The sequence below is a fragment of the Loxodonta africana genome, chromosome 9 (assembly GCF_030014295.1).
Source record: "Loxodonta africana isolate mLoxAfr1 chromosome 9, mLoxAfr1.hap2, whole genome shotgun sequence".
Taxonomy (NCBI): domain Eukaryota; kingdom Metazoa; phylum Chordata; class Mammalia; order Proboscidea; family Elephantidae; genus Loxodonta; species Loxodonta africana.
The window spans coordinates 53,795,502-53,867,590 of NC_087350.1; the positions used below are offsets into that span (position 1 = coordinate 53,795,502).

The 72,089-nt window shown below is 40.9% G+C and overlaps 2 protein-coding genes and 1 pseudogene across 2 annotated transcripts; 1 reads left to right on the forward strand and 2 right to left on the reverse strand.

Annotated features, from left to right (window-relative positions):
* The first annotated feature begins 8,352 nt into the window (after window positions 1–8,352).
* Window positions 8,353–9,819, forward strand: LOC111749828 (olfactory receptor 1J4-like). The gene has a single exon (XM_023544962.2). The coding sequence runs from the start codon at window positions 8,770–8,772 to the stop codon at window positions 9,775–9,777; it is 1,008 nt and encodes a 335-aa protein (XP_023400730.2). The 5' UTR covers window positions 8,353–8,769; the 3' UTR covers window positions 9,778–9,819.
* A 23,259-nt stretch (window positions 9,820–33,078) lies between these two features.
* On the reverse strand, window positions 33,079–34,967 carry LOC100673072 (olfactory receptor 1J4-like). The gene has a single exon (XM_064291489.1). It carries the CDS (start codon window positions 34,311–34,313, stop codon window positions 33,378–33,380), a length of 936 nt encoding a protein of 311 aa, XP_064147559.1. The 5' UTR covers window positions 34,314–34,967; the 3' UTR covers window positions 33,079–33,377.
* A 12,740-nt stretch (window positions 34,968–47,707) lies between these two features.
* LOC135227238 (olfactory receptor 1J4-like) lies at window positions 47,708–48,694 on the reverse strand (annotated as a pseudogene).
* Between the last annotated feature and the right edge of the window lie 23,395 nt (window positions 48,695–72,089).

Consider the following 72,089-nt stretch of genomic DNA (forward strand, 5'->3'; position numbering starts at 1 on the left):
TTTTGGCAAGTTTGGTTATGATATGTCGTAGGGACTTTCTTTTGAGGTTTATCCTAAAAGGGGTTTGTTCAACATTTTGCATGGTCAGCTTTCCATCTTTCATGATATTTGGGAAGTTTTCTGCCAGCAAATCTTCAACAATCTCCCCTGTGTTGTCTATTTTCTTCCCTTGTTCTGGAACTCTGATCACATGCAAATTTTTGCTCTTGAGTGTGTACCACATAATTCTTAAGTTTTCTTCATTCTTGTCTCTGTTTTTGCGTCAAAGTGGCATCCATGGATTTGTCTTCAATCTTGTTGACTCTGTCTTCCATTGTTTCAAATTTGCTACTAAAACCTTCTATTGAGTTGTCCATTTCTGCAATTTTGTTATCTTTTGGTATTCTAGGTGCTGCTTTTGTAAGATTTCTAATTGTTCGTTTATTTTGACCTTTTGTTTTTGCATTATTTTCCCAAATTCTTCTACTGTTATGTCTGTGTTTTCCATGATTTTGTCTCTTTTTTCCTTGGTTTTCTCTGTGTTTTCCTTTATCTCTTTCCTAACCTCTTGGAGAGCTCTAAATATTAATCTTTTAAATTCCATATCAGGTAGTTCTACTGACTTTTCGTCTACTTGGAGGTCACGTGATTATTTATTTTGGTCACTTGCTGGAGTTGTTTTGCCCTGCTTTTTTATATTTTTGGTATTGTCTGAAGTTTCCAAGACATTAAAGTGTTATTTTCTTTCTTTATTTATTTTTTATTTCTTCCTGCTTTGTTGTTGTTCTTGTTTTGATATGTTAGGACAGGTGGGCCATGAGTGCTTTGCTGCTTGCCTCTCTGTGGGTATGATAGTTTTCATAACCTTGTTTGGGTGGGCATGGTAACAGCAGGTGGGGTAAGCCCACTTTGCTGTACACTGGTTTGGTGAGGTAGCTGACAGCAGGTGTTACTTGCCTCCTGATGTTGGTCCAGGGGTGTGGGAGTGTTCACAATCCCTTGCCAGATAGATGGGGGTGTTGGATGGGGAGTGGAATGGGCTCAGGGCCCTCTGTTCAGCAGCTGGCTGAGTGGCAGGAGAGGAGGGATAATGTGGGCCCTGTGTGTGACGGACCTAAGCTAGGAATGCTCTAGCAGTGGTGGCATGGCAAGGGCCAACAGAGGGAGGGCATAGGCTACAGGGCTATGTGGAGTGAACAAGGAAATAAAAAGAAGAATAAAAAAAATTTTTTTAATGGCGTGGCAGGAGCCAGCAGTGGGGGACGAGTGACCTGGGCTGATGCCAGGCTGGTGTCTCTCTAGAGCTAAGGTGAAGCAATGTGGCCCATCAGGAAGAGATAAAGGTGGGGTACAGGGCTTGGTGGATGGAGAAAGAAAGGGAGGAAGGGGGAAAAATGGTGCAGTGGGAGCTGGCAGGTAGGAGCAGGGGGACCTGGGCTGGTGGTGGACTGGTAGCCCTTTATCCAGGGGAGTGCATTGTACTTGGTGGGAAGGGGCACAGGGCTAGTTGGGAGGGAGAAAGAAAAGGAAGAAATGGAAAAAATAAATAAATAAATAATTTTTAAGGTAGTTTATGAAGAAAATGTTCTACTTCCTACTTTGGCGAGTAGTGTCTGGGGTCTTAAAAGTTCGCGAACAGCCATCTGAGACACTCCACTAGTCTCCCCTGATGTGAAACAAGAAAGAATGAAGAAAACCAAAGACACAAGGGAAAGATTAATCCAAAGGACTAAGGGACCACAACTACCACAGCCTCCACCAGACTGAATCCAGCACAACTAGATGGTGCCTGGCTACCACTGCAGGCTGCTCTAACATGGATCACAATAGAAGGTCCCAGACAGAGCGGAGAAAATTGTAGAAGAAAACTATAACTCACACACACACAAAAAAAAACTAGACTTACTGGTCTGTCAAGAACTGAGGAGAAATCCTGAGATTATGGCCCCCAGACTCCCTTTTAACTCAGTACTGAAGTCACTCCTGATGTTTGCCCTTCAGCCATAGATTAGACAAGCCCACTAAAAAAAAAAAAGCCCATTAGACAAGACCAAATGGGCACACCAGCCCAGGGGCAAGGACAAGAAGGCAGGTGAGGACAAGAAAACTGGTAATGGGAAACCAAGGTCAAAAAGGGGAGAGTGTCAACATGTGGGGATGGTAACCAATGTCACAAAACTTGTGTGTATTAATTATTTAATGGGAAATGAATTTGCTCCACAGACCCTCATCTAAAATACAATTAAAAAAAAATGGTGCAGTAGGAGCTGGCAGGTTGGGGTGGGACAGACCTGGGCTGGTGGTAGGCCAGTGTCACTCTAGCCAAGATGGCATGGCATGGCTCAGTGGGAAGGGGTAGAAGTGGGATACGGGCTGCTTGGGAGGGAGAAAGAAAAGAAAAAAGTATGGAGCTAGCAGGAGTGGGGGTGGGAATGGGGCAAACCTGGGCTGGTGGTGGGGCAATGTCTGTCTAGCCAAGGTGGTGTGGCATGCCCTGGCAGGAAGGGGTAGTGGTGAGGTATAGGCTAATTTAGAGGGAGAAAGAAAAGAAAGGGAAAACATTAATAATAATAATAAAATGTGGTGCATCCAGAGCCAGCAGGTAGGGGCATGGCAGACCAGGACTAATGGCAAGCTGTTTCCTCTCTAGCCAAGGCAGCAAGGTGTGGCCAAGCAGTAAGGGGTAGAGGTGATGTAGGGGCTGGATGGGAGGGAGAAAGAAAAAGAGGAAAGGAGAAAAAATGGTGTGGCAGGAGCCAGCAGGTAGGGGTGGGGTTGGGGTGGACCTGGGCTGGCAGTGGGCCAGTAGCTGTCTAGCCAGGACGGCTCAGTGTGGCCCATTGGGAGGGGTGGAGGAAGTTTAGAAGGCAGAAGGGTTAGGGGTAAGAAAGCATGTTTCTCCACTTACCCAGTGCTCCGTCTCCTCTTGGGAGCTCCGTGAAGTTGCCTTCCTGTATTTCCTGTCCAGGGTCATTGATGGCAATGCTCCAAGATGGCAACCCTGTGCCATGTTAGTTGACAGGGGACCTTCACTCCATATCTCTTCTCATTCTCTGCTTTTCTCCAGTTTCTTCTTCCATTCCGTGTTTCATCTATTTCTTTATTCCTTCATTTGATGATTAAGGTTTCAGGATTGACATTTGTATCTGTTTTAGTTAGTTTTTCTGGTCTTTGCTGCAGACAGACAGCTGATGCATCTATCTAGGGTGCCATGTTGGCTCTGCTTCTTGACATTCTTTAAACATTAAACATAAACCCTATGATTCACCCCCAGGTATTTGCCTAGGAAAAAGAAAGCATGTGTCTATACAAACACTTGTACAAAAATGTTCATAGCAGCTTTGTTTAGCTTAATAACCAAAAACTAAAACAATCTAAATGTCTATCTGCTGGTGAATGGATAAAAAAAAGCTGTTGTTCATTGCAGTTTGACCCCTGCTGAGAATCTTGGGAAAGGGAAGTGAACTTTGTGACTATTGACTTTGGGGTGTGCTTAAATTTTCTGTTGTTGCATATTAAATAACCACAAAATCTCAAACGCATGCAGCAAAAAGGAATTATATAGGTCACTCCTCTGTGTTTTGACTGATATAGGCTAGGCTTGCTCTACTCCATATGTCTCTTTTCCATTCTGATACCAGTGGGCTGATCTGAGTATGCTCTTCTTGTGGCAACAGTGGAAGCACAGGAGATGAATTACTTTTGAAGCTTTTGATCTTACCATACCCATTAACACCACATGGTGCACTGCAAGTCACATGGCTAAGTAGAAAATCAAAACCCTTTCTTTATAGGAGTCCTAGGTGGCATGAATTGTTAAGTGTATGGCTAATAGCTGAAAGGCTAGTGGTTTGAACCCACCCAGAGGCACCTCGGAAAAAAGGCCTGATGATCTACTTTCAAAAGATCACAGCCATTAAAAACCCTATGGAGTTTTCTGAATCACGAGGTCTACCTTAGTTGGAATCAACTCAGTGGCAAATGGTTTATTTATTTAGCTTTATAGAAACTACAAAGTAGCATGGCAATGACTGGAACCATTAATGCCACTTACAACAAGTTGCTTATAACTTTTGGGGACAGAGTAAATATGTTTCAGATAGTTGCGTGATACGTTCAAGGAGCTATAGAAGGTTTTTAAACGAAGCAGCATGAAGAACCTTTCCAAATGCAGAAAGCTGAGTGCTGGAACTAGCAAAATGGACATCATTTGAAGAGGTAAAAAGTATCCATTGTAGGCACATGCGGGGTGGGGAGGTTGAAAAGGTGTTTAAACATATTGTAGGCTCACTTTGATGTTGGGGGTATCTAGGGTTTTTATGGAGAAGGAACAGTCTTTTTGCTTCCTAAAGTATTAATTAATTAATCCTCATTCTAATGCCATTTTCTCACTGAGGCTTTTCCTGGCCACCTTCCTTGAACTGCCTTACCCCTTTCCTGCTATATTTTTTCCTATAGAATTATAAAATATTTTATATTTTACCTATTAATTTTGTTTATTGTCTCTCTACTACAATATAATTTCTGTCAACGTAGGGAAATGTATGTGTTTTCTTCACTGTTACATCCCTAGCACTTGATACACAGTATGCACTCATACTTGTTTGTCGAATAGTCATTATACAATATTTGTTGTTGCTATTGGGTGCCTTTGAGTTGACTCTGACTAGTAGCAACCTGATATGACAGACTAGAACTGCCCCATAGGGTTTTCTTGGCTGTAATCTTTACAGAAGCAGATCGCCAGGCCTTTCTCCTGCAGAGCTGCTGGGGTGGGTTTGAAAGGCCAACCTTTAAGTTAGCAGCCTAGAGCTTAACCGTTGTGCCACCAGGGTTACTTTTCAATATTTACTGCACACCAATTAAATTCTATGCTGTGTGCTGGATGTTGAACTTTGGTCATAGAATGATACATCATCCAAAAAGCAAATGCCAAGAAGGGATTAGATGTATGAGATATTTATTGGAAAATACCTGTGGGAGAAAAAGGGGGAAGGAGCAGAAGAGGCTGGGTAAGCTTTCAGACTACAATGCTGGCCTGACACCTGTGAAAGGAGAGAGAGAAGGAGGGTTGGTTTCAAAAAGCCTCAGGCCACAGTGAATTTCTCAGAAATTCTTAGCCAGGCTCATAGGCAGTCCCCCAAGCAATAGTTGTTCATTAGTGGAATGTTACATTGGGCAGAAGTGGCCCAGTGTTGTAACACTGCTGTCTTATTCACTGACTGAGTAAGTGTGGCTTCAGCATAAACACTGCAGTGGATCCACAGTTGTGGCATCCGGAACTGTCAGTCAGCCACGCTCCCTGCAGTAGGCTGTCTTGAAGGTAACTCCATGGCTGCCACGCATTTGTCTGCGTTATTCTATTTAATCTTCACACTAGTCTAATGAGGCTGCTGCTATTGTTATGCTGATTGTACAGCTGTGAAAGCCAGGACCCTGGGAATTCACTTAAACTGCTGGTGAGCACAGTGCTACTAAATGTCAGAGCTTAGACCCAATTACTCTTGAATAAGGCAAGATTCCTGTCCTGCAGAGACTTCCAGTTTAGGGGAGAAATCTTTAAAAATCAGTAAATGAGCAAGTGTTAGAACAGGTATTGACCTCTGGACAGTGTATATTTATGCCCTTGGGATCAATCCCTCTGCTATACCATCTCTGGAACAAGCCTCAGCCCCTGCCCTGCATGGCATCTCAAGGGAGTGGAGAGGCCTGCAAGTTCTCAAAGAGCAGTAGAATTTGTGCTCTAATGGAGGTTAGGGTCTGTGGTGTGGGAGTCTGCAAGGGCTGAGTCTTGCCCCAGTCCATTTGGTGGCATATGGAGACACAACTCCAATGCTGTGTTTCCTTCAGAGGCCCAGGCTGTCCCTGGCCACTACTGCTCCCAATGACCTGGCAAAGGGGAGCCCAACATGTCACTGACATTAGGGACACTTAGTGACTCAGCCCCTTTGGCCCCTGCACTGGATACATCTCAAGAGGAAGGCAGAAAATTGGGCAATTAATCCTGTTGGCTCCTTCTCTAACCAGCTTTCCCCCTGAGTCTTACTTAATCCTATTGGTAAGCGGGAATCTTCATGCCCATTATTCTGGTGCTTGTAAACAGACATGGAAGGTGCTAAAGATCCTTAGGCCACAGAGGCACAAAAACAAATGCAGGGACTCAGGTAGCAGCTTGAGCCACTAAGGATTGGAACAGATCACGGCAAGGTTGGGAACCATCACTTGACTTAGATATGTGTGTCTAGAATGTATGTGTATATATGCATGTGTGTTTGTGTTGCTTGTATAACCACATATTTTTAGTGGGTAACTGACTCACGCACTGTTCTCTCCTTGGAAATGTATATATTTGCACTGTTTTTAGTATATTAGCCACCAGTCATATGTGGCCATATATGTTAAAATTAAATAAAATAAAAAATTTGGTTCTTCAGTTGCAGTAGTCACATTTCAAGTGCTCAATAGTCACATAAGACTAGTGGTGGTCATATTGGACAGTGCAGATACAGAGCTTTTCCATTATTGCAGAAAGTCCTATGGAACCACACTCATATCCATTACTGTTAAGTCGATACCAACACAGATAGACACTATAGGACAGAGTAGAACTGCCCCGTAGAGTTTCCAAGGCTGTAAATCTTTATGGAAGCCGACTGTCACATCTTTCTTCTGCAGAACAGCTGGTGGATTCGAATCTCTGACATTTCGGTTAGCAGTTGAGCTCTTAACAACTGCACCACCAAGGCACCTTGTATAGACCGTTTCTAGAGGGCTAGAAATCTCTTGACAATGTGTGCATGTATTATTGTGTGTTCTTGTATTGATGTGTGTGTTGCTTTTTAAATGTTACTTGTAGCCTGTATCAGGACTTCATTTCTCTTTATGGCTGAGTAATACTCCATTGTGTGTACGTACCACATTTTGCTTATTCATTCATCTACTGATGGGCATTGTTTCTGCCTTTGGGCTACAACATGGATAAACCTTGAAAACGTCATGCTGACTGAACTAAGTCACTCACAAAGGGGCAAATGTTGTATGGTTGCACTTATATGAAATCTCTAGAATAGACCAAAGTTTATTAGTGGCTACCGGGGCGGGAGGGGAAGAGAAAAGTGAAGTCATTGCTTAGAGCTCACTAAACTTCTGTAAAAGGTGGTAGAAAAACTTGGGAATATATAGTGCTAATGGCTGCGTAACATGATGAATGTAGTTAACCACAGAATTGTACATGTAAAAAATGCTGAAATGGCAAATATTCTCTTTTATATGTATGTGTATATGTGTGTATACATATATGTGTGTATATATATATATATATTTGCCACAAATAAAGTATAAGTTATTTGTGTGTTATGTTTAACTGCCTTTGATTCTCAGTGTGTGTAGTGATGTGTGTGTATGGTGTGTGAGTTGTCTGGGTGTGGTGTTTGTGGTTTTTCAGTTGTGTGTGACAGAGTGTTTCATTTAACAGTTGTATGTAAATTGATGTAAAATCCTTGTAGGTCTCTACACTTTTCAGCTAGGATGAGAATAGTTCATAGAAGGCTGAAAATCAGCACCTTGGTTTTGTTTGCTTCATTGACACTGTGTGTGACTGTATGTGTATGTTTTTGTGTATGGCACATTCACATTGAATGCGTATAGAACAGGGGGAGCTGAATGTGTGACATAGCAATACATGTTTGCTTTTGACCCCATGAAACAGACTCTCAGCCTAACTCTCCTCTTGTCTCTGCTTTAGACACAAGCAGGCAGCTTGAAGTCTAGACCTCTTTCTACCAAGTAGGTGGCAGTTTATTCATGTGATTTGAAGACCCCCGAAATTCTCCAGGTCTTCACTGACCTTCAACAACTCCCATATTTCTACTTTTGAGAATATGGTGTAGTCAATTTTGCAATCTCGTCAGAACACTGTGAAATTTGATATAACTTCCCGGTCCTACAGCATCTGCAAGATCTCGATACTCTGGTGGATCGCTGGGCAAATTCTCATATCTCTCACTCCCTATGCATGCTCAGAACTCAGCCTTTTGGAAGGAGTGGTGATGGATGAGGAGAGAGAGAGAATGACAGATACGAAGAAGAATATTTATTGGCAAATTTATTAAAATGTAGGATAGTCAAGGCCTGTGGGTGCATTAATTCACAGGGGCTATGGTATTTTATGGTATAGGTCTTCAAAACTTCCCTGAATGTGGGAGAAACCACAGGGGTATACAAATTTCAGGAAGCCACTTGATTTTGATTGACAGCCTCCACATATATTTATAATCTTTAGTTCCTGAAGTGTGAACTCAGTCACTCATAAGAGTTAATGCTTTGAGTACTTACTTTGTGAAGGGCATGTTCTAAGCATATTACATGTATTTGTTCATTTAACTATCCCAATGATGGTGTGTGTGTGTGTATTAAAGAGAGAGAGTATGCGTTTGGAACAATGTCATATAACTAGTAAATTGTAAAGGCAGGAATCAGACACAGGCACACGGCAGTCTGGTTGAAGAACCATGCTCTAAATCTGGACTCTATGAGGGTGTTCACTAGAATGTGAGCTTCCAGAAGAAAGGAATTCTGTCTTATTTAGTGCTCTCTCCTTAGTGCCTATCATAATGTCTCTCACATGTTTGGAAAAAAAATGAATCAATTGTCCCTGGTTTCCACTGAAGAGTCTAATGTCTTCCCATGACCAGTCTGAATGAAGTACCAATATGTGAGTGAAATGCAAAGAGATTTGTCTGAAGATTGACAGAGTCAATTGAGAAAGCATGTGACCACACAATAACGGCTATGCTCAGCATTTCTAAGTTCTTGTCATTTCCCATTTCACTCCATTCCCAGATACAGAAGAGCATCATGAGGTGGGAGAATGAGAGCAGTGTGTCTGAATTCCTCCTCCTGGGGCTCCCCATCCAGCGGGAGCAGCAGGCCATGTTCTTTGCCCTGTTCCTGAGCATGTACCTCACCACGATACTAGGGAACCTGCTCATTATCCTGCTTATCAGACTGGACTCTCGCCTCCACACCCCCATGTACTTCTTCCTCAGCCACTTGGCCCTCACTGACATCTCCTTTTCATCTGTCACTGTCCCGAAGATGCTTATGAATATGCAGACTCAACACCTATTCATCTCCTATCCAGACTGTATTTCACAGATGTATTTTTATATGCTTTTTGGTGGTGTTGATAATTTCCTTCTTGGAGAGATGGCATATGACAGATATGCGGCCATCTGTCATCCTCTACATTACACCTCCATCATGAAGAAAGAGTTCTGTGTCTTGTTGATAGCTGGCTCCTGGATACTCTCTTGCGGCAGTGCCCTCTTGCACACGCTTCTCCTGGCCCAGCTGTCCTTCTGTGCTGACAACACCATCCCACACTTTTTCTGTAGTCTCTCCATCCTACTCAAGCTTTCCTGCTCAAACACTTCTCTCAATGAGCTGGTCATATTGACCACAGGGGCTGGGGTTATCATCCTCCCATTGAGTGGCATCCTGCTCTCTTATGGCCGCATTGTGGCCTCTATCTTGAGGGTCCCTTCTACCAAAGGTATCTGCAAAGCTTTGTCCACCTGTGGCTCCCACCTCTCTGTAGTGTCTCTATTTTATGGAACAATCGTGGCACTGTACTTTTCCCCCTCATCTAACAACTCCAATGAGAAAGACATGATTTTCTCACTAATGTATACAGTAGTGACCCCCATGTTGAATCCCTTCATCTATAGCCTAAGGAACAGAGACATGAAATTGGCTCTGGGGATACTTTTCAGAAATGTTATCCTTTTCTTCAAGTGAAAATCACCTGATGATATTCTTACTTCACCCACTGACCCTGTTAGAGACGGCTTTTTGAAAAATTGTATGTGGACCACCCTTTTCTCTAGTACCTTTCTAACTGTACTTTGGTGGGAAGCTATGCTCTTGGACCTAATCCCTTTCACTTTAGTTATGTATGTTGCCCATTTATTCTTCTATAACCCTACATATGGCATTGAGTATAGCACCCATTCATCTTTGTCAGCTTCAAAACTCCAAAGTTCTTATTAGTCGGGTATGCAATTGATTGTTCTGAATAGGTCACACTATTGCCTTATTCCTGAAGAGTTACAAAAGGTTTGATAAGATAAGAAAACATATACCAACCATCTCTCTCAAAAGGAACACATGACACCAGGATTATGTTTCCTTTTTAAAGAGAAAACCAATTGTGCCACATGGTTATTTTAGGCTAAGATTAGAGGTATGAAATGTGATTGTACTTTAGACTAAGCTGTACCTTCTCACTCCCTAAGTTTCTACCAGTAGATGGTAAGAATTCTCAAACGTGATATGACAGCTCTTTCTCTACATAATAAAATTAATATTTGGGCCTTTAAATGGACTCTGTTTAAGTTTTGTGGAACATTGTTTTGACCATTAAAAAACCGACAACTCTTCAACAATAGGTGGTATGGTTTTTAATGGTAACTTACAGTTTTAATTTATAGAAGTGAATGAGATAGCAGTAATCTCATTTCTCTTTTTTATCTATTGTTTTCCAGAGCTATGCATATTTAGTAAAGTTTCTAATATAAATTTCAGTAAAACCCAGAATGCTTGCCTTCTTAATGCAGTAGCCAGTTAACAAAGTTCTTTTGATGGCTTTCTAAAACCTAAATAAACTTTAATTTGATTTTGCCTGTGGCAAGAACTTAATAGGAGATCACAGAGCAGTCAGCCCAATTGCAAATTTCCCCATTGTACGAAGAATAATTTTTTTTTTCTGTAAGTTGAATTTTTGTGGTAAGGTCAACCTATATTGACCTGATTAATGTTCTTGTTGTTAGGTGCCGTTGAGTGGGTTCCAACTCATAGTGACCCTATGCACTACAGAACGAAACATTGCCCTGTTCTGTGCCATCCTTACAATCATTGCTATGCTCGAGGCCATTGTTGCAGCCACTGTGTCTATCCACCTCATTGAGGGTCTTTCTCTTTTCCACTGACCCTGTACTTTACCAAGCATGATGTCCTTCTCCAGGAACTGATCCCTCCTGACAACATGTCCAAAGTATGTAAGACACAGTCTTACCATCCTTGTTTCTAAGGAACATTCTGGTTGTACTTCTTCCAAGCCAGATTTGTTCATTCTTTTGGCAATCTGCGATATATTCAATATTCTTCACCAACACCACAATTCAAAGGTGTTAATCCTTCTTCTGTCTTCCTTATTCATTGTCCAGCTTTCACATGCATATGATGAGATTGAAAATGCCATGACTTGGGTCAGGCGCACCTTAGTCTTCATATCACCTTTTAACCTTCTAACACACCATAAACTTTACTTACGTATTTCATTTTCTTTTATTTCTCTGTACTGAAATGTAAGCTCTACAAGCAGAAGAATTTTTGTTTCTGACGTAAATAAGTAAATTCTAAGTTTTGTTAGTAGGTATGATGGTTAAGGTTGTGTGTTAACCTGGCTGGGCCACAATTCTCTGTGGCTTGGCAGTTATGTAATGATACAGTTACCCTTCATTTTGTGACATAAGGTAATCACCGCCATGATGTGATCAGCCAATCAATTGTAAGGGTAGTTTCCCTGAGGGTGTGGCCTGCATCCAATATATATGAACCTTCTGGCAAAGCTCACTGGATTTTGCTTGCTTTGAATCCTGCATCCAGCTCATCATCATCTGACCTCTGGTTCTTGGGACTTGAGCCAGTGGCCTGCCATATTGCCTGATTACTTTGAGATTCATCAGCTTCCACTGCCTGTGAGCCAGTGGCCTGCCATCTAGCCTGCCAATCTTGGATTTGTCAGCCAGTGCAGCTACATGAGTCAGGAGAAGCCTCCAACCTGATACCTGACCCATAGACTAGGAACTTGCCAGCCTCTACAATTGTATGAGCCATTTCCTTGAGTTAAATCTCTCTCTTTCTCTCTCTCTTTCTACATACAATGCTTCACTGGTTTTGCTTCACTAGAGAACCCAGTTTAAGACAGTAGGCAAAAACAGCTATGAAAAAAGGAACATCGAAAGGGGAGCAAGAGCGCTGGGGCTGAGGTTTGTAATTTTAAAACGTGTGGTCCCAGTAGAGCTCATTGGAAAGGTAACATGTAAGCAAAGACTTGAGTGAGGACAGGTAAGTGAGCCATGGGGTTATGAAGGACAGGTGGAAATCATTCCGGGCATGAGGAGCAGCAATTGCTAACACTCTGAAATGAAAGCTTCAGGCCTGTTCTGGAAACATCAAGGGTCCTCTGCAGCTGAATGGGCCAAGTGAGAGGGAGATAGTAGATGATAAGTTGAGATATATCAGGAGACCAGATTTGTAGTACATTTAAGGCCTTAGTGCAGTTTTTTGTTTTTACTCCGAATGAATTGGGAAGCCATCTGAAAGTATCACATTATCTTACTTAAATTTTGCGATAATTATTACCTACCTGGGAAAACGAGAGAAAAAGTGGGCTGATGGTGTTGTCAGCACAGAAGGACAGCTGGGCCAGGAGAAGGGTGTGCAATAGGGCACTTCCAGTGGAGAGTGTTCAGGCACCAGCCACCAGCAGGACACACAGCTCCTTCCTCATGATGGTGGTGTAATGTAGAAGGTGACAGATGACCACATACTTGTCATATGCCATCACTGCAAAAAGGAAGTCATCAACACCACCAAAAAGCATATAAAAATACATCTGCGAAATACATGCTGGATAGGTGATGAATATGAGTCTGCATATTCATCAGCATCTTTGGGATGGTGACAGATGAAAAGGAGACATCAGTGAGGGTCAAGTAGCTGAAAAAAAGAAGTACATGGGGGTGTGGAGGCAAGAGCCAAGCCTGATGAGCAGGATAATGAGCAGGTTTCCCAGTATCGTGGTGAGGTACATCCTCAGAAACAAGGCGAAGAACATGGCCTGCTGTTCTGGCCTGCTGGGGAGCCCCAAGAGGAGGAATTTAGACACACTGCTCTGGTTCTCCCATCTCATGATGCTCTTCTGTATCTGGGAATGGAGTGAAATGGGAAAAGTCAGGAACTCAGAAACACTGAGCATAGTCCTTACTGTGTGTTCACATACTTTCTCCAAGTGACTCTGTCTTCAGACAAATATCTGCATTTTGCTCACATATTGGTGCTTCATTCAGACTGGTCATGGAAAGACATCAGATTCTTCAATGGAAACCAGAGACAATTGATTCGTTTCTTCCAAACATGTAAGAGACATTATGATAGGCACTAAAGAGAAAGTAGTAAATAAGACAGAGTTCCTTTCTTCTGGAAGCTCGCATTCTAATGAACAATCTCATAGAGTTCTGATTTAGAGCATGGTTCTTCAACAAGAGTGCTGTGTGCTTATGCCTGATTCTTGCCATTACAACTTACAAGTTATGTGACATTATCCCAAATACTTTCTCTCTGTCTCTAACACACACACACACACACACACACACACACACACACAGCATTACTGGAATGATTAAATAAACTAATACATGTAATATGTTTAGAACACGCCTTTCGGAAAGTAAGTTCTAAAAGCATTAACTCTTATTATTTTGGCAGAATGAGTGACCAAGATCACACTTCAGGAACTAAAGATAATAAATATATAATGAGGCCATCAATCAAAATCAAGTGGGTACCTGAAATCTGCATACTTCTGTGATCTCTCCGATATTCAGGGAAGCTTCAAAAACCTAGACCATGACCCCTGTGAGTTAATGCCTCCACAGCCCTTGACTACCCTACATTTTAATCAATTTGCCAATAAATACTCTTCTTCGTATCTGTATCCCCATCTGTCATGAATTGAATTATGTCCCCCACAAAATGTATCATTTTGGCTGGGCCAGGATTCCTGGTATTGTGTGATTTTCCTATATGTTGTAAATCCTTCCTCTATGATGTTAATGAGGGGGTTGGGTGGCCCTTGTGTTAGTGAAGCAGGACTCAATCTATAAGATTGTATTGTGTCTTGAAGCAATCTCTTTTGACATCTAAAAGAGGGAAGTGAGTAGGGAGACAGGAGGACCTCATACCATCAATAAAGCAGTGGTGGGAGCAGAGAGCATCCTTTGGACCCAGGGTCCCCACCTGGAGAAGCTCCTAGTCTGGGGCAAGATTGATGAGAACGCAGACAGAGAGATGGTCTTCCCTGGGCTGATACCCTGAGTTTAGACTCAGCCTACCTACTTTACTGTGAGGAAATAAATTTCTCTTTGTTAAAACCATCCACTTGTGGAATTTCTGTTATAGCAGCACTAGATAACTAAGACACCATTCATCTTCATTGCTTCCAAACAACTGAGTTCTGAGTATACGTAGAGAGTGAGTGATATGAGAATTTGCCTAGTGATCCACCCAGAGTATTGAGACCTTGCAGATGCCGTAGGACTGGGAAGTTATATCAAAGTTCGCAGTGTTTCAACTCGATTCCAAAATTGACTACACCATGTTCTCAAAAGTAGAAATATGGGAAATGTTGAAGGTCAGTGAAGACCCAGGGGACTTCAGGAAACTTCAACTCATGTGGATAAACTGCCACCTAGTTAGTATAAAGAGGACTATGCTTCAAGCTGCCCGTTTCTGCCTAAAGCAGAGACAAGAGAAGCATCAGGCTGTGAGACTGTTTCACCAGGTCAAATGCACACGTGTATTGCTATGTCACACATTCAGCTCCATCTGTTCTTCTATGCATTTAATGTGAATGTGATATACACAAACACACACATAGAGTCACACACAGTGTCACCAAAATAAATAAACCCTAGGTGCTGATTTTCAGCCCTCTATGACCTATTTGAAAAAAGGCTTGCAAGGATTTCACATCAATTTACATACAACTGTTAAATAAAACACTCTGTCACACACAACTCAAAAACCACAAATACCACACCATCACCCAGACAATTCACATACCACACACACACACACACACACAGAGACGCACATTTCATTTCACTACACGCACTGAGAATCAAATGCAATCAAACATAACACAAATAATTTGCTTTTTAATTGTGGTAAATTTATATATATATAAAAGAACATTTGACATTTCAGCATTTTTTACATGTACAATTCTGTGTTTAACCACATTCATCATGTTACACAGCCATTACCACTATATATTCCCAAACTTTTCTGAAACCTTTAATAGAAGTTTAGAGCCCCCTAAGCAATGACTTCACTTTTCCCCTCCCCTCCTGCCCCTGGTAACTACTAATAAACTTTGGTCTATTCTAGAAATTTCATATAAGTGCAATCATACAAACTTGACTTTTGTGACTAAGTTATTTCACTCAGCATAATGTTTTCAAGGTTCATTCATGTTGCAGCCAAAAGGTGGAAACAATCCCCATAAGTAGACGAATGAATAAGCAAAATGTGGTACATACATGCAATGGAATATTACTCAGCCATAAGGCAAAACGAAGTCCTGATACATGCTACCAATAACATTTAAAAAGCAACACACACACCTATGCAAGAATACATGCACATACCGGCATGAGATATCTAGCCCTCTAGAAACGATCTATTTAAGGAGCCTTGGTAGTACATTGGTTAAGAGCTTGGCTGCTAACCAAAAGGTCAGCGATTCAGACCCCCAGCTATTCCGCAGGAGAAAGATGTGGCAGTATGTTTAAATAAAGATGTACAGTCTTGGAAACACTATGGGGCAGTTCTACTCTGTCCTATAGGGTCCCTATGAGTCACAATCGACTTGACAGCAATGGGTACTGGTACAGTCTAAACAAGCACTGTTCCATAGACTGTCTGCAATAATGGCAATGTTCTATATCTGCACTGTCCAATATGTCAGCCACTAGCCTTATGTGACTACTGAGTGCTTGAAATGTTACTACTGCAACTGAAGAACCAAATTTTTTATTTTATTTAATTTTAAAATAATTTTAATATATATGGCCACATATGACTGGTGGCTATTATATTAAAAAACACAAAAAAAAAACCCCACTGCCGTCGAGTCGATTCTGACTCTATTTACTATACTATACTGTACTCTTTTTTAGAGTTTACTGTACTGTACTGTACTATGCTACACTATGCTATACTATACTATATTAGACAGTGCAAATGTATACATTTCCAAGGAGAAAACAGTGTGTGAGTCAGTTACCCACTAAAAATACGTGGTTATACAAGCAACACAAGCACACATGCATGTACACATATACATTCTAGACACATATATCTAAGTCAAGTGGTGGTTCCCAGCCTTGCTGTGATCTGTGCCAGTTCCTAGTGGTCCATGCTGCTACCTGAGTCCTCGCCTTTGTTCTTACGCCTCTGTGGCCTAAAGATCTTTAGCACCTTCCATGTCTGTTTACAAGGACCAGAATAATGGGCGTGAAGATCCCCACTTACCAACAGGGCTAAGACCCAGGAGAAAACTTCTGGTTATAGAAGGAGCTGAACCCATCAACTAATAGGTTCTTCTCAAGCAGACTAGTGAATTGAAGTCAGCCAGACACAAGGCTGGAAGAACAGAAAGGTTTATTCACAGTTTGCAAACTGGGAAACAGGCAGGGTCTCGTGACCTAAGGCTGCCAGCTCCCTGAACCAGGGCAGATTTGGTCCTTTTATAGGGAGTGACATACATATGCACGAACAGTGAGGGGAGAATCTTCATTCTTTCGATGCTTGCATAGTCTACATAATTTTAGAGAATCGGTTTTTGTGCACATCTCTAAAAATACTGTGCGCAGCCCTGAAAAATGGCAACAGCTTGCTACTTCCACACCAGGAATATCATGTAGCAGGTAGATTCGGAGTCAGTGTGCCTCAGCCTCCTGCCAGGAGAAGACAAGAAACCTGGGGATTTGACCAATCATGGTGAAGTGCTGTAAAAGTTGTCACAAAAATGTAGCAAGAGTAGACTTTTCTGAAAAACAACTATTATGGGATGGTTAATAACCCTTAATAACTCTTTCATGACTGCCTGCTTCATTCCCTCCTCTATACTGGTCCCTTTAATCTTAAATGGAATAGGGGCGAAGGTCATTCTACTGTAAATTTTTCAAGCTGTCAAGCGGCACTGGTCTGTCTAGTCACGTAAAAATCTGTCTATTCTAAAGCCCTGTAAGGGCCGTCGGTCCCACTCTCAGGAATGGGCTGGAAACCCTGCATCATCTTGGAATTGTAACCTAGAGTACACAAACTTTATCACAAGCTTGAGGGGACAAGGTTCAAAAATCAGAAGTAGAAGTATAGCAACTAGAGGGCCCAAAAAGGGTAGAAGCCAAGTAATAGAGCGGAGTGTCTCACACACTGCCCCCTCTTTTGTTTCTCAATCTCACTCAGTTCCTTTCTTTACATTCTCTTATCTTATGGGCTCTCTCTTCTTCTCATACCCTCACTTTCTAGAACTCTTTCCAGTCTCACCTTCTCTCTCTCTCTCTCTCTCCAATCCTCTCTCCCTGTCTCTCACTCACTCATACTCTTTGCCTCTAGCCCCCCGTATCACTTTCTCACCCAATCTTTTTGTTCCTCTTTCTTTCAGTCTCACTTCCTTTCTTCAGTAACCTATATAGGGACCGTAGGGTGTTGGCTACATGGGGTGTGAAGGGGCACCAATATTCTAGGAGCCTGACAAATGCCTGTGGTTGCTTCGCAGTTTCTGGGTGGGGGTAGGCTTGGATCTTATCACAGCTTTAGGCATCACTCGCGTCTTACCTGGCCGACCAACAAGCCAGGCCCCTGTGTTTTTCCCTTGTTCACTGCCCATCCCCTTGACTGGAGGTGTGTGACTATCTCGCCAGCTGCAGTCTGCAAAGAAGCAAATGAGTCAGCATGACATCATCATTATAGTGGAATACGGCCACCTCAGTAGAGGGAGTCTACTGCTTAAGGTCAGCAGCAACCTTGCCGTGGCATATGGTGGGGCTATGCAGGTACCCTTGTGGGAACATGAAAGCAAACTGGTCTTGGCTGTCTGGGTGTACAGGGATGCTAAAGAAAGTGTTAGCCAAGCCGAGTACATAATAAGTGCCCAACGCCTCCCTTATTCGTTTCAAGGCAGTTGAGGCGAGGGTTGCCTGGGTATAGCCACCCAGACTGTCTGTCCTAGTCTTGAAGCAGTGACCTCTGTGGGAGCTCAGATCTTTTGTCAAGAATAATTGTATACCAAACAAACACATTTAATAGAATCAACAGTTAGATAAAACATACAGCACAAATAACAAATGCCCTTGCAGGGAACTGCTCCATTGAGACCCCAGACTGCTTGCCTGAGATGTATGGTCCAGGCTGGGGTTGTCTTTTCCCCTCCTATTAGCCATTCAAATCTATCCATTGGAGTGCTCAACTGCCCCTATGGCTTGGGGTAATAAAGAATGTGAAGAGTTCATTCAAGATCCAGTGGAAGCTTCTGTTTAGAATGAAAGGTCCCAATACGATTTACCTGCCAAGAACGCCCTGGCCTGTTGGCTTGGGAATCTGTCCCTGCACAGGTTTTAGCTTGGTCTTGTAAGCAGGTCAGCCTTTTTTGTGCTATGTGGCATTTTTGATAACGGCACTCCACACTTGTAGGCCCAGTCTAGGATGGTGTAACTCTCTATGAGCCGTTCTCTCTTAAATCCAGGAGGTAGTTCGTTGCACAGCTCTTTGTTCTGGAGTAGGCAATGCTTCAGCTTCTGCAGTCAGCTGGTAAGACTGGTGTCTGCTCATTGGTTGTTCTCCACTCTCAGCATAGAAGCTTTTCTGATGACTATCCACACAAGTAACAAAAGGTTCTCAGGAGCAGAACTGATTTTATTTGTTTGTTTTTTGTCCAGATGTCTCATCTCCATAGGGGCTTGCTTTTATGTCAGTCCAAGGGTTGTCAGTGGCCAGACTGAATGGCCAGACTATTAGCTATAGCCCATGTCTCAGTTTCTGTGTGCCCCTTTAAAAATGGCCCTAACTGCAGCAGTTCCCATCAAGACTTGGAGGCAAAAGCCTACAAAGGTGTGTCGTAATACATCAATATCATCAGTACATACAATAAGGCTTTGTAGTAGCCCCAAAGACACTCATCCATAGTCAGGCTGGGGCTAGTGTCTCAATGATAGTGACCTCAAATCCCAGAGTTTACCTCACTGAACTTTAACTGTAACGTAAGGCCTTTGGCCTTCCCTGGTGACAGAGGGACCTGGGCTTAATCTTCGGTCTTAATTATTTCTGAAAGAAGATCTGGGAAAAGTTGGCAGAGCCCTCAGTCATTTGTGGAGCCACGCCTCCACCACACTAAGTGCAAACATGGGTCCAGTCCAGCTGCCTGGTAGCATGGAGGCGGGCCCTCCTATTTAAGTTTTCCCCTTACTATTTCAGCTGCAACTATATTGCTGCAAGGTTATCTTAGCAGGGGCAGCTATCAGAGAATTCTAGAGAGGGCCTCTGTGGTCTCTTCAAGGTCTCTCAACAGAAGCTATCTCAAAGGGCTTTTCACTCCTTTTTTTTTCCCCCTGCTGTTTTAACTCTTGCTTTGCACTGGGTTGACTGCCGGTGATGGCCAGGTATGGGCCCAATGCTCCAGTGCCATCTCTGTGCAGGCAAGTCCAACTGCTCGGAAAATTATCCTATGGGTCTCTGATGAGGCCCCAGACTCTGGGTAAGGACTCTCAGAGCAATCCCTTTGAGTTCATGAGTGTAGAGATGAAAAGGCTTTTCCAAATTTAACCAAAAAAAAAAAACCAAACCCACTGCCGTCGAGTCAATTCCAATTCATAGTGACCCTATAGAACAGAGTAGAACCACCCCATAGCGTTTCCAAGGAGCGCCTGGTAGATTCGAACTGCTGACCTTTTGGTTAGCAGCCATAGCACTTAACCACTACACCACCAGGGTTTCCTTTTCCACTTAGAGAAGCCTAAAGCTGGGGCCTTTAATAGTGCAGCCTTTATTTTCTTAAAGGACTATTGACAACTAGGAAACAAAATGAATGGGTCTCCATCCCCTCCTGTTGTAGCTTCATAAAGGGGTTTTGCTATCAGTCTAAAGTTCAGAATCCAGATTCTGCAAAACCCAGCCATACCCACAAGTCCCCTAAGTTCTCTTCTGTTGGATGGTTCCCAGGTAGCAGAAACAACCTCTTTATATGTGACCGACAGGGTTCAAGTTCCTTGTTATATGAGGAATCCCAGATATTGGACTTGTAGCTGGGATATCTAGGCTTTTTCCTTCAAGGCTTTATCTCAGTAGGGCCAGGAGATTCAAAGTCTTAAAGGTATTTTCATCGATGGCCTCACATCCTTCACTGGTGATGAGAAGATCATCAGCATAGTGCAGCAGGATGTCCTCCTCTAATTTGAGGCCCTGAAGATCCCAACAGAGTGCTTCCCCAAAGAGGATTGGGCTGTTTTTAAACCCCTGTTGTGGGGGAGCGGGAAGCTACAGTTCAAGTTAATTGGAACTTGTGTCCTGTGTTGTAGTCTTCCCACTCAAAGGAGAATAGTGCCTGAGATTTTGGGGCAATGGGGATGCAAAAAAATGCATCTTTTAAATAAAGCACGGAGACGTAGTTAGGGTCTCCGGGTATTACAGCTAGCAAGGTATAGGGGTTCAGGACAACTGGGTGGATATCACTTATGATTCCATTGATAGCTCTCAGGTCCTGTACCACCCTGTATCCCCCACTGGGTTTCTTTACCAGCAGGATGGGTGTGTTGTACTCCTACTGGCACGGTTGAAGCAGTCCTGTTTTCAAGAATTGGGTTACTAGTTTCTGATGTCCCTCTCGAGCCTCTCTTCTCATGGGATACTGCTTTAGATTGGGAATCCCAGCCCCTTCCTTTAGTTTGATTACAAGCAGGTCTGCAGATACTGCTCTCCCAAGCTCTCCACTAGCCCATACAATGGGGCGTACTGCTTGTAGGATGTGTTCTGGTATTTGGGAGGAGTCTTCTATCCTCTAGGGAAGACGAACTGCTTGTAACCGCCAGCCCTCCTTGGCTGGAGCCTGGATTTGGATAACTGGGTTTTCAGTCCCATGAAAGGAGATATTGGCCCCTAATTTGGAGAGCAAATTCTATCCCAAAAAGGGGTTGGGCATTCTGGTATGTACAGGAATTGATGAGTGAGAGTGGAGCTCCCTGTTGTGCATATAGCCAGCTTTAAAAAGTTCTTATGACTTACTTTTCCTGACACATTGACAATTGGAGTTCTTCTGGCACTCAAGGGTAAGGTAAGGGGATCATTTAAAACCGAGTGAGTGGCTCCTGTGTCTAAGGGGAATTGTACTGGCTTTCCCTCTATTGTTAGGTTAACCTAGGGCTCTTCAGGGGAGATTGTGACAGTTTCTCCCACTTGGAGCCAGTCTGTGGGAAGACCCGGGCCCCTTCATTGTTGGGAGTCACTCACCCTATGCTTTGCCAGCTGGCCTCATTCAGGGCATTCTTTTTTCCAGTGTCCTTCTTTCCGACAGTAGGCACATTGGTCCCTTTTCAGGGGGCCAAAGTTCCTCTGGCAGGGTTTTTTTCCATTCTCTTGATTCTGGTTGATGTTGTGAGGAGAATGATTTCCCAGTTAAGGCTGCCACCAGGAGGGTAGCCTGTTGTCTTGCTTGGCAGGTTTCTTTCTGCTCTTGTTCCTGGTCCCTATTACTAAAAACTTTAAAGGATATTTCAACTAATTGAGAGATAGGCATACCTGGCCCTCCACCCAATTTCTGGAGTTTTTTTGCGGATATCTGTAGAGCTTTGTCTTATGAAGATGATGTTAACCATTTGTTGATTTTCAGTGGCTTCAGGATCCATGTCAGTGTGTCTGCAGAAGGCCTGAAAAATTCCTTTGAGAAACTCAGAGGGGTTTTCTTTAGGTCCCTGAATTATGTCATAGATTTTTGAGAGGTTTTTCTGTTTTTGTACCCCAGTTTTAAGGCCTTCTAGTAAGCACTTTCAATAATGCCTCAGCCTACTCATGCCCTCCTTTAAATTGTAGTCTCACTCTGGATAAACTCCAGGGACTTTGTTATTGGCTGGCAGTTTGTCAGGATTTTGGGGGTCTTCATTATATTCTTTATGAGCAAACTGTCTAGCCTTTTCCAAGACCATTCTGCTCTCTTTGGAAGAGAGGAGAACTTCCACCAGGGACTGGCAATCTGCCCAGGTGGGCTGATGGGTATTAAAGATGGACAAGAACATGTCATGCATCTTTTGAGGATCCTGATGATGTATGTTGGGAGATTATTTTTCCAGTTAAACAATCCGAGGTGGTGAAGGGGACATTCACCAAAGTGTTCCTAATTCTCCCATCTGCTCCTGTTCTGGCTAGTGCCTCTCTTAAAGGGAATTGGCCCACTTCTGGATCACCCTCCTTGTCAATACTCTGGCTAGTGGAGGAAATGGGCTGCCCCTGGACAAATGTAGCACTACTGTAGGTGTAAGGCGAGGAGACCATTTCTGTTCCTGAGGTCCCAGGATCAGTAGGGTCGCTCCCAAGGCCCAAGGGCCGGGGTCGGGGGAACCATTTGGGGAATCTGAGAGTAAATAGGGTTGTATGGGGGTGGCAATCCCTCCATAACCTCAGACTCTTCTGTCTGGAGAATTTGTTTAGAATTCTGATAACCTAAACCACTAATTTACATTGCTGCTGTAATCCCTGATTATAACACAGAGTCATGAACATTTGAACATAAGGTACTTCATCCCACTTATGGGTTTTCTTATAAAACAAATCTAACTGCAAAGTGGTATTATAATTCAAACTTTCCTTGGCTGACTGCTTCTCCTGATCTTCTAAGTTATATTGAGGCCAAGCTGTGCCACAGAGGAACCACAAACACTTCCTCCTGGTGTCACCAGTTAAAAAAAAAAAAAAATCCCAATGGGTCAAGATGCACTCTAAGGGGGATGGTTTAGGGGTGGTCTGACTGGTGCCCAACTTGTTTATACATCTTATCCTTTCTAATTAGTCGGTCGGCCAGGGGAAGGAAGTATTTGAGAGGCCCTGGGTATATGGAGGTGCAGAGCTCAGTTACCTTAATAAATAATGTCAGGCGGCACAGTTCAAGTACCACACCTTCCAGAGCCAATATTTGTAAGGAGTGTACTTTGTTCCAACTAAGTTAGTATCTTATACAAGACTCAGTATCTAAAATTAGAAAGAATGTTTCAGTACACTCCTCAGAAGAGAAAGAGAGATAAAACCATACTGCACGGGGGGGGGGGGGAGGGGGGATCCTGGACTCGAGCCAGTCAAGTCTTCCTAGCTAACACACAAGAAAAACAGGGGGACCCAAGACACAAAGATAATTAACCAGATCCAATAACCAGACCCCAACCAAAAAAATATGCAGGGGTTGAGACAAAGGACCAGATGGAGACCTGTGCCCTCATGCAGGTGGGGACTCACCTCCAGGACACAGCAACAGCCTCCCCAGGTGTCCTCCACATGGAGGGATCAAGGGCTGTGCCCTCATGCAGGTGGGGACTCAGCCCAAGGACACAGCGAGACCATGACCAGGCAGGAGTCGAGACAAAATACCAGATGGAGACCTGTGCCCTCATGCAGGTGGAGACTCAGGCCCAGGACACAGCAAAATCACCACAAGGCCTAATAACACCAGTCACTGAGGACACAATCCACCACCTAGTAAAATAGCTACTCCAAAATGAAACTTAAAATAGGTACTTGTTTCACTGTACTGTCAAAACATTTCTGTTCTCCAACAGGGGACTCACAGGTTGCCTGGTTTGGAGTAGGTGCCACCCGGAAAGTCCTCCCAACTCAATGGAGGGTCAATGGTGCCCTTCAGAGGAGGTTTCAGGACCTAACTTACCATGAACCAGAGACTCCACTGAGTCCCATCTGGGATGCCAAATGAAGCTATCAACTAATAAATTCTTGTTAAGCAGACTAGTGAATTGAAGTCAGCCAGACACAGGGTTGGAAGAACAGAAAGGTTTATTCACAGTTTGCAAACTGGGAGACGGGCAGGGTCTTGTGACCTAAGGCTGTCAGCTCCCGGAGCCAGTGCATGTTTGCTCCTTTTACAGGGAGTGACATACATATACATGAACAGTGAGGGGAGAATCTTCAGTCTTTTGATGCTTCAGCAGTCCACATAATTTTAGTGAACAGGTTTTTGCACACAGCTCTAAAAATACTGTGCACAGCCCTGAAAAAATGGCAACAGCTCCCTACTGCCACTCCAGGAAGGTCATATAGTGGGTAGATTCAGAGTCAGTGTGCCTGCACCGGAGAAGACAAGAAACCTGGGGATTTGACCAATCATGGTGAAGTCCTGTAAAAGTTGTAACGAAAATGTAACAAGAGTAGACTTTTCTGAAAAACAATTACTATGGGTTGGTTAATAACCCTTAATAGCCTTCTCACTACTGCTTGCTTCAGAGCCAACAAGGCTATTGCCCAATTTCCTGCCTTCCTCTTGAAATGTATCCTGTGCAGGGCCCAAAGGGGCTAAGCCACAGGAATCACAGGGGAAAGTGTCCCTAATGTCAGTGACATGTTGGGCTCCCCTCTGCCAGGTCATTAGGGGCAGTAGGAGCCATGGACAGCCTGGGCCTCTGAAGGACACACAACATTGGAGTCATGTCTCCATATACCAGAAAATGGGCTGGGATAAGGCCCAGCCCTTGCAGACTCCCATACCACAAATCTCAGGCTCCATTAAAGCACAAACTCCACTCCTCTCTGAGAACTTGCAGGTCTCTCCACTCCCTTGAGATGCCATGCAGGGCAGGGGCTGAGGCTTGTTCCAGAGATGGTATAGCAGAGGGATTGATCCCAAGGGCATAAATATACACTGTCCAGAGGTCAATACCTGTTCTAACACTTGCTCATTTACTGATTTTTAAAGATTTCTCCCCTAAACTGGAAGTCTCTGCAGGACAGGAATCTTGCCTTATTCAAGAGGAGTTGGGCCTAAGCTCTGACAGTAGCACTGTGCTCACAACCAATTTAGGTGAATTCCCAGAGCCTCAGTTTCCACAGCTGTACAATTAGAATAACAATAGCAGCAGCCTCATTAGACTAGTGTGAAGGTTAAATAAAATAATGCATACAAATGCAGACATGGGGGTATACCACTCAGAGGTCCCTTCCAGAGAACCTACTGCAGGGTGCATGGTTGACTGACAGTCCCAGATGACACAACTGTGGATCCACTGAAGTGTTTATGCTGAAGTCACACTTGCTCCAGGCTTCTCTCAGCCAATGAATGAGATGGCAGTATTATATCACTGGGCCATTGTAACATTCCTCTAATGAACAACTATTGTTTGGGGGGATTGCCTATGAGCCTGGCTAAGAATTTCTGAGAAATTCACCGCGGTCTGAGGCTTTCCTAAACCAATCCTCCTTCTCCTCTCTTTTCACAGGTGTCAGACCTATAGTGCAGTCTGAAAGCTCTCCCAGCCTCTTCTGCTCCTTCCCCCTTTTTCTCACACAGGTATCTTCCCCATAAATATCTCATACATCTAATCTCTTCTTGGCATTAGCTTCTTGGACTATCATATGTATCATTCTATGACCAAAGGTCAACATCCAACACACAGCACAGAATTAAGTTGGTGTGCAGTAAATATTAAATAAGGAGCCCTGCTGGCACAATGGTTAAGCTCTCAGCTGCTAACTTAAGTGTCGGCTGTTCGAACCCACCCAGTGGCTCTGCCAGAGAAAGGCCTGGCGATCTGCTTCCATAAAGATTATAGCCAAGAAAACCCTATGGGACAGTTCTACTCTGACTCTTGTAATAAGTCAGAATCAGCTCAAAGGTACTCAACAACAACAAAAAATATCTAATAATGATTATTCAACAAACACGTATGGGTGCCTACTATGCACTAGGTGCTGGGGATGTAACTGAAAAAAGCAGATACATTTCCCTATGCTGACAGAAATTTTATTTTAGTAGAGAGATAGACAATAAATAAAATTAATAGGTAGAATATAAAATATGATACAGACAGGGCTGTAAGCGCTATAGGAAAAAACACAGTAGGAAAGGAGTAAGGGAGTTCAAGATAGGTGGCCAGGGAAACCTTCAGTAAGAAAATGACATTAGGTTGAAGATTAATTAATTAACCCTTTAGGAAGCAAAAAGAATGTTCCTTCTCCATAAAAACCCTAGATACCCCAACACCAGAGTGATTCTACAACCTGCTTAAACATGTTTTTAACCTCCCAACCTGGTCTGGGCCTGCAATGGATGCCTTGGCTGCTTTTTACCTCTTCAAATGACGTTCATTTTGCTCATTCCAGCCCTCAGCTTTCTGCCTTCAGAAAGTTTCCTCATGCTACTTCATTTAAAAAGCCTCCTATAGCTCCTTTAATACATCACACAACTATTGGAAACACATTTACTCTGTCCCCAAAAGTTATTAGCAACTTGTCATAGATGGCATTAATGGTCCCAATCATTGGCCATGTTACTTTGTAGTTTCTACTAAAACCAAATAAATAAGTAAACCAGTTGCCATCGAGTTGATTCCGACTCATGTAAACCCCATGTTTCAGAATAGAACTGTGCTCCATAGAGTTTTCAGTGGCTGTGACATTTTGAAAGCAGATTGTTAGGCGTTTTTTCTGAGGTACCTTTGGGTGGGCTTGAATCATCAGCCTTTCAGGTACTAACTGAGCACTTAACTATTTACACCACCCAGGATTAAAGAGTTGGCGTATATTTTTTCACCTTTAGATTTTGGATTTAATTATGTGACTTGCAATACATTGTGTAATGTTAACAGGTATGATGTGATAAAACGCTTGGAAAGTAATTCATCTCCCGTGCTTCCACTATTGCCGTAAGAAGAGCCTGCTCAGATTAGCCCACTGGTGTCAGGAAGGAAAAGAGACATATGGGGTAGAGCTAGCCTAGGCTACATCAGTTAAACCATAGAGGAGTGACCTATATAATTGCTTTTGGTTGCATGCCTCTGAGGTTTTGTGGTTATTTAATATGCAACAACAGAAAATTTAAGCATACCCCAAAGTTGATAGTCACAAAGATGATTTCTCTCTCCTCACAAGTGCCCATCAAAAGTTTGGAACCATAATTCATGTTCCATAAAGGTTGCATTCACTATCAAGAAAGTGAAAATGCAATCTAAAGAATAGGAGAAAATATTTGTAAATCATATTTCTGATAAGAGTCTGGTATTCAGAATATACTAAAAAAATTTACAACTCAAAAACAAAAAGACAATTAAAATTAAAAATGAACAAATGATTTTAAAAGATATTTCTCTAAAGAACATATACTGTACATATGTCCAACAAACACATGATGGTCAACATCACTAATCGTTGTGTGCTGTTCAGTCAATTTTTGACTCATAGTTATCCCATTAGACAGAGTAGAACTGCCCTTAGAATTTTCTAGGCTGTAATTTTCATGGAAGCAGATTGCCAGGTCTTTCTCCCATGGAGCTGCTGGGTGTGTTAGAATCACCAACCTACCTTTCAGTGAGCAGCCAAGGACTTAACAGTTGTGCCATCAGGGCTCCTTCACTAGTCATTCTAAAACCAAAGACAAACCCATCACCATGGAATCAATTCTGACTCATAGCAACCCTATAGGCCAGAGTAGAACTGCCCCATAGGGTTTACAAGGCTGTAGTCTTTATGGTAGCAGATTCCACATCTTTCTCCCGTGGAGCAGCTGGTGGATTCAAATGGCCAACTTTTCGGTTAGTAGCCAAGATCTTTAACCACTGTGCTACCAGGATGCCTCACTAGTCATTAGGGAAAGATAAATCAAAACCACAATGAGTTAGCGCTTCACACCAATCAGGAAGACTATAATCCAAAAGGCAAACAATAACAAGTACTGGAAAGGATGTTGAAAAATTGGAACACTCATACATTTTGAGTGGGAATATAAAATAGTATGGCTGCTTTGGAAAGTAGGTTGGCAGTTCCTCAAAATGCAAATTTGGAGTTACCTTGTGACCCAGGAATTCCACTCGTAGATACATACCCAAGAAAATGGGAAACATATGTTCACACAAAAAATAGTAAAAAATATCCAAAAGTAGAAACAACCCAAATTCGACTGCTGAATGGATAAACAAAAGGTGGTATAAACATAGAATATTATTTGCCAGTTAAAAGGAATGAAATGCTAATGCATGCTACAACATGGATGAACCTCAAAAATATCATGCTAAGTGAAAGCAACTAAGTGTGAAACAGCATATATTGTATGATTCCACCTACTGTCAGTCCCTAGGATAAGAATGTCCCACTTATATACAATGCACAGTTTCAAACCAACCCCAGTAAAGCCTACTATTTTAAAAATATGAGGGACATGAAATGGCTCATAATAACAAATGGGCACTGCTTTGCTATGAACATCATAATATTATTATTACTCTATTATTATTTAAAGATGTTTTAGTATATCTGGAAGTGTTTCTTTAATGTTTTGTATGTATAGAAATGTGCTCTATATACTAAGACAAAAATCCACCACTTGTCTGTCAGTTTGTCATACTGTGGTGGCTTGCGTGTTGCTGTGATGCTGGAAGCTATGCCACCAATATTTCAAATACGAGCAGGGTAACCCATGGTGGGCAGGTTTCAATGGATGTTCCAGACTAAGACAGACTAAGAAGAAGGACCTGGTGGTCTACTTCTGAAAAAATCTGTGAGTGAAAACATGAATAGCATGGGAAGGTTGTGTGATATAGTGCTGGAAGATGAACCCGTCAGGTTGGAAGGCACTCAAAACATGACAGGAGAAGAGCTGCCTCCTCAAAGTAGAGTCGACCTTAATGAGAAAAAAACAGCTGCAACCATCCATCAACTGTCAGAACACAGAATGTATGAGGTATGAATTAGGAATATTGTTGTCATGAAAAATGAAATGGAGCACATAAGGATCAATTTCCCAGGTATTAGTGAGCTCAAATGGACTGGTATTGGCCATTTTGAGTCAGACTGTCATATAACCTACTATGTCAGGAATGACAAATTGAAGAGAAACGGTATCACATTCATTGTCAAAATGAACATTTCAAGATCTATCCTAAAATACAACTCTGTCAGTGGTAAGATAATATCCATAAGCCTACAACTATTATGATTATTATTCAAATTTACACATGAACCACTAATGCCAAAGATGAAGAAATTGAAGATTTTTATCAACTTTTAGAGTCTGAAATTGATTAAACATGCAATCAAGATATATTGATAATTGCTGGTGATTGGAAAGCTAAAATTGGAAACAAAGAAGGATATGGCCTCCGTGATAGAAATGACACCAAAGATCCAATGACAAAATCTTGCAAGACCTACGGCTTTTTCAGTGTAAATACCTTTTTTCAACAATATAAACGGCAACTATACACGTGGGCCTCACCAGATGAAATACACAGGAATTAAATTGACTACATCTGTGGAAAGAAATGATGAAGGAGCTCAATATAATCAGTCAGAACAAGACAAGTGGCTGACTGTGGAACAGACCACCAATTGCTCATATGCAAGTTCAAATCAAAGCTGAAGAAAATTAAAACAAGTCCATAAGAGCCAAAATATAACCTTGAGTATATATCATCTGACTTTTGAAACCATCCCAAGAACAGATTTCACACATTGAATATTAATGACCAAAGACCAGATGATAGCCAAGAAATCATAGATGAAGAAAGCAGGAGGTCATTAACAAGACAGGAAAGAAAGAAAATACCAAAGAATGTCAGAAGAGACTCTGAAACTTGCTCTTGAACATAGAGTAGCTACAGTGAATGGAAGAAATGAGGAAGTAAAAGGGCTGAAAAGAATATTTCGAAGGGCAGCTCAAGAAGACAAACTAAAGTATTTTAATGAAATGTGCAAAGACCTTGAGGTAGAAAACCAAAAGGGAAAAACACACTCAATATTTCTCAAGCTGAAAGGATTGAAGAAAAAAAATTAAGCCTTGAGTTGCAATATTCAAGAACTCTCTGGGCAAAATATTGAAGGACGTGGGAAGCATCAAAAGAAGATGGAAGGAACACATAGTCACCGTGCCATAAAGAACCGGTTGATGTTCAACAATTTCAGGAGGTAGCATATGATCAAGAACCGATGATACGGAAGAAAGAAGTCCAAGCTGACTGAAGGCATTGGCAAAAAACAGGGCTCCAGGAATTGACAGAATACCGATTGAGTTGTTTCAACAAACAGGTGCAGCACCAGAGGTGCTCACTCATCTATGCCAAAAATTTGGAAGAGAGCTACCTCACCAACTAACTAGAAGAGATGTATATTTCTTCCCATTTCAAAGAAAGGTGATCCAACAGAAAACAGAAATTATTGAACACAAGCAAAATTTTGCTGAAGATAATGCAAAAATGGTTGCAACAGTACATCACGACAGGGAACTGCCACAAATTCAAGCCAGATTTAGAAGAGGACATGAAACCAGGGATACCATCGCTGATGTCAGATGGATCTTGGTTGAAAGCAGAAAATACCAGAAAGATGTTTACCTGTGTTTTCTTGACTATGCAAAGATAACATTGAGAAGAATGGGAATCCCAGAACACTTAGTTGTGCTCATGAGGAATCTGTACATAGATCCAGATGCAGTCCTTCTAACAGAACAAGGGGATACTGTGTGCTTTAAAATCAGGGAAGGTACATGTCAGGGTTTTATCATTTCACCATACTTATTCAATCTGCATGCTGAGCAAATAATCTGAGACTGGACTTTATGAAGAACACAGCATCAGGATTGGAGGAAGACTCAATAACAATCTGCGATATGCAAATGACATAACCTTGCTTGCAGAAATCAAAAAGGACTTGAAGCACTTACTGATAAATATCAAAGACCACAGCCTTCATTATGGATTATACCTCAGCATAAAGAAAATGAAAATCCTCACAATTGAACCAATAAGCAACATCATGATAAACAGAGAGAAGGTTGAATTTGCCAAGGATTTCATTTTACTTGGATCCACAATCAATGCCCATGAAAGCAGCAGTCAAGAAATCAAATGACCTATTGCATTGGGTAAACCTCTGCAAAAGACCTCTTTAAAGTGTTAAAAATCAAAGACGTTACTTTGAGGATTAAGGTGTGCCTGACCAAAGCCATGTTATTTTGAATCACCTCCTATGATGCAAAAGCTGTACAATGAACGAGGAAGAGTGAAGAAGAATTGATGCCTTTGAATTGTAGTGTTGGTAAAGAATATTGAATATATCACGGACTGCCAAAAGAATGAACAAATCTGTCTTGGAAGAAGTATAGCCAGAATGCTCCTTAGAAGGGAGGATGGCAAGACTTTGTCTCATGTACTTTGGACATGTTATCAGGAGGGACCAGTCCCTGAAGAAGGACATTATGCTTGGTAAAGTACAGGGTCAGTGAAAAAGAGGAAGACCTTCATTGAGATGGATTGACACAGTGGCTGCAACAATGGGTTCAAGTATAACAATGATTGTGAGTATGGCACAGGACCAGGCAGTCTTTCGTTCTGTCATACATAGGGTCACTATGAGTCGAAACCTACTCTACAGCAGCTATCAACAACAACAAGACAAACATTTGACTGATGTTAGATATGAATTGTACCTAGATATGTTAGATATGACTTACATGCAAATTCGACTTAAAGGCAGATTTAGGAATGGAACTCCTTCGAAATCCAGAAACTACCTGTAGATAGAATTGCAGAAAAGGCAAATCTATAAAGACAGAAAGGAAATCAGTGGTGTCCTGAGGCCGGGGGTGGGACAAGGGATAATTATAAATGGGCCAGAGAAATCTTAGTGATGTGATGGAAATGTTCTTAAACAGGATTGTGGCGATGTTTGCATGACTTGGTAAATTTACTAAAAGTCATTGAATAGTACACCTGAAATTGGTGGGTTTTATTATATGTAAATTATACCTAAAAAATTGTTATGAAAAGATTATATCAGAAGTCAGTGAGTTAAAAATTCAAGAAAAAAGGTGTAGTGTTCAAAAGGGTCAAAATCAAAGATTCAATTTTTATTATTCACAGATAATATTGTGGTTTACCTAAATATCCAAAACAATATAACAAATTACATGAAAAAAACAAGTGAAAACAGCAAAGTCACTAGCTATCATGACCACATATAAAAGTCATTTATACTTTTTTTTTTTTTTTATATCAGAAGCTATAGGGTCGCTATGAGTTGGAATCAACTTGCCGGCAATGGGTTATATCAGAAACAAATAGAATATAACATTTAAATGATTACAGAATTTATAATAGTACACAAATGTGAAACACTTAAGAAAATGCTAAACAAGAGATGTTTGAGAAAATCTAAATACATGAAGGTATATGTAATATTCACAGAATAAACACTGAATATTTAAAGCTGTTTTATATATTCAATGCTGTCACAAAATACCAATAATTTGATTTGTTTTTAGTTGTCAAGCAAACATCTAAAATTCACGTGGAAATGCAACACATAAAAATAGTCAAGGTAAGTTACATTCACAATGACTAATATTCAGTCATTTGATTTATAACAAAGACAATATTTCAGTGCAATTGAGAAAGGGTAGAACTTCCAATAAATTAAATAAATTGTTGTGGATCCATATCATAAAGCATTCACAAAAAATGAACCTCGATGGACTTTAGACATAAATATTAAAGGCAAAACCAGAAAATTTTAAGACAAAAATTAGGGGAATATGCTTAAGATCTTTGAGTAAATAAAGACATCTCAAGCAGGACACAGAATTAATCACATAACGAAAAAAAAATATGTATTTGTATATTGACAGTCAAACTGGTATTAGAAATCAGGTTAATGGCAATAAAGTAATATGAGTAAACACACAATTTTTAAGTCTGGGTTTAAAGTCCTATGGCAGCTACTTAGTTAATTTGCTTGGGCATTAGTTGGCTTCTCTGTAAACTGGGAAATTATTGGCACCCTTGTAAGAGGATTTTCTGAGTATTAAAATATACCTTTAAATTCTTAATCAACTTAGCTGTGATACCTACTCTCATCTCTGTCAATAGATAAAGCAGTTTGGTTTATCTTCTTCTAAATTCATCACACACAAAATATATGAAGTTTGGTACAATTAAGAAAATTCAGATGAATATGTGTTGCTATTTTTATCAGTACCAGATACAGAAAGTGATGGGAGAAAAAATGGAGAAAAATAAAATTGCTCAAAGCCCCGGGGGGTGTGTATCAAAGATGCACAGACTTATAGTGAACACCACTGGGTATGGGAGGGGTTGGAGCTTCACTGCAGAAGCATTAACTCACAAAATGCAGAGAGAGAAAAGAGAGAGGGGAATAAAACTCAGGTGAACAAAATGAAGGAAAGATAAAGTGAAACTGGTAGAATGGTGCTCGAGATAGTAGTTGTCTAAGTCACAATTATTAAGGAGACATATATGATGGTACCTATGAGTGCCCGTGACAGAATTGAATTAATGACATCAAGAGAGCTCCTTGGCCCTGACAAAGCCATCAAAAGCACATTTTATATCTTTATTCCTCAGGCTGTATATGAAGGGGTTCAGCATGGGGATGACCACCATATATATCACAGAAGCAATTATGTCCTTATCTTTGGACTCGTCTGATGAAGAGAAAAAGTAAACACTTGCAACTGTCCCATAGTATAAAGACACCACAAAGAGGTGGGAACCACAGGTAGACAAGGCTTTGGAGATTCTCTTGACGGAGAGGACCCTCATGATGATGACTGCCGTGTGGATATAAGAACCCAAGATACCACTCAATGGCACAATGAAGAACAATCCTCCCTCAATAAAGATAACCAGCTCATTGAGAGAGGTATCTGAGCAGGAGGACTTGAGCACAGCAACAAGATCACAAAAGAAGTGGGAGATGATAGTCTCTGTGCAGAAGGACAAGCGGGACAGGAGAAGGGTGTGTAACAGGCCATGGACACAAGATAATAACCAGCACCCAGACACTAAGAAGATACAAAGCTCACCTTTCATTACGGTGGTGTAGTGCAGAGGATGACAGATAGCTACATACCTGTCATATGCCATCACTGCAAGAAGTAAGTTATCAGTGCAACCAAAAAGTATGAAGCAATAGGCCTGTGACACACACTCGACGTAGGGGATTGATCGATGGTGAGTTTTCAAGTTCATCAGCATCTTTGGGACAGTTATAGACGAAAGGGAGATGTCACTGAGGGACAAGTGGCTGAGGAAGAAGTACATGGGGGTGTGGAGACGAGAGTCCAGTCTGATGAGCAGGATGACGAGCAGGTTCCCGAAAACCGTGGTGAGGTACATGCCCAGGAACAAGGCAAAGAACATGGCCTGCTGCTCAAGTGGGATGGGGAGCCCCAGGAGGAGGAATTCAGACACATTGCTTTGGTTCTTAGACCTCATACTGTTCTTCTAGACCCTGGGGATAAAGAGGGATTGGGAATCTCAGGAACCTAGAAAGGCTGATTAGGACCATCACATTACATACTGTAATTCTTTGGGAAAATGGTGAATTTTAAATGACACTGTTATTGATTTATCACACCTGTGGATGTATTCACTATGCCAGTCTGAACCCAAGAAAACATCACACCCAACAACATCCCACAAGCTCTCATTGAGTAGAAACAAGTGAGCATTCACTGTGTTATTCAACCATTATTTACTGAACATTGAACCTGGACCTCTGCTAAGGATGGAGAATGCAGCCATGGACAAGAAAAGTAAGACATCTGTGCCCTCTATGGGTTTATATCTTGACAGACATAGTGAAATAATTTACCACATCAAAGCAGAGCCAAACCACAATTCACTATGGCAGAAATATGAGATGGGCCTCAGCAAACAGTATCAGTTATTTTGGTCTTATAAACTCCCAGGGCTGAGGCAGAGTTGTTGAAACATCCTCACACTCTTCCTGTGAATGAAGACTGGGTCCCGCTGACCAAGAACTGTAAACTTATTGACTCTAGAAATGGGTGGTAATTTAAAACCCCTTGTCACCAGCTCCCAAACCAGAATAGTTCACAAACTATCTTTCATCATAATGTGGAACACTTTGCTGGGAAATATGCTAAGGACTTTACACACATTTTCTAATTAAATCCATGTATCAGCCCTGCATTTCGAGATAAAATCTTCACAGCTTCACTGAGAATCAGGTTCTCTTCTCCCAGTTTAGCTGTTAACCGATTGCCATAGATTCAATTCCGACTCCTGGCAACCCCGTGCGTTACAGAGTAGAACTGAGCTCCATAGATTTTTCTTGGCTGTAATCTTTATAGAAGCAGATTGCCAGGTCTTTTTTCACAGCACCACTGGGTGGGTTCAAGCTACAAACCTTTTGGTTAGTTGCAGAGGGCAAACTGCTTGCACCACCCAGAGACCATTTTTAGCTTTTAGGTAATGGAAATATAAATGATATAAAAATCCAAAGGCAAAAAACTGTAGGTGACAGAGATGGTGTGTGTATATAAATACGTATGTTTGAACTACATGTAATTTCTACTTCTGTTGGGTAAAAATGACCAAATATTGGCTACTTCATGCAGGTCAATCTAATACGCCTGTGTGATCAGAGCCCATGCTCTTAACCAAAACACAGAAAAGTTTCCCACTTTGTTGTCTACAAGCACCAGTCCCTCTGTGTTATTTTAGGGTTGCAAGGAAGCTGAAGTGATCCTAAATTTTCTTAGTACCTAGCCTAGATAATTCCCTTTATTCATATTTATATATTTTCTTAATTGACAACAACAACAAAAAAACTCTTATATACATCGTCTTCTATTCAAACCATTAACATACTGAGGGCCTGTAAAGTCCACAGGGAAGTATAATTTTTTCCGTTTCATAAATGTGGAAACTGATGCCAGAGAGTTAAGGGACTCAGATTAGGACTTAACCTAAAGTTAAGGTCTCACTGCTGGACTCTAAATTTTACTCAGTACGATAGCTAACATTTCTTTGCATGGTACATTGAGAGAAGGAATACAAAACTCAGGGATTAAGTCACACTCAAGTATATGAAAATGATAGCAAATCCTCTCCAGGAAAAAGGTAGTCGCTTGGGGCATTTGTTATCTCACTCAATGGTGCTCCAGAAGGAGCAAGTTAAGGAAATATTAGAGGTCATGGATGCAATTCAGAAGCCCCCCAAATCACACACAAACACGTACACATGTGCGCGCACACACACACACACACACACATATACATTCTCACACATTCACACTACTTATTTGGGGATTCCAGCCGTCTGTGACCTATTCTCATCCTGAGGGCAGGAAGGTCAGTATGTGGTTCAGTTCATACACAGTCATATACATACAAGTCATTAATAACACATTAAGCAAGACATACAACACACAATGGACACACCACAAAACTAATAAACACATCCACAGTGCACCATCAACAGACAAGCATGACACACCTGCTTCTCATAGGCCACATATGCTATATACATTATCCACACACATCACCAAAACCACACAAGTCTACACGGTTCAAAATCTCAGAAGCAACACACGTGCATGGCTAGTCACACACACAACACAAACAAGCAGCAACATGGCCACAAATATACACACTCCCATTACTGAGAGGAGTGTGTCAGCCACTTCTGACCTAAACGCTGCCTGGGAGAGGGCAGTCAGCATGAGAGAGCTAAGCCTATTCAGTCACAGATGCGGTCCCTAAACCACTACTAACAACCAACACACATATACATATAACAAACATCGAACAATACACATTCCTGCTCTCACACATGTGTGTCACCCACAAACACAGCTCACACATACAATCAGCACCCATAGCTGAGCAGAGATTTGCACCCTCTCTGAGCTGCGCCCTCCGTGGTGAGTTCAGGCTCCCTCTTCTCCAGGCAGCGCAGCGCAGCACTCTTACTCCAGATGCTGAGCTCTCATCGACCCAGCTGTGATGCCCGATGGTGGGAATGCAGGCCTTCTTACCAACAGTGAGGCAAGTATTAAGATCACAGGCACTTAGTTGAAGTACCTCAAACACATACTCGGTAGCCTGATAACTTGATTTACACATGCTAAAACAGGGCCTACTGTGGGTCTAATTCAGGAAAAGATCAGGCTGCAAGCCAAATACATAGTATATATACACACAACTATCACACAAGACCTACACGAGCACGCACAATACACACACTCATAAATACAAAGTTACACATACAAAACCCTATATGCACACAGACAGATCCGATGCCAAGGGGAGAGTTCTAGCTTTCTCTGACCTATGCTTGTTGGTTGTGATTCAGACACCTTCCACTCCAGGCTGTTGCTCAAATCCTCAGCTTCTCTTGAGGAGACTAGTTATCCAGGCTGAGAGAATTATCTGTGGCAGTCCGACAGCGGCCTAGCTAAGGTATGACAGGTTTCCTGGGCGCCTCTTGAAGGGGGCAGGGCGGGGGAGGGGTAGGCAATGAGCAGTTTCTATTGGCCATCACAGCTTCCGTTGTCAGCTGCGAGGGATCATTCAGCAATTTAAACTAATTGCCAAAGACACTATTTTCTGTAGATACACCCCTCGCACCAGGGCTTCTACACTTTCATATTCTTTAACTAGCTCCAGAGCAATGAGCAAAAAGATGTTTTAATCACCAGAGAGAGGGCTGAGACAAACTCCCTGCAAGCTTCCGGCTAAGGGAGGAGCCATCATGGGCTAATTGGCCAATTTCTTACTGCCCTTTGGGGGGCAGTGTGTCCAGGAGCCAGACAGGCTGAACCACTGGAGCCACAGGAGACGGTGTCCCTGATGTCAGGGTTGCCTTGGACTCCTTTCTTTTTAGTCATGGCTCCAACAGGGATGCAGGTTGTATTTAAATGTTCATTTTGAAGGGATTTCAAGACTCACAGAAAAGCTTTTCTGACTCATCTTGTCATTCCTGGCCCAAGCCTTGGATTCAGCCATGTTAGTAAGTAACTTTGATTCCTCTTAGAGGACAATGGTATTTAAAGAGCAAATTTATCATTAGATGTGCTCAGTGCTTCTAAGGCTTCCTAACCACCTCAGCTAACAGAGCTAGGGAATATGTATATATAACACACACCATCACAACAAGTTGCCATTGAGTGGATTCCAACTCATGGCAAACCCACATGTGGCAGAGCAGAAATATGTTCTATAGGTTTTTTTCTTTTTTAATTTTATTTATTTTGTTGTTTTGAGAAATATACACAGCAAAACATTCAACAATTCAACAGTTTCTACTTGTACAATTGAGCAACATCAATTACATTCTTCGAATTGTGCAGCCATTCTCACCCTCCTTTTCTGAGTTGTTCCTTCTCCTTTAACATAAATTCACTACTCCCTAAGCTTCCTATCTAATTTTTCAAGTTGCTGTTGTCAATTTGATCCCATATTGATAGTTCTTAAAAGAGCACAATGCTAAAGGTAAACATTTTTTACTAGTTAAGCCAAACTATTCTTTGGTTTTAAGAAGATTCCAGGTTCAAAGATTATCCCAGGGCAATAGTTTCAGTGTTTCTTAAGCTTCCATGTCTCCAGAAAGCCTGGGGTCCATTTTATTGTTGTTGTTGTTGTTATTGTTGTTGTTGTTAGCTGCCGTCGAGTCGTGTCCGACTCATAGCGACACTGTGCAAAACAGAACAAAACACTGCCCGGTCCTGAGCCATCCTTAAAATCGTTGTTATGCTTGAGCTCATTGTTGCAGCCACTGTGTCAATCCACCTCGTTGAGGGTCTTCCTATTTTCTGCTTACCCTGTACTTTGCCAAGCATGATGTCCTTCCCCAGAGACTGACCCCTCCTAACAACATGTCCAAAGTATGTAAGACGCAGTCTCGCCATCCTTGCCTCTAAGGAGCATTCTGGTTGTACTTCTTCCAAGAGAGATTTATTTGTTCTTCTGGCAGTCCATGGTATATTCAATATTCTTCGCCAACACCACGATTCAAAAGCATCAATTCTTCTTCGGTCTTCCTTATTCATTGTCCAGCTTTCACATGCATATGATGCAATTGAAAATACCAAGGCTTGGGTCAGGTGCACTTTAGTCTTCAAGGTGACATCTTTGCTCTTCAACACTTTGAAGAGGTCCTTTGCAGCAGATTTACCCAATGCAATGTGTCTTTTGATTTCTTGACTGCTGCTTCCATGGCTGTTGATTGTGGATCCAAGTAAAATGAAATCCTTGGCAACTTCAATCTTTTCTCTGTTTATCATGATGTTGCTTATGGGTTCAGTTGTGAGGATTTTTGTTTTCTTTATGTTGAGGTGCAATCCATACTGAGGGCTGTGGTCTTTGATCTTCAGTAGTAAGTGCTTCAAGTCCTCTTCACTTTCAGCAAGCAAGGTTGTGTCATCTGCATAACACAGGTTGTTAATGAGTCTTCCGCCAATCCCGATGTCCCGTTATTCTTCATATAGTCCAGCTTCTCGCATTATTTGTTCAGCATACAGATTGAATAGGTATGGTGAAAGAATACAACCCTGACACACACATTTCTTGACTTTAACCCAATCAGTATCCCCTTTTTCTGTCCAAACAACTGCCTCTTGATCTATGTAAAGGTTCCTCATGAGCACAATTAACTGTTCTGGAATTCCCATTCTTTGCAACGTTATCCATAATTTGTTATGATCCACACAGTCAAATGCCTTTGCATAGTCAATAAAACACAGGTAAACATCCTTCTGGTATTCTCTGCGTTCAGCCGGGATCCATATGACATCAGTGATGATATCCCTGGTTCCACGTTCTCTTCTGAAACCGGCCTGAATTTCTGGCAGTTCCCTGTCGATATACTGCTGCAGCCGTTTTTGAATGATCTTCAGCAAAATTTTGCTTGCATGTGATATTAATGATATTGTTCTACAATTTCCACATTCTGTTGGATCACCTTTCTTGGAAATAGGCATAAATATGGTTCTCTTCCAGTCAGTTGGCCAGGAAGCTGTCTTCTGTATTTCTTGGCATAGATGAGTGAGTACCTCCAGTTCTGCATCTGTTTGTTGAAACACCTCAATTAATATTCCATCAATTCCTGGAGCCTTGTTTTTTGCCAATGCCTTCAGAGCAGCTTGGACTTCTTCCTTCAGTACCATCGGTTCCTGATCATATGCTACTTCTTGAAATGGTTGGACATTGACTAATTCTTTTTGGTATAATGACTCTGTGTATTCCTTCCATCTTCTTTTGATGCTTCCTGCGTCATTTAATATTTTCCCCATAGAATCTTTTCCTATTGCAACTCAAGGCTTGAATTTTTTCTTCAGTTCTTTCAGCTTGAGAAATGTCAACCGTGTTCTTCCCTTTTGGTTTTCCATCTCCAGCTCTTTGCACATGTCATTATAATACTTTACTTTGTCTTCTCGAGACACCCTTTGAAGTCTTCTGTTCAGTTCTTTTACTTCATCAATTCTTCCTTTTGCTTTAGCTGCTCGACGCTCAAAAGCAAGTTTCAGAGTCTCCTCTGACATCCATCTTGGTCTTTTCTTTCTTTCCTGTCTTTTTAGTGACCTCTTGCTTTCTTCATGGATGATGTCCTTGATGTCATTCCACAACTCGTCCAGTCTTCGGTCACCAGTGTTCAATGCATCAAATCTATTCTTGAGATGGTCTCTAAATTGAGGTGGGATATGCTAAAGGTCATATTTTGGCTCTCGTGGACTTGCTCTGATTTTCTTCAGTTTCAGCTTGAACTTGCATATGAGCAAGTGATGGTCTGTTCCACAGTCGGCCCCTGGCCTTGTTCTGAAGGATGATATTGAGCTTTTCCATAGTCACTTTTCACAGATGTAGACTATTTGATTTCTGTGTGCTCCATCTGTCAAGGTCCATGTGTATAGTCGCCATTTATGTTGGTGAAAGAAGGTATTTGAGAATTTGAAATTCTATGCTGAATGTTCCTCCTTTCAGTCAGGATTCTTCTATAGAATCTTTGATCAAAATATTTAGTAATGGTAGCTGGGCACCATCCAGGTCTGGTCTAATGGGAAAGGGGGCAGTTATTCCTGAGGACAATTAGCCAAATTTTTCATTTCTTCCTGCTACTTCTGGCTTTCCTTCTTCCTCTGTTGCTCCAAGTGAATAGAGATCAATTGTTGTGTCTTGGATGGCTGCTTGCAAGCTTTTAAGGCCCCGGGCACTACACAATGAACCAGGAGGTAAAACACAAGCACTGAACACATTAATAGGTCAGTTAACTGGGATGTCCCATGAAACCATGACCCTAAACCTCAAAACCAAGGAACCAAATTCAATGCGATGTTTGGTTGTGCATAAGCAGCCTCAGCACCTACTCTTTTTTGTTGTCGTGGTTGTTGTAACTTATCATACAACTTTTGCCAATTCAACTTTTTACGGTGTATGACTGTTCCATAGGTTTTCAATGGCTGGTTTTTAATTGCATTTTAGGTGATAATTTACAGTACAAATTAATTTCTCATTCAAAAATTTATACATAAATTGTTTTGTGACATTGGTTGTAATCCCCACAATATGTCAGCACCCTCCCCCTTTCTCTTTTCACCCTGGTTTCTCCATGTCCATGTGTCCAGTTTTCCTGTCCCTTCCTGCCTTCTAATCTTTTCTTTTTAGCAGGTGTTGCCTATTTGGCCCGGTCTATTTGCTTGGTCTAAGAAGCATGTTCTTCACATGTGTTATTGTTTGTTTTAGAGGCCTGTCTAATCTTTAGCTGAAAGGTGGACTTCAGGAGTGGTTTAAGTTCTGAGGTAGCAGGGTGTCCAGGGGCCATAGTCGGGATTTCTGCCAGACACTGTCAGAACAATAAGTTTTTTCTTTTTTTGTGAATTTGAATTTTTCTGCATTTTTCTCCCATTCTGTCCACGATTCTTTATTGTGATCCCTAACAGAGCGGCCAGTGAGGTAGCCAGGCATCATCTAGTTCTTCTGGGCTCAGGCTGATGGAGGCTGTGGTTCATGTCGTCCCTTAGTCCTTTGGACTAATATGTGTCTTTGGGTTTGTTTTTTTTTTATTATTGTTATTCTCTTTTCCTCCTCACATGATGAGACCAATAGATGTATCTTAGATGATCATTTGCGTGCTTTTAAGCCTCCAGGCTCTACTCATCAAAGATGTAGAACATTTTCTTTAGGACTATGTTTTGTCAATTGACCTAGATGTCCTCCGAGACCATGGTCCCCAGACCTCAGCCCCAGTAACTTGGTCCATAAAGGTGTTTGGATATATCTAGAGAGCTTCTGTGACTTTGTAAATGGATACTTTTTTAAAAGTCAATCATCAAGCCTTTTTTCTGAGGCATCTCTGGGTAGAGTCAATATTCCAAACTGTCAGTTAGTAGCCAAGTGTATTAAGAGTTTGCACCACCCAGAGACTGCAAAGTAGAAACTAATAGAAATGGTTACTCATAGGGGCTGAGTTGGGAATGGAGTGGAAAGATGTGGGATAAGAATAGACACTAATTTATAATACAAAACTCTCAATCTATTTATTGATATGAAAAACTAGGAGTTCAAACTAATATCTCCCGTTTTCATTTGACACACAGAGTTTTTTCCACTTCCCCTATTCCAAATATGTTATACCTTGCTTCGATTTTGAGGAGTCCCTGCCTTTTTCCACAGTGTTTTTACTTATTTGCTGAATCCTAGAAGACATGCTAAATAATTACAGGAACTATAACCCCTGCAACTGTGTATGACAAACCTAACAAGTGCGGTTCAATATTTTTATCAGGTTTTCTTTTTTTTAATCACAATGATATATAGACAAAACACTATGTTTAAAAATTACTTGAGAGGCAGAACCAACAGGGCACCCTAGACAGATGCATCGTGCTATCTTTCTGCAGCAAAGATCCCAAACACTAAGTAAAAGAGATACAAATGCCAATCCTGAAACCCTAAGCATCAAATGAAGGGGTAAAGAAATAGATCAAATACCAAATGGAAGAATAAACAAAAGGAAAAGAGAGATAAGGAGAGATACAGAGTGGAAAAACCAAACCAAATACAAGAAATATTAAAGGGAGTCCTTTAGTTAGAGAACCAACAACATCAGACAACAACTGGAGTCTAAGACACAGGACAGCACCAGCCAGATGCCAACCTAGGTAAAGAACTCTCAATAATAAAACAAAACTAAAAGACTTAACACAGGGAAACAGAGACATCAGTCTGTAAATAACAACAACATCAAAATTACAAAACGGGACATGAACAGTGTAGGTATAGAACTTTCGAATGAAGAGGAAGTCAAGGCGACATTAACTAGTAAAAGACTGGTTCAAACTTAGGAAAATAAGGGTAAATTTCAAGATTTCAAGGTAACCACAAAGAAAATCAGCAAAACTACTCATTAGAATAAGAAAAGAAGAAAAACATAAAATCTTAGTAAACACGAAAGCTATAATAATGAGAGAAAAAAAAAACCCACAAACAAAAGGAACCCGGTAAAGGAAAGTAAGAGGAACAAAGAAAATGTAAGCACCACAAAAAAAAGGTACAACAATATGACAACAATAAACTCATACTATTGATAATCATACTAATGTAAATGGCTTCAATGCACCTGCAAAGAGGCAGAGAGTGGCAGAATGGATGAAAAAGCACAGCCCATCAATATGCTGTCTACAAGAGACACATCTTAGACATAAAGACATGAGTCTATTAAAATCAGAGGATGGAAAAAATATAATAAGCAAACAGTAATCAAAAAAGGCAGGAGTAGCAATACTAATCTCAGATAAAATAGACTTCAAGGCAAAATCAAGCATAAAAGGCAACAAAGGACACCATATGATGATTAAAGGGATAATCCAACAAGAAGACCTTAATAAATATCTACACACCCAACAATAGGGGTCCAAGATTCATAAAACAAACTCCAACAGCACTGAAAAAAGAAAATGACAGTTCCACAATAATAGTAAGAGACTTCAACACACCACTGTCAGTAGAGGACAGAATGTTTAGAAAGAAACTCAGCAAAGATACAGAAGATATAAAGGCCACAATCAACCAACTTGACTTCATAGACATATACAGAACACTCCACCCAATAGGAGCAAAGAAAATATTCTTTCCGACACACATGGAACATTCTCCAGAATAGAGCACATTTTAGGCTACAAAGCAACCCTCAATAAAATCCAAAGCATTGAAATAATACAAAGCATTCTCTCTGATCACAACACCATAAAAGTAGAAATCAAAAACAGGAAGAGCAAGGAAAAAAAAATTGAATGCATGGAAACAGAATAATATGTTGGTTAAAAACAGCTGGGTAATAGAAGAAGTCAAAGAGGGAATTAAAAAATTCCTAGAATTAAGTGAGAATGAAAACACATCATACCAAACTGTTTGGAGCACAAGCAGTGTTCAGAGGACAATTTATATCAATAAACTAACACATCAACAAAAAAAAACTCTGGTGCCAAATCAAAACATTATTCCTACAACTCAAACAAATAGAGAGGAGCAAAAGAAGTCTATAGCCACCAGAAGAAGGGTAATAATAAAGATTAGAGCAGACATAAATGAAGTAGAGAATAGAAAAACAATAAAAATAATCCACAAGACCAAAAGTTGGTTCTTTGAAAAGGTGAGCAAAACTGACAAACAACTGGCCAAAATGACAAAAGAAAAACAGGAGAGAAAACAAATGACAAAAATAAGAAATGAGATAGGGGACATTACAACAGATCCAACTGAAATAAAAGGCATCATAAGAGAATAATAGGAAAAATTGTACTCAAATAAATTTGAGAACCTAGAGGAAATAGACAAATTTCTAGAGACACAATACCTGCCTAAAATAACACAAGATGAGATAGAAAATCTGACCAGACCCTTAACAAGAGAAGAGATTGAAGAGGTAATGAAAAAGCTCACAACCAATAAACGAAGCCCTGATCAAACATTCAGAGAAGAGCTCACACCAGTACTACTCAAAATATTTCAGAGCATAGAAAAGGAAGTAATACTCCTGAATGCATTCTATGAAGCCAGTGTAACCCAGATAACAAAGACAGGTAAAGGTGCCACAAAAAAAGAAAATTACAGACCAATATCTCTCATGCGTATAGGTGCAAACATTCTTAACAAAATTCTAGCCAATAGAATTTAGCATTGTATCAAAAAAATAATACCCCACGACCAAGTGTGATTCGTACTAGGTATGCAAGGATGAGTAAACAGAAAATCAATTACGTAATCCACCGCATAAATAGAACAAAAGAAAAGAATCACGTGATCATCTCAATAGACACAGAAAGGACATTTGATAGTCCAACACCCATTCCTGATTTTAAAAAGTCTCAATACAATATTAATAGTAAAGAAATTCCTCAAAAATAACAAACCAACCACCAATATCGTTCTCAATGGAGAGGGACTGAAAGCGTTCCCCTCAAAAACAGGAAGAAGATAAGGATGCCTTTTATCACCACTCCTATTTAACATTGTGCTGGAAGTCCTAGCTACAGCAATAAGGAAAGAAAATAAAGAGCATACAAATTGGAAAGGAAGAAGTGAAACTATCCCTATTCACAGATGGTTAAGTTAGTGTGTCAACTTGGCTGGGCCATGATTCCAGTGGTTTGGCCATCGTATGATGTTGTGATCACTTCCATGATGAGATTTGATATAATGTGATCACCTCCATGATGAGATCTGCTGCAAGTAGTCAATCAGTTGAAAGGGAGTATCCTTGGGCAAGTGGACTGCATTAAATATAAGCGGACTTTCTGGCAAGGCTCGTGGGCTTTTGCTTGTACTGGATTCTGCAGCTGGGTCTTGTTCCTCTGATCTCCAGTTCTTGGGACTTGAGCTAGCAGCTTACCTTCAGTCTTGCCTGCCAAACTTGGGATTCAGCCATCTTTGCAGCCTGAGAGCAAGAGCCCTGCTGTCTGATCCGCCCATCTTGGGTTCACCAGCCCCTGAATCAGAAGCCTCTCTCCTGACCCATCAACTTGGGAAGTTCCAGCCTCTACAACCATGTGAGCCATTTCCTTGACATAAATCACTCTCTCTATACATGTATACGCTTTACTGGTTTTGCTTCTCTAGAGAAGCCAGCCTAAGACAGATGCTATACAAATAACCTCAAAGACAGATTCCACAAGAAACCTACTGGAACTAACAGAAAGATTATGCAGAGTAGCAGATAAAAGATCAATATAGAAAAATCAGTTAGATTCATAAACACCAACGAAGAGAACTTGAAAAGGAAATCAGGAAAACAATACTATTTATGATATCCCCTAAAAAGATAAAATATTTAGGAATAAATCTAACCAAGGAAGTAAAAACCTATACAAAGAAAACTATGAAACAATATTGCAAGAAACCAAAAGAGACCCACATAAATGGAAAAACATACAATGCTAATTAATGGATAGGAAGACTCAACACTGTGAAATTGCCAATCCTACCCAAAGTGATCTACAGATATAATGCAATCCAGAACCAAATACCAACAGTATTCTTTAAGAAGACCGAAAAACTAATCAGCAGCTTTATGTGAAAAGGAAAGAGGCTCTGGATAAGCAAAGCATTATTGAAGAAAAAGAACAATGTAAGAGACCTAACACTACCTGATCTCAGAGCCTACCATACAGCCACAGTAGTCAAAAAACAGCCTGGTATTTGTACAACAGCCGATGCATAGAACAATGGAACAGAGTCAAGAACCCAGATGTAAATCCAACCACCAATAGTCAGCTGATACTTGACAAATGGCAAAGACCATTAAGTGGGGGAAAAGACGATCTTTTTAACAAATGATGCCGGCAAAACTAGGTGTCCATCTGTAAAAAAAAAAATGAAACAGGACCCATACCTCACACCATACACGAAAACTAGATCAAAATGAATCAAAAACCTAAACTGAAAACCTAAAACAATGAAGAGCATGGAAGAAAAAATAGGGACAACACTAGGGTCATAAATAGTATACAAACCATAAGTAACAGTGCACAAACAACAGAAGACAAACTAGATAACCGTAAGCTCCTAAAAATTAAATACATCTGGTCATCAAAAGACTTCACCAAAAGAGTGAAGTGAGAAACTACAGACTGGGGGAAAAAATTGGCTATGACATGCCCGACAAGGGTCTTTAAAATCTATAGAATATTTCAATGTCTCAACAACTAAAAGGCAAATAACCCAATTAAAAAATGGGCAAAGGATATGAACAGACACTTCAACAAAGAAGACATTCGGTCAGCTAACAGACACATGAAGAAAGGCTCCTGATCATGAGCCATTGGAGAAAACTAAATCAAAGCTACAAGAGATACCAGCTCACCCCCAACTTTACTGGCACTAATCAAAAAAACAGAAAATAACAAATGTTGGGGAGGTTGTGGAGAGACTGGACTCTTATGCACTGCTAAGAGGAATGTAAATTGGTACAACCACTATGGAAAACAATATCGCGACTCTGTAAAAAGCTAGAAATAGAAATACCATGTGATCTAGCAATCCCACTACTAGAAATATATCCTAGAGAAATAAGAGCCATCATATGAATAGACATGTTCATTGCGGCATTATTCACAATAGCAAAAAGACGGAAACAACCTCAACGCCCAAAAGCAGTAAGAACAGAATCCACTTAGGCTTGGAATTCTCACAATATCACTACTATAACTAATTTATTAGTCAGAGCAAGTCACAAGACCTGCCTAGATTCAAGGGGTACAGAATAGACTCCACACAGGAAAGGAGGTGATACAATCTACCAGAGTCACTGACACAACTTTTCAAGGAGGCATCACTGGAAGCATCACTAAAAAAAAAAAAAAAAATCACTAGGAGAATAAAAAATATGAATGGGTAACTGTCATTTGGCAAACAAAAACCCCACCTCTATAAAGCATCCCCAGAGCCAATTTCATGTCTCTGTTCCTCAGGCTGTAGATCATGGAGGTCACTACTATACACGTAACTGAAACAATTATGTCCTTGATTTTGGAATTGTTTGAAGAAGGAAAGAAGTAAATAATTGCAAGAGTCCCATAGTACAGAAACACCATGAAGAGGTGGGAGCCATAGGTGGACAAGTCTTCACAGATCCATTTGGTGGAGGGAGCCTTCAGGATAGTGGCCCCAATGCTGACATAAGAGCCCGAAATAGCATTCAGTGGCAGAAGGACAAGCACTCCCCCCACAGTTAAGATAACTAGATCATTGAGGGAGGTGTCTGAGCAGATCAGCTTAAAGAGGGCAGTAAGGTCACAGAAGTGGGGATGGTGTTGTCAGCACAGAAGGACAAGCAAGAAAGGAGAAGGGTGTGTAACAGGGCATGGATGCAAGAGAAGAACCAGAACTCAACCACCAAGAAGGTACACTGCTCCTCCCTCATGATGGTGGGGTAATGGAGAGGGTGACAGGCGGCCACAAACCTGTCATATGCCATGACTACAGGAAGGAGATTGTCAAGACAAATGAAAAGTATCCAAAAATACATCTGCAAAGTGCACTCCACATAGGGAATGGACTTGTCACTTGCCTGCATGTCTATCGACATCTTTGGGACAGTAACAGATGAGAACGAGACATCGGAGAAGGCCAAGTGGCTGAGGAAGAAGTGCATGGGAAAGTGCAGGCGAGAGTCCAGCCTGATGAGCAGGATGATGAACCGGTTCCCCAGCACCATGGAGAGATACATGCCCTGGAACAGGGTAGAGAACATGGTCTGTTACTCCAGCCTTATGGAAAGCCCCAGGAGGAGGAATTTGGACCTGATGTTCTGGTTCTCAGGCCTCATACCGCTCTTCTCTCTGCTGGGAATAAAAAAAAAAAAAAAGGCAGTAAGAAATGTCAGGGACAGAGAGATGACAGTTAGCATCATCAGGTGTACCACTGTATTACAGCCATGTTCTTATTGCCTAAAGACTGTCAAAATTCAGAAGAACCTGCACATTTCATTGTAGGAATCTTCAGTCTGCCCCATTCTGCCTGTCACCAATGACAAACAAGATTTCCATCAAAGGAAACCAATTTAAATTTATTCATTTATTCAGCCATGTTCCAGACACTATTGTTGGCACTGGGAATAGAACAGGAAATAAAATATCCAAGGCCCTTCCCTCCTGGAGCTTACATTGTATGAACATCTCAGAGAGTACTGAGCAAGAGCTGCAATTTTGCAGCCAGGAGGCTTGAGTTTGATTCCTGCCTCAGTGATTTGCTAGCTGGGTTGTCTTGGGCAACTTTCTCTCTAAATATACCTCAGTTTTATCCCCTATAGTGAAAAAATAATATTACTTAATCATGGGATATTGAAGGATTAAACGAGTTAATGTACTTAATGAGTTTAGAGTGCATCTTGGAGTAATAAGTCTCTACAATGTGAGCTATTAATATTAGCAGGATTAGTTCAACAGATGAATTGGGCATCAAGCTTCAAGAACTCAACAGAGAGGGAGGCGTGGCCAAGACGGCAGAATAGTCAGACCCTTTCTGTCATCCCTCTTACAAAAAAGACCTGAAAAAAAAGTGAATCAATTATATATGACTGTCTAGGAGCCCTGATCATCAAAGACAAAGCTGAAGAGTCAGACCAAGCAGCAAGGGGAAAGACAGACAATTCAAAAGCAGTGGAGAAGTGCCAGTCATGAGGTTGCCAGCCCCCCACTGGTTGGGCCAGCTAGTACATACACTCTGAGGTGAGCAGTAGCATTCAGGAAGTGTCTCACCACATCGGGTGAGGCCAGGTGGCAGTGAGCATGCACACACCTCCAGAACCAACTGGAAGCAGCACTGGACCTGTGAAAGAGAATTGCAAACTTCTAACCTACCATGTGGGGGCAAAATAACCCCTCCCCCACAGAGTTTCACAGCAGGGAAGTGCATCTTTCCCCTCACCCACTCCCCACCCTGCTCTGCTCCAACACCAGTCTAGCACTATTCAACAAATGATATGCCCCCTAAGCCAGAACTCAGGGTTATCTGTACCCATACCTGTTGTGGCTTTAAAAAATACCATGTTCCTAGAACCCCTGAGGGAGCAGGAGAGCAGTGGGATGCAGACCTCAAATTCTCATAAGACCAGACTTAATGGTCTGACTGAGGCTAAAAGCACCCCGGTGGTCATGGCCCCCAGACCTTCTGTTGGCCCAGGACAGGAACCATTCCCAAAGCCAACTCTTCAGACAGGGATTGGACTAGACAATGGGTTGGAGAGGGATGCTGGTGAGGAGTGAGCTTCTTGGATCAGGTGGACACTTGAGACTATGTTGGCATCTCCTGCCTGGAGGAGAGATGAGAGGGTAGAGGGGGTTAGAAGCTGGCGAAATGGACACGAAAAAAGAGAGTGGAGGGAGAGAGCAGGCTGTCTCATTAGGGGGGGCGTAATTGGGAGTGTGTAGCAAGGTGTATATGGGTTTTTGTGTGAGAGACTGACTTGATTTGTAAACTTTCACTTAAAGCACAATAAAAATTATTCAAAAAAAAAACATACCATGTTCCTTAAGCTAGGAACTCAGGGTGGGACAGCAGGCTCTGCCTTTTTGTCTAGCCCCTGGCATAAGGGGTTTGCAGACTTGCAGCACCCTTCACCCCTGTCCAGACCTGTGTGGGCCAACTCAACACTGCGTTAGGATAAAACAAGGAGGTCATATACCTGAAGCCCATTTTCTACTGCAGAAGCCAAAGGGGAGCTACAGATTTGTGACATTTGGCACTGCCCTGCCCATTAAGCAGAGACCTCACCCAACCAGATCAAGGGTCTGAGGGCTGATGATACTGCCCAATCCATTTAGGCACCCACAAGAGTCTGAGAATAAATGGTGCCTCCCAGTCCCTTCAGCCAACAGCACCAGGTGCCCAAGGACTGGCTGAAATACCCCCCATGGTGCTTTCTATGGGACAGGGACACTCCCTCCACCCAGGCACCCAGGGGTAGCCATCAGGCCCCTGCCTTGCTTTGCACATAGTTCCCTACTGCAGCCAGATACCTGTTCCTGCTGCAAACACCCCTATGCAGCTCTGCCCATCTAGGAGTGTAGGTGAGAGTCAGCGCCACATACTTGGTAACCAATGACCTGGACCCCTGTGCTGCACCCACACAAGAAAAGTGAACAGAATCCTGGGCTCTCACACCTAGTAGCTGCTCTAACCACCTGGAGACAGGACATGAGAGCTCCAAAGACACCAATAACCAAAGTAGCTCACACGCCCAGCCTACTTGGGTATACCATAATGAAACAAAACAAAAAGATAGGGCACGGTAAACAAACATACAACAAATAAATATAATAACTTACTGATGCCTCAGAGACAACAGTCAACATCAAATCACATAAAGAAGCAGACCATGATGGCTTCAGCAAGCAACCAAAATAAAGAACCAGGAAAACTTCTGAAGGAAGATAAGGTAATGGAATTACCTGAGATAGAATTCAAAACACTAATATACAGAGCTCTCCGAGAAATCAGGAAGATCAGGCAAAACTCAGATCAAGTCAAGGAACACACAGACAAAGCAAGAGAGGAATTCAGGAAAACAATACAAGGACAAAATGACAAATTTAACAGGCTAGTAGAAACCATAGAGAGACAGCAACTAGAAATCAAAAAGTTAACAAATTTTCAGAATTAGATAACTCAATAGAAGGTCATAGGAACAGAATTGAGTCAATGGAAGTCAGGATTAGTGAGACTGAAGATATATCCCTTGACACTAGTTCATCTGAGGAAAAATCACACAAAATAATTTTTTTTAAAAAGCGAAGAAAGCCTAAGAATTTTGTGGGACACTATCAAGACATAAAACCTATGAGTGATCAGAGTACCAGAACAGGGGAGAATAACAGAAAACACAGAGAATTGTTGAAGATTTGCTGGCAGAAAATTTCCCTGATATAGTGAAAGACAAGAAGGTATCTATACAAGAAGCTCAATAAACCCCACCGGGAGGAGGCCAAAAGAATATTACCAAGGCATGTCATAATCAAACTTGCCAAAACAAGAGACAAAGATAGAATCTTGAGAGCAGCTAGGGATAAATGAAAAGTGACTTACAAAGGAGGACCAATAAGACTAAGCTCTGACTACTCAGCAGAAACTACTCAGGATAGAAGGCAATGGGAAGACATATACATACAAAGCCTTGAAGGAAAAAAAATTACAAGAGTTATATATCCAGCAAAACTCTCTCTCAAATATGATGGCAAAATTGAGTCATTTCCAGATGAACAGAAGTTAAGGGAATTTGTAAAAACCAAACCAAAATTACAACAAATATTAAAGGGAGTCCTCCAGTTAGAGAACCAACAATATCAGACAACACTCCAATGCTAGAACACAGGACAGATCAACCAGTTATCAATTCAGATAGGGAAGTAACAAAAACTAGTTAAATCTAAAAGACTGCAAATAGGGAACCAGGGATATCAATATGTAAATTATGACAACATTAGAACAAAAAAGAGGGTATAAACAGTTTAGTCATAGAACTTCCACATGGAGAGAAAGTTAAGACAATATTGTCATGTATTGAATTATGTCTCCCTAAAAATATGTGTATTAACTTGGTTAGGGCAAGATTCTCAGTATTCTGTGGTTGCCCTCCATTTTGTGATTGTAATTTTATGTTAAAGAGGATTGGGGTGGGACTGTAAAACCCTTACCAGGTTACATTCCTGATCCGATGTAAAAGCAGTTTCCCTGGGGTGTGACCTGAACCACCTTTTATCTCCCAAGAGATAAAAGGAAAGGGAAGCTAGCAGGGGAGGCAGATCTCGTACCACCAAGAAAGCAGTGCTGGGAGCAGAGCTCATCCTTTGGACCCAGGGTTCCTGCACAGAGAAGCTCCTAGTCTGAGGAAAGATTGATGAGAAGGTCCACAGGGAGAGAAAGCCTTCCCCTGGAGCTGACATCCTGAATTTGGACTTTTAGCCTACTTCACTGTGAGAAGATAAACTTCTCTTTGTTAAAGCCATCCACTTGTGGTATTTTTGTTATAACAGCACTAGATGATTAAGACAGATATCAAGAAACAAAAGATTGGTTTAAACTTAGCAAAATAAAGGTAAACTTTGGGGAGGGGTGGTTTCCACAGTCATTTTATTAGGACATCTGGAATGAAAGAAGGAGGCTATGGATACACATACCATCTAAGAATGCTTTATTTTTCCTGTAAATATGAAGACAATCTTTTATTCAAAAAGAGCAAATGATTGCTTGGATCTTCATCTGGGTTAACTAATGGGCTTTCTAGGCCTAATTGTGATGCTAACCACAACAAAATATTTATTTTCTAATTCTTTCCTACCTCTTTCTTTAGGAGCTAGAGAGATGCTAAGGTTCACAAATATTTTTATCTCCTTTTAAGAACTAAGACTGTGTTTATTGGTCGTTGGAGCCAGAAGGAGCCAGCAGAAAGCTCTAGAGCACAGGGGAGTAAAACTTCATGTACACTGTAACACTCAGCAATGGAATCTGGAAGGAAGCTGGAGTCTCAGGTCAATGGTGTTGCTGGCTCACATCACCATCCACAAAGGAAAATAACAAACTTACCCATCAAAATAAAAAAGAAGAAAAACATAAAGACTCAGCAAACACAAAATCAACAACAATGAAAAGATAAAAGCAATATACATAAAGAAAAGTGACTCAGAACAGAAAATTAAGTGAAACAAAGGAACTGTCAATATCACATACACACACACACAAAAATCAAAATAACAGCCCTAAATTCATACTTATCAATAATTAAATGAATGTTAATGGACTAAATGCGCCAATAGACAGAGAGTGGCAGAATGGATAAAAAAAAAATCATGATCCATCTATATGTTGCCTATAAGAGACACACATTAGACCCAAAGACACAAACGAATTAGAAGTCAAAGGATGGAAAAAACATATCAAGCAAACAACAGCCAAAAAGGAGCAGGAGTGGCAATATAAATTTCTGACACAATAGACTTTAAAGCAAAATCCACCAAAAAGGTTTAAGAAGTACACAATATAATGATTAAAGGGTCAATACACCAGGTGGAAATAACCATAATAAACATATACACACCCTGTAACAGAGCTCCAAAATACATAAAACAAACTCTAATGGCATTGAAAAGAGAAATAGTTCCAAAATAATAGTAAGACTTCAGCACACCACTTTCGGTAAAGGACAGAACATCTAGAAAAAAACTCAATAAAGACAAGGAAGATCTAAATGCCACAATCAATCAACTTGACCTCAGAGACATATAAAGAACACTCCACCCAACACATGCCAAGCATACATTCTTTTCCAACTCACATGGCACATTCTCCAAAATAGACCACATTTTAGGCCATGAAGCAAGCCATAACAGAAGCCAAAACATTGAAGTATTACAAAGTATCTTTTCTGACCGTAATGCCATAAAAGTAGAAATCAATAACAGAAACAGCAAGGAAAAAAAATCAAATGCATGGAAACTGAACAACACCTTGCTCAAAAACTGCTAGGTTATAGAAGAAATCGAGGACAGAATAAAGAAATTCATAGAATCAAATGAAAATGAAAACACAGCTTACCAGAACCTTTGGGACACAGCAAAAGCAATGCTTAGATGTCAATTTATAGCAACAATTGCACACATCCATAAAGAAGAAGGGGCAAAAATTAAAACATTAACCCTGCAACTAGAACCAAGAGAGAAGCAAGAGGAGCCCTTGGGCCCCAGAAGAAAGGATAAAATAAAGATTAGAGCAGAAATACATGAAATAGAGAATAGAAAAACTATTGACAGAGTCAACAAGACCAAAAGTTTGTACTTTGAAAAGGTCAATAAAATCGAAAAACCATTGACCAAACTAACAAAAGAAAAACAGGAGAGGACCCAAATAACGGGAATAAGAAATGAAATGGGCGATATCACAACAGACCCAACTGAAACTAAAAGGATCATAACAGAATACTATGAAAAATTGTATTCAAACAAATTTAAAAACCTAAAATAAATGGACACATTTCTAGAAATACATTACCTACCCAAACTAACACAAAATGAGGTAGAAAAACTAAACAAACACCTAACAAATTAAGAGGTTGAAGAAGTAACAAAATAACTCCCAAAAACAACAACAAAAAATGCCCTGGCCCAGATGGCTTCACTGGAGAATTTTACAAAACTTTCAGAGAAGAGTTTACACTAGTACTGCTAAAGGTATTTCAGAGCATAGAAAAGGAAGGAATACTCCCAAACTCATTTATGGAGCCAGCATAACCCTGATACCAAAGCCAGGTAAAGACACCACAAAGAAGAAAATTAGAGACCAATATCTCTCATGAACATAGACACAAAAATCCTCAACAAAATTCCAGCCAATAGAATTCAACAGCATGTCAAAAAATAATTCATCATGACCAAGTGGGATTCATATCAGGTATGCAGGGATGGCTCAACATGAGAAAATTAATCAATGTAATCCAACACATAAATTAAACAAAAGATAAGAACACATGATCTTATCAATGGATGCAGAAAAGGCATTTAACAAAGTCCAGCACCCATTCCTGAGTAAAAACACTCAGCAAAATAGGAATAGAAGGGAAATCCCTCAATATAATAAAGGGCATTTTTACAAAGCCAACAGCCAACATCATTCTAAACCAAGAAACACTGAAAACATTCCGCTTGAGAACGGGAACCAAACAAGGATATCCTATATCACCACTCTTATTCAACATTGTACTGAAGTCCTTAGCCGGAGCAATAAGGCAAGAAAAGAAATAAAGGGCATCCAAATTGGTAAGGAAAAAGTAAAAGCATCCCTATCCGCAGATGATATGATCTTATACACAGAAAACCCCAAAGAATCCACAAGAAAACTACTGGAACTGAAAGAAGATTTCAGCAAAGTATCAGGATACAAGATAAACATACAAAAATCAGTTGTATTCCTCTACACCAACAAAGACAACTTCAAAAGGAAAACCACAAAATAAATACCGTTTACATAGCCCCTAAGGAAATAAAGTACTTAGGAATAAATCTAACCAGAGGTGTAAAAGATCTACACAAAGAAAACTACAAAACAGTATTGCAAGAAACCAAACGAGATCTGCATAAGTGGAAAAACATACCATGGTCATGGATAGGAAGACTCAACATTGTGAAAATGTCAATTCCAACCAAAGTGATCTACAGATACAATGCAATCCCAATCCAAATTTCAATGACATTTTTAAAGAGATAGAGAAACAAATCACCAACTTCATATGGAAAGGGAAGGGGGCCTGGATAAGTAAAACATTACTGAAGAAGAACAAAGTGAGGGGCCTCAAATATCTGATTTTAGAACCTATTGTACTGCCATGATAGTCAAAACTGCCTGGTACTATTTCAACAACAGACACATAGACTAATGGTACACAATTGAGAACCCAGACATAAATCCATCCACCAATGAGCAGCTGATATTTGACAAATGCCCAAAGTCCATTAAATGGGGAAAAGACAGTCTCTTTAACAAATGGTGCTGCCATAACTGAACATCCATCTGCAAAAAAATGAAACAGGACCCATACTTCACACCATATACAAAAACTAACTTGAAATGGACTAAAGACCTAAATATAAAATCTAAAATGATAGAGATCATGGAAGAAAAAATAGACACAATGCTAGGAGCACTAACATGGCATAAATAGTATACAAACCATACCTAACAAAGCACAAACACCAGAAGAGAAACTAGAGAACTGGGAGCTCCCAAAAAGCAAACACTTTTGCTCATCAAAAGACTTCACCAAAAGAGTAAAAAGAACCTACAGAGTGGGAGGAAAAAATTGACTACTATGTATCTGATAAGGGTTTAATCTCTAACATACTGAAACCCCTCAACAACAAAAAGACAAATAACCCAATTAAAAAATGGGCAAAGGATATGCACAGACACCACCAAAGAAGACACTCAGGCAACTAATACATGAGGAAGTGCTCACAATCATTAGCCATTGTTGTTTTTGTTGTTAGATGCCATTGAGTGGGTTCCGACTCATACCAACCATAAGTATAACAGTAAGAAATACTGTCTGGTCCTGCACCATCATCACAATCATTGTTATGCTTGAGCCCATTGTTGCACCCACTGTGCAATCCACCTCATTGAGGGTCTTCCTCTTTTTCTCTGACCTTCTACTTTACCAAGGATGATGTCCTTCTCCAGGGACTGATTCCTCCTGATAACATGTCCAAAATACGTGAGGCACAATCTGGCTATCCTTGCTTCTAAGGAGCATTCTGGTTGTCCTTCTTCCAAGATTGATTCGTTCCTTCTTTCAGCAGTCCATGGCATATTCAATACTCTTTGCCAACACCACAATTCAAAGATGTCAATTCTTCGGTCTTCCTTATTCATCCTCCAGCTTTCACGTGCATATGCGGTGGTTGAAAACATCATGGCTTGGGTCAGGCTCACCTTAGTCTTCAAGATGGCATCTTTGCTTTTTAACATTTTAAAGAGGTCTTTTGCAGCTGATTTGCCAATGCAATGCATCTTTTGATTTCTTGACTGCTGCTTCACAATTAAGTGTTCTGGAATTCCCATTTTTTCAATGTTATCCATAATTTGCTATGAGTCACACAGTTGAATGCCTTTGCATAGTCAATAAAACACAGGTAAACATCTCTCTGGTATTCTCTCCTTTCAGCCAGGATCCCTCTGACAACAGCAATAATATCCCTCATTCCATGTCCTTTTCTTAATCCGGCTTTTATTTCTAGCGGTTCCCTGTTGATGTACTGCTGCAACTGTTTTTGAATGATCTTCAGCAAAATTTTACTTGCATGTGATATTAATGATATTATTCAATAATATCCAAATTCGGTGGGATCACCTTTCTTTGAATAGGCATAAATATGGAACTCTTCCAGTCAGTTACCAGGTAGTTGCCTTCCAAATTTCTTGGCATGGACAAGTGAGCACTTCCAGTGCTGTATTCATCTGTTAAAACAACTCAATTGATATTTTGTCAGTTCCTGGAGCCTTGTTTTTTGCCAATGCCCTCAGTACAGCTTGAACTTCTTCCTTCAGTACCATTGGTTCTTGATCATATGCTACCTCCTGAAATTATTGAATGTCGACCAATTCTTTTTGGTGCAGTGACTCTGTATTCATTCCATCTTCTTTTGATGCTTCCTACGTCATTCTGTATTTTGCCCATAGAATTCTTCACTATTGCAACTCAAGGCTTGAGGAATTTTTTCTTCAGTTCCTTCTGCTTGAGAAATTCCAAGGGTGTTCTTGCCTTTTGGTTTTCTAATTCCAGGTTTTTGCACGTGTCATTATAATACTTTGTCTCCTTGAGCAGCCCTTTGAAATCTTCCGTTCAGCTGTTTTATTTCATCATTTTTTCCATTTGCTTTAGCTACTTGACATACAAGAGCAAATTTCAGAGTCATTTCTCACACCCATTTTGGTCTTTTCTTTCTTTCCTGTCTTTTGAATGGCCTCTTGCTTTCTTCGTGCCTGATGTCCTTGATGTCATTCCACAACTGGTCTTGTCTCTGGTCATTAGTGTTCAATGTGTCAAATCTATTCTTGAGTTGGTCTCTAAATTCAGGTGGGACATACTCAAGTTTGTATTTTGGCTCTCATGGACTTTCTCTAATTTTTTTTAGCTTCAACTTTAACTTGCATATGAAAATTGATGGTCTGTTCCATAGTTGACATTTGGCCTTTTTCTGACTAACGATATGGAGCTTTTACATCGTGTCTTTCCACAGATGTAGTCGATATGATTCCTGTGTATTCCTTCCGGTGAGGTCCACACGTATGGTCACTGTTTACATTGTTGAAAAAAGGTATTTGCAGTAAAGAAGTCTTTGGTCTTCAAAATTCTATCACGTGGTTGCCAGTATAGTTTTTATTACCAAGGCCATACTTTCTAACTACTAATCCTTCTTCTTTGTTTCCAATTTTCTCACTGCAATCACCAGTAATTTTCAGTGCCCCCGATTGCATGTTTGATCAATTTCAGACAGCAGAAATTGGCCTAAGTGGTTGGTGTGTAACTTCAAGTAATAGTCGTATAAACTGAGGAACATGGTAAGACCAGTGAATTCCAGGAGCACAGGCCCACTGCAGCACTTCATCTGCTGTGAAGTGAGTCTCATCATTAAAAGTAATGCTGTGTGGGATACCATGACAGAGGATAAGGCAATCTGTTACTCCATGGATGGTGGTTTTGGCAGAAGCATTGTGTGTAGGGATAGCAGATCTGTATCCAGAGTACGTGTCTATTCCAGTAAGAAGAAAACACTGCCTTTTCCATGATTGAAGTGGTTCAACATAATCAAACTTCCACCAGGGTGCTGGCTGATCACCTCGAGGAATGGTACCATATCAGGGACTCAGTGATGGCCTCTGCTACTGGAAGATTGGGCATCCATCAGTGGCCATAGCCAAGTCGGCATTGGTATGTGGAAGTCCATGTTGTTCAGCACGTTCGTAAACTCCATGTCTGTCACCATTGCCACTTTGTTCATGAACCCATTGAGCAATGATGGGAGTGGCTGTGAGAAGAAGATGACTCATCCCACAGAACACATCATCCTGTCCACTTGATTGTTAAAATCCTCCTCTGTCGAGGTCACCCTAGGGTAAGTATTCACATAAGACACAGTATCTTCACTTCTTTCACTCATTTACATGGATCTATGCACATACCTCTTCCCCATACCTCCTTATAACCAATTTTCCAATCATGTTCCTTCCAAGTCCCTGACCACTCAGCCAAACTACTGGTCACAGCCCATGAATCAGTATACAATCACGCATCTGGCGATTTCTCCTTCTAAGCAAAATCCTGCCCATTGGGAAGATTTCCCTTCACTAGTGTCCTTCAGGGGGGTCCCAGAAAGGGGCTGTAGTGCTGCCATTTTCCAGTGGTGCTTGCACATGACAAGGAACCATCTGTAACCAGGAACGAATTTTTTTCCTCATCAAATGATCATAAGGAACTCCCCATGAGGCCATAGATACAGATTGGGAGATGGAAGGTAATGTGACAGAAGTGGAGACCATCGGTATTTGGGCCACTTCCTCATATAACTTACTTGTGCCTTCAGGTCCTTCTCAGGCCCGATCTCATATATATCATTTCCATTTAATGATGGAGTGCTGCTGGGCATGTCCAACTTTATGGTTTTGTGGGTCAGACAACACCTGGTTCATGATGGATAACAGATCACATGGTGACTTCATGGCCCGTGGTTAAGTGTTCAGTCTCTACTAAGGCCAGGTAACAAGCCAAAAGGTGTTTCTCAAAAAGGGAAGTAGTTATCTGCAGAGGATGGCATGGTTTTTCTCCAAAATCCTAAGGGTCTGCATTGTGATTCACCAATAGAGGCCTGCCGTAGACCCCAAACAGCATCTCTGTCTGCCACTGACATTGGATTAGCCATATCATATGGCCCAAGGGGCAGAGCTGCTTGCACTGCAGCCTGCATCTGTTGCAAGGCCTTCTCTTGTTCTGGGTCCACACTTAAAAATAGCAGCTTTTTGAGTCACTTAATAAATAGGGTAGAGCAGCACACCCAAATGAGGGATATGTTGCCTCCAAAATCCAAAGAGACCCCTTAGGTGTTTTGCCTCCTTTTTAGTTGTGGGAGAGCCAGATGCAATAACTTATCCTTCATTTTATTAGGAATATCTCAACATTCCCCACACCACTGAACCCCTGGAAATTTCACTGAGGTGGAAGGTGCCTGAATTTTTGTCAGATTAATCTTCCACCCTCTAGCATGCAACTATTTTACCAATAAGTCCAGAGTCATCAATATTTCTTCCTTTCGAGGTCCAACCCGCATAATGTCATCAATGTAGTGGGCCAGTGTGACATCTTGTAGAAAGGAAAGACAATCAAGTTCCCTGCTGACTAAATTATGACATAGGGCAGGAGAGTTGATATAGCTCTGAGGTAGGACACTGAAGGTGTATTGTTGGCCTTGCCAGATGAAGTCAAACTCGTTCTGGTGATCTTTCAAAACAGGTACGGAGAAAAAGGCTTTAGCCAGATCAATAGCTATATACCAGGTATAAGGAGATGTATTAATTTGCTCAAGCAATGAAACCACATCTGTAACAGCAGCTGCAATTGAAGTCACCACCTGGTTAAGTTTTGATAATCCCCTGTCATTCTCCAAGATCCAGCTGTTTTTTGCACAGGCCAAATAGGCGAGTTGAATGGGGATGTGGTGGGAATCACCACCCCTGCATCCTTCAAGTCCTTGATGGTGGCAGTAATCTCTGCACTTCCTCCAAAAATGCAGTATTGGTTTACTATTTCCTAGATAGGGGCAGTTCTAAGGTCTTCCACTTGGATTTCCTACCATAATAACCCTTACTTCATTTTTTCAGGGATCCAATGTGGTGGTTCAGCCAGTTACTGAGTGTATCTAATCCAATTGTGCATTCTAGAACTGGGGAAATCGTTACAGGATGAGTTTGGGAATACACTGGACCTACCATGAGATGGATATGAGCTGAGACTCCATCAATAGCCTGACCTCCATATGCCACCACTCTGGTGGGCCACAGGGATGTTTTGAGTATCCTGGAATTAATGTCAGTTCAGAGCCAGCATCCAGTAATCCCCAAAAAGCCTGATTATTTCCTTCAGCCAGGGAATAGTCACTCTCATAAAAGGCCCTAGATCCCTTTGGGGAAGGCTAGGAGAGAGATGAACATATTAAATTTTGGCAATATATTGAGGTCCGTCCTCTAGGGGACAAGGTCTCCCCTTCATTCAAAGCGTTGTGGTCTTAAAACTCACTCAAGTCTGGAAATTGATTGAGGAGCCATGATTCTCTATTCTGGCAATTTGAGTTAGACTGCTGTTCACTTGAACTAGAATTCTTCTGGTTGTACAGATCAAGAAAATATTTAATGGATTTCCCATCTATTTCATTCCTAAGGACACCAGGATTAAGTAGCCAAAGCATAAATCCATAAGAGTCAGAGTGTTCTGACTAGTTTTGACTCAGCTGTCCATTACAGTAAACACACCCACCATGTATTTGTCAACTGAGTGTTGCCATATGGCCCCTACCACCACAGGTCCAATCAACCCCACTATTAGATGTCTTAATTCAGTTAGGGCATTTCCCACTGTCAAATCTGATTTACATCAAATAGAAATCATGGCTATCTTCAAGGATGCTGGAGCTCCCTTCACAAATTTATCCCTCATCATTATGGCAAAAAGAGTGTCCTCTGGCCACTCTATGTGTGAATCATTGATCTAACCTGATAACTCTAACATGTCAATTTTCCTAAGCCTTTGGATACCTTCTTCTACAGAATGCCAAGGCAGGTCTGGTACTTGAATTTTATTTTGCATAGGCCACTACATAATCCATGCTTCAGTGAACCAACCAAATGAACTATTAGATCCTTTCCTAACCTCTCAAGCTGAAACATTGAATGAAGAATCCGTGCTTAGTGGGCCCATATCAATAAACTCAGACTGATCCATCTTAATGTTCCTGGCACCATTATGCCAGAGACTTGATACCCATTCCCACAGATATTTCCTCAGGTTTCTGTTTGTATATATTAGGAAAGTCAAGCAACTCTTTTGGAGTGTAGCATACCTCCTCCTGGGTCACATTTTGTACTTCACCTTTTGCAGCTCACTGGGAATTAAGTCTAGTTATGGGTCTGGAAGCCAAAATGTGTGGTGGGGATGTGTTTTGAGAACATTCAGCATTGTCTTGTAAGGCATTTGCCTCAGGTGATGCCCCAGGTAATGACTCAGACAAAAGTTCTTCAGACACAGCTGGGTTAATCTCATGAGAAGAGGGTGGAGGGGCTAATGTTTTTACTAGAGAGGTTGCCTAGCAGACAAGAATGGAGTAATCTCTTGAGATGGGAGTGAGAGGGCTGGTTCTGTTGACAGGAGTGAGTCAATGGAATTTAAGGGTTCAGCGTCCCCAGATTCCTAATGATCTGCCCATGTGTCCCCACCCCAAGTTTCAGGATCCCATTTCTTCATAATCAATACCCTCACTTTAACTTCAGAGACAACACTTAAAGTTGAGAATTGAGTTGACATTGTAATTCAACCACTCTTACAATAAGACTCTGGGTTTGGTTTCGGCAATATCAGCTTTGTTACTACAAGAAATAATACTTTCTTTCAAGGCACAAGTGAAAACTTTGAGGTTGTTTATGTGGTGCTTGATCTTTGACTCTGAAGCCCTGTGCTCTTTCTTTCACCACTTTGTCTAGCAAAAGTAGGACTAACCAACCAGCTTCCTTATACTCCTCATTATGATAAAATTGTAGAAAAGCATCAAACATGCAATCTTCCAGACCTTGCCTCTCATCAATACCTGATATACTGGTGGTGATATTTTGTGTGCTTATATTGCCACTTCACGCCATGGATTAGCAGTGCCCTCTTTATTACTGAAAGCAGAGTCATCAATATCTTTAATACTAACCAGATTTAAAAACCAATTTAGAATACTCATCCTTACAATTTTTTTTTCTGAAACCACTGGCAGTACCAAACATCTTAGCCTGGGCTCTCTAGAGAAGCAAAACCAGTAAAGTGTATAAATGCATATAACCAAAAAAAGAGAAAACCTAAGCTGTTGTAGTTGAGTCAATGCTGACTCATAGCAAACTTATAGAACATAGTAGAACTGCCCCATTGGGTTTCCAAGGAGCAGCTGGTGAATTCTAGATGCTGACCTTTTGGTTAGCAGCCAAGCTCTTGACCACTGAGCCACCAGGGCCCCATAAATATGTATATAGAGATTTATATATAGGAAATGGCTCACACAGTTGTAGAGGCTGCAACATCCCAAATCTGTGGGTCAGGATAGAGGCCGCTTCTGATTTACATTGTCACAGGGGCTGGCAAACCCAAGATCGGTAGATCAGACAGCAAGGCTCTTACTCACAGGCTGTGAAGATCAGTGAATCCCAATATCAGTAGGCAAGATATCAGGTAAGCTGCTAACTCAAGTCCCAAGAACCAGAGGTCAGACAAACAGGGACCAGCTGCAGGATCCAGCACAAGTAAAAGCTTGCTAGCCCTGCCAGAAAGTCCACTTATATTTGATGCAGATACATCCCCAAGGAGACTCCCTTTCAACTGATTGGCTACTCACAGCAGATCTTACTATGGAGGTGATCACGTTATATCAAATCTCATCATAGATGTGATCACATCATCATACAGCTGCCAAAGTACATCATAACTGCTAAACCACTGAGAACCATGGCCCAGCCAAGATGACACATAACCCTAACAATCACACTAACATAGAAATATGGCATTGTTGAAGGTCAGTGAAGAAAACATTTGCCCCTCAGAGCACTTTTGGGACCTTCAAATAACATGGACAAATGGCTGCCAACTTGGGTTAAGGAAGACCCTGCTTAGAGTTGTCTGTCTGTGTCTGAGATAAGACATCCAAGGAGAATGTGGCTGTAAGTCTATTTCACCCAACACACAAATATTTCCATATCATGATTTTGGCTTCCTCTCTTCTACTCCCATCCAGGTCAAAATAGAGTATGACTGTTATACATGAATACACACATATAGTCATGCACTCAGAATTGTAAACTTCTCTGATAACATACTCATCTATGACCTATACTGATTAAAAAACTAGTTAAAAAAAAAAAAGAGTCAAGATTTGTGTCACTTTCACACAAATTTACGTAAAAAAAAAACTCAGTGCCGTCAGTCACACACACCACAATGCCGGAATAAGACAACTCAAAACTCATGAAAAAAACACGTACTATATATGTACAGAGACCTGGTGGAGCTCTACTGCAACCAAAAGATTGGCAGTTTGAATCACCAGCTACTCCTCAGAAACCCTATGGGGTAGTTCTACTCTGTTCTATAGGGTTAGAGTAGAACTACCCCATAGGGTTTCTGAGGAGTAGCTGGTGATTCAAACTGCCAATCTTTTGGTTGCAGTAGAGCTCCACCAGGTCTCTGTACATATATAAAAGCTATGAGTCAGAATTGACTTGACAGCAACTCGTTTGTTTGTTTGTTTGTTTGTTTGTTTTGGTGTATACACACAGATACATGCAGTTATGTAAACACAATGCAGAAATATAAACCTAAACAGTACGTGCATACAGAAACACACACACCTTACCCAGAAGAGATTTTCACCCCTCCATAATCTACCTATCCCCACTCTACATGAAGACAGTCAGTGTACAAGTCAATTACACTGGGTTATATAAACAACATAAAAAATACACACATACATACACATTCTCACATAAGCATACATATCCAGTGCCCAATGGTAATTCTCCCTATTCCTCTGACCTGAGTCAATTCTTGGTGAGCACAGAAAACTTCTCATCAAGGCTTTTTCCTGGGACCTTACTTTCTGTTCAGGAGAACTGTATCCAAGAAACAAGAAATCCTTGAGACAAAAAGGTCAGTAGTTCAAATCCACCCAGCTCCTTGGAAACCCTATGGAACAGTTCTGCTGTATCCAATAGGGTGACTGTGAGTCAGAATCAAATCGACCATGATGGGTTTGGTTTTGGTTTTTGGTAAGGATCCTTTGAACATTTCATGCCTGTTTTCAAGCAGCAGAAAAATGGGCAATAAGATCCCCATTCACCAACAAGATTAGTATCCAGAGGAAAACACCTCCAAGCATCTGGTTGTGGAAGAAACCAGCATCGTTAATTACCCAATCTCCTGCCTTCCCCTGGAGAGGGAACCTATGAAAAAACTAGAGCATCTAAGACATGAGGGTCATAAGGGAAGTGTTTTTGTTACTGAGGCTGTTGTCATGAGAAGCAGACGTGGCCATGGTCACTCTTGACCTCTTGAAGTCAGCCTTACTGTGTATCACAGAATGACCCAGAGTAAGACTCAGCCCTTGAAGACTCCTACGCCACTGATCTTGACCTCTTTTAAAGCACAAATTCCACTGCCACCTGATGGCATGCAGGTCTCTTTACTCTCCTGAGACTCCTTGCAAGGCAATACTTGAGGCTTGTTTGGGAGACTAATCTCAAAGATATTAAACACGGACTGTCAGGAGATCAGTACTGACTGCCACTCACTCACTGGGTGTCCTAAGCAAGGTCCATAAGCTCTATGAGTTTCTGTTTCTTCAGATCTACGATGGGTAGTAGTAGTACCCTGCTCATGAGTTTATTGTGAGGGTTAAATAAGATCTTATACATTAAAGCACTAAACTCAGTTTCCTGAAAACCAGTTGGCCTAAGGACTACTCGCTAACCAATCTGCCAAATGAAACATTCACTTCAACAATTGTGCCAGTTATCAATAAAAAGAAATGTTGCCGTCCAGTCAATTCCAACTCATAATGACCTTAAAGGACAGAGTAGGGGTTCTAAGGAGTGGCTGGTGGATTCTAGCTGCTAACCTTTTGGTTGCAGTAGAGCTATTAACCACTGCACCACCAGGGCTTCCCGTTATCAATACCCATCAAAATTCCAACAGCCTTCTTTACTGAAATGGAAAAGCCAATCCTCAAATTTATACGTAACTACAATGGGTCCTAAACAGCCAAGGCAATCTTGTAAAAGAAGAACAAAGTAGGCAGACTCACACTTCCCAATCAAAACCAATTATAAAGCTACAATAATATAAACAGTCTGGTTGGTATAATGATAGACATATAGACCAATGGAATAGAGTTGAGAGTCCAGAAATAAGCCATACATCTGTGGTCAATTGATTTTTGACAAGTATGCTAGGTCCATCCAATAGGGAAAGAATAATCTCTTAAATAAATGGTGATGGGACAACTGGATACCCACAGACAAAAGAATGAACATGGAACCATACCTCATACCATATATGAAAACTAACTTAAAATGGATCAAAGATCTAAATGTAAGAACTAAGATCGTAAAACTCTTAGAGGAAAACATAGGGATAATTCTTTGGGATCTAGTTTTTAACAATGGATTCTTAGATATGACATTGAAAGCACAACCAACAAAAGACAGATAAATGGGACTTCACCAAAATTAAAACTTTTGCTCAACAGAGAACTTATCAAAAAAATGAAGATACCACCTACAGAATGAGAGAAAATTTGGGGGAACCATATATCCAATAAGGGTTTAATATCCAGAAAATATAAAGAACTCCTACAACTTAATAACAAAAAGAAAAGCAATTGGATCAAAATATAGGTAAAAAGCTTCAATAAGTATTTCATCTAAAAAGATAAATAATTGGCAAACAAGTACATGAAAAGATACTTAATGTCATTAGTCATTAAAACCAAAAAAGCCAAACCCATTGCCATTGAGTCAATTCTGACAACTAGAAACCCTATAGGACAGAGTAGAACCAACCCATAGGGTTCCCAAGGAAGCGCCTAGTGGATCTGAACCGCAGACATTTTGGTTAGCAGCTGTAGCTCTTCATCACTACACCACCAGGGTTTCTGATTAGTCATTAGGGTAATCCAAATCAAAACCACTAAGAGTTATCACCCCCACTTAGATGACTGTGATCAAGAAAATGGAAAAAAAAAAAACAGGTGTTGGAGAGAATGTGGAGAAATTGGAAACCTCATTCATTGCTGGTAGGACTGTAAAATGGTACAGCCACTGTAGAAAATAATTGGCAGTTCCTCAAAAAGTTAAACATAGAATTATCATTTGATCAAGCAATTCCACTCCTTAGTATATATCCAAAAGAATAGAAAGCAGGAATGCAAACAGACACTTGTACATCAATGTTCATTGTAGCACTATTCACAATAGCCAAAAGGTAGAAAGAGCGTAAATGTTCACCAACAGATGAATGGCTAAACAAAATGTGGTATATCCATACAATGGAATATTAGCCAAGAAAAGAAATGAAATCCTGATACATGTTATAACATGGAGAAATTTTGAAAACTTTATGCTGAATGAAATGTCAGTCACAAAATGGTAAATACTGTATGACCCCACTTATTAAAAAATACCAAAAATAAGGACGTGTATACAGACTAAATTTTATTAGTGGTTACCAGAGGTGGGCAGAAGGCAGGGAAAGGGGAACTCATTGCTTAGGGACACGGAGTTTTTGTTAAGGGCAATGGGAAATTTGGAAGCAGAGAGTGTAATAGCTGCACAACATGATGAACATAATTAGCATCACATCACGGAATTGCACGTGTAAAAAAGGTTGAAAGGCAAACGTTTTGTTAAATATATTTATCACAATAAAATAATAATATTAAAAACTGAAAAAAGGGAGAGGAGTAGGAAAATAGTGTAATTATGCTAAATTTTTCACTCATAAGAGAAAATATCTAAAGTAGGTGAACGAATACTTAATATGTTGATTTAATTTTAAATTATTATACTAACTGGTAGACTACGAACAGATAGTGGATGGGAAACAAGAACACAAAACTTTTACTTTTCATTTTATACGTGTTTTACTGTGGTGAAAATATACACACAAAAAAAACAATTTAACAGTTTCTACATGTATAATTCATTTTATACTTTCGATGGTGGTTCTTTTCCTCTGTAAGTCAGGCTGACGATAAGACATGTCATCACACAACTCAGTTCATTAATAGCAATGAGAAGGACAGAGTTCAAGTGGCAACAGTAAACCATAAGGACCCAAACGGTTCTAATTTTATAATGAATGGTGTCTTAGTTACCTAGTACTGCCATAACAAAAAAATACCACAACTGGGTGGCTTTAAAGGACAGAAATTTATTTTCTCACAGTTCAGGAGGCTAGAAGTCTGTTCCACAGGTGTTGATCCCAAGGGCACTGCTTAATACACATTCTGCGGATTGATCTCTATCTCAAAGTTGGTTTCCCAGAGAACCCAAACTGAAATACTCCCTATTTACCACACAAACACACACACACACACACAATATTCCACCACCTTGTTAATTACCCACAGTTGGATAAAATGAAGCATGCCCTGGAGATGTTATGGTAAGTTTGAAGGCTCTGAAAATAGCCTCAGTCTCCATGAGGAGGCCCCAGAAGGCCCCTGACCCTTGAGGGTAGCTGCACTCAGTTCTGAAGTCTATTGTGATTTCTTCACCTAAAGAGGTCACAGAGCAAACTCCCCTGAGGGATCAAGATTGTATGAGCTCAGCATAGTTCCCTCAGATAATCAAGGACCCCCAAGGAGTTTGGAAAAGCAAACTTCAAACCCAGGGGAAACTGGTGGGGCTTCCCCACCCAAGAGAGTTCTCGCCACATGAATCTGGGCATCTCTGCCTTCTTTGGTTAAAAAAAAAAAAAACCCAGTGCCGTCAAGTCTTAAGCAGAAAAAGACAGAATAATCCTGAGAGTCAGAGGTTGAGAAAGAGACAGGGCTATGAAGCAGTGTCAGGAAAATGCTTTATCCCTCTAGAATCTAAATCAGTCTTTATCTTACCACTTCTTGTTAGTCGCTGACTAGAAAGTCAGAAAGATAAAGGGGAAAATGTGAGAAAACTTAGGTTATCTTAGCTGAGATGTAGAACCAATTTGAAGAAGTGGTTCCGGAGAAAGATCAGCTTTAAAGAAAGTGGGAAAAGAGAGAAGATACCTGGATATGCGAGGTAAATATCAGTACACTGGATGCCCACTTACTTGGCCATCCCACCTCAATCAGGTACTTATTTCAGCCTCCTTGGCAGTGAAGGTACCTGGGTGGTATAAATGGTTCGCTTTTAACCACTAACGAAAAGCTGTTGGTTTGGATCCACCTAGCTATGCTACGCAAGAAAAGACCTGGTTAATAAACATTCCGGAGGCTGATCTCCATCTCAAAGCCGGTTTTCCAGAGAACCAAATGTTCTGTCAGATGATAGCCAAGAAAACCTGTGGTGCCCAGTTCTACTCTGAAGCACATGGGATTATCATGAGTTGACATTGACTTGATGGCAACAGGTTTGGTTGTTGGTTTTCATTTGGCAGTTCCAGTCATATGAGCACAGTTTGTCAAGAGTTTAGCTTAACATTTAATTCAACGTTTTAGTTCTGTTTCCACCCCCCCTTGATCACTGGGCCAGGATGTGTCATTATCCCATGGTTTTTGAGGAGGTAGAATTCCAATAATTGAATACTGGGAACTCAGTGGAAGAGACGAAAATAACAGTCCACATCTCACACACACACACCAGGCTTTTAGAATTACTTCCTCAGATTCTCACTTCTAAAACTCCCTTCCATTTTCCTAGGTACTCAGCACTGATGAAACATAGGAGTAGCTAACATTACTTGGTCACTCCAAATATTCTTCTTCATTTCACATTCCTTTCACAAATAATTCATTTATGTTGCTATATGTTTTGCAAACTATACTTAAACATGGTATTTCATTATCTTCCTAAAACAAGATCACTCAGTGAGCAAGTAATGGAGGTCACATACAAAGTCTCACCTTCTGCATCCAAGCCCAGTGTACTTTCTAGCAACCCACAACTCCATACACACAGACATGTCTCAGCCATCCAAAATTAAATTCCCCTTATGGCTGACATTCAATCACATAAATTAGAATTTTCAGATTCCACAATTCATTCAACACAGAAAAATTCTCTCATTGTAACAACAAAGGTCTATTCTTAATCTCAGATTTAAAAAACACACACTTTGGCAGTGGTGAGTGTATTGTGCGTGCAAGCAGAAAATTATCAAAGTGGAAAAATATAGCCTATAGTTATATTTGAAACACAATTGTGTAAGATATAAACTTTACAAAAATATGACATGTAGCATAGTGGTTAAAAGCATGAGCTTCAGACTTAAGACCCGAATTTAAATCTGCTATTTACTTGATGTGCGACTATAGCAAATCATTTTGTCTCCATTATTCAGTTTCCCTGTCAGAAAAATAAAACTCATACCTCAGAAGGTTGTCCTGAGGAGTAAAGAAGATACTGCCTACCAGGACGTAAATGCCTAATTACCAATTAACTCTCAGATTATTCAAAGCATGGAAAAAATACACCTTCTAAAAAAAAAAACACTTTGTAAACTCATGTAAAAGTTAATCTGACAATTAATCTGAGGGCATGGGTTTTGTTTATATTCATATTGGTTACTTTTGAGAACATCCACAAACACTTGGTTGGGGCAGGGAGAAGCATTAGCAATGATTATGGGTGGCGAAGGTGGTGGTATCAAATATTTCCTCTGTGCCTGGAACCATCATAAGTACTTTAAGCACATTATGCCATTAAAGCATCATAAAAATCTTATGGCATATGATAGTATCACCTCTTTACATATGAGAAAATTGAAGTTTAAAGATATTTAATAACTTACCTCATGTTAAACAGCTGGAAAGTAGACATTTAAATGTTGAATGTGAAAGTAAACAAATTTTCATTCCTTGAACTGCTAAGAAAAATGTCCAAGAAATATGTCCATTCTCAAAGTTCGCATGAATAATTTAAAACACTTTGTGGACATGAAGATATTTGAATCAGTGTTGTCCATGGCAGCAAAGAGTTATAGGACATCTTGTTGTTGTTATGTGCTGTTGAGTCAGTTCTGGTTCATTGCAACCCTATGCACAACAGAACGAAACACTGCCCGGTCCTGCACCATCCTTGCAATCATGGTTATGCTTGAGCTCATTGTTGCAGCCACTGTGTCAATTCACCTCGTTGAGGGTCTTCCTCTTTTCCACTGACCCTGTACTTTGCCAAGCATGATGTCCTTCCCCAGAGACTGACCCCTCCTAACAACATGTCCAAAGTATGTAAGATGCAGTCTTGCCATCCTTGCCTCTAAGGAGCATTCTGGCCACACTTCTTCCAAGACAGATTTGTTAGTTCTTTTGGCAGTCCATGGTATAGTCAATGTTCTTCACCAACACCACAATTCGAAGGCATCAACTCTCCTTCAGTCTTCCTTATTCATTGTCCAGCTTTCACATGCATATGATGCAACTGAAAATACCATGGCTTGGGTCAGGCACACCTTAGTCTTCAGCGTGACATCTTTGCTCTTCAACACTTTGAAGAGATCCTTTGCAGCAGATTTACCCAATGCAATGTGTCTTTTGATTTCTTGACTGCTGCTTCTATGGCTGTTGATTGTAGATCCAAGTAAAATGAAATCCTTGGCAACTTCAATCTTCTCTCTTTTTATCATGGTGTTGCTCCTTGGTCCAGTTGTGAGGATTTTTGTTTTCTTTATGTTGAGGTGTAATCCATACTGAAGGCTGTGGTCTTTGATCT

Excerpts from the sequence above, each read along its gene's own strand:
- LOC111749828 (XM_023544962.2), top strand. The coding sequence starts at position 8,770 with ATGCTCAGCATTTCTAAGTTCTTGTCATTTCCCATTTCACTCCATTCC.
- LOC100673072 (XM_064291489.1), bottom strand. The coding sequence starts at position 34,313 with ATGAGGTCTAAGAACCAAAGCAATGTGTCTGAATTCCTCCTCCTGGGG.